The sequence below is a fragment of the Eptesicus fuscus genome, chromosome 2 (genome assembly GCF_027574615.1).
Source record: "Eptesicus fuscus isolate TK198812 chromosome 2, DD_ASM_mEF_20220401, whole genome shotgun sequence".
Classification (NCBI taxonomy): Eukaryota; Metazoa; Chordata; class Mammalia; order Chiroptera; family Vespertilionidae; genus Eptesicus; species Eptesicus fuscus.
Genome location: NC_072474.1, coordinates 34,511,445 through 34,574,299, shown reverse-complemented (window position 1 = coordinate 34,574,299; position 62,855 = coordinate 34,511,445). Strand labels below are relative to the sequence as shown.

Here is a 62,855-nt window from a genome sequence, read left to right as displayed (position 1 = left end):
AAGTCACTATCGACATAGTAGAAAATGTTAGTGGTTGACAATATGTTACACTGTAAGAGACAAAATATATTAAATTGAAAAATTATGTGAAGTCATACCTTTAATATAATGTGTCTAACTCTGCCTCTCCTAAAGTAGGTAAATGGTATCTAGGAGCACAGTTACCTATCACCGATTTTCATAGGCAATACCAGTGACCAGAAGTTGGTCCCTAACCCTATTTCATTCTGAAAGAAATCCAGCAGAGGCAGAGCAGGCTCTGAGAGGGTGCTCAGGAACAGCACCTGGCACAACTCCCTGAGGTCACAACATGTAGCACCAAACCTTTAGGAATCCCTGCCTCGTGCTGGGAAGGGTGAGATTAAGAGATGGACGCAGTCTGGACAATATGTAGATGATGAAGGATCACTGAAAGTCCACCAGAGGACAACAAAATGGTAATTCAGAAAAATCAATTATGTACACTTTACAGCTGGAGTTAGAAAGGATAGCACATCAAGACATGATTTGACAGTTTTGAAAACTCCCAGTTTTATTTTTCTTTGCTCACCATAGTACCCAACAGGCAGGCCTTAGTAAATAAATGTTAAATATGAGATGAAAAAAAATAAAATAAATCTATCTTCTTAGAGAGTAACTATTTTTATCTTGCATTAGGAAATTTAAGACAGAACTAAATATTGTTGCCAGAAACCAAGGCCAATCCTGTGTCTGCCAGAACAACTCTGAAAAAACAAAGGTACTTACTGAGGGAATCCTGCCAGATAAGCCCTGACAACTGGAAAATGCAAGTCATGCTACGTTGTTAATTGGAAAAAGTTGAGTCTGTGAAAAGCTATGCATTCATAATTATACTGAAAAAAATAAAATTAAGATAAGTTTAGGCAAAGACAGTTAAAATGTGTTTTATTTTAAAAAGAATGAACAAAAATAAAATACATTTAATTCTCACTGATTTTAATAGGGAAGGTAAATGTATATGAGTAATTCTTCTTCTACGTTGATATCATGTTATAAAATAGAGTTATGTACTTCTCTGCTTATGTAAGTAGGAAATTGAGTGTAAGCCAAGCACTTGGAAAGTGTACCATGTACAGGAAGGACTGTGACTTCCATTGTCAGAAAGTGGGCCAAAAAAAAACCAATCTGGTGAAACCTTGGAAATGTTGACACAACTAGAAAGCACAAGAGTTTCTAGTAAAAAAAAAATAAAAATACTAGCATATACTAGAACTTTTGTCATTGACTGGATACAAGACAAATTCTCAAAACTTGTGCCAAAGCTCCTTGAAATGGAAACAGGTAAAATATCACCTTTTTTCTAATGATAAAAAATTCAAAATACTTAGGAATCAATTTCACAACAATTATACAGCTTCTATTGGGAGAAAACTATAAAATATTATTGAAGGCATAAAATAATATCTGAATAAGTAAAAACGTATATAAATTTTTAGATAGTACATTAGAATTTAAATTCTTATAAAATAATATACACTTCCAAGCAATTCTACTTAAAATTTCAACAGAATTTTTAAATTAGATAAAAATTGTATATAAAAATATCAATGTGAAGAGAACATTTATGAAGGAGACTTTCTTTACTGGACCTTAGAACTTATTACAAAGCCAATATAATCTAAACAATAGCAATGGCATCAGGTTACACAAAAATACCAATGGAACAGAATAGAAAATTTAGGATTAGTTTTTATTTATATGAGAATTTAAGATATGTTTAAAAGGGCATTTAATTCAGAGAAAAATAATGAATTATTTCATACATGTTGCTGGAACAAAATGGCTATCCACCACAAAGAAAATAGAATTGGATTTCCCCTCTCACATATTATATGTAAATAAATTCCACATATGTAAGTAATATAAAGTGTGAAAAGGGAAGAGAAAAATACAAGAAACAACAATGCACAATCATGTGTGAGAGAAAACCTTGAAATAAATAGAGCAGAAAATTAAATGCTATGAAAGAATAATTAAATATATTTGAGTAGTTAAACTTTTGTGTGGTTAGAGTTAGTATACAAATGAAAATTTAGAAAATATTTATAAACCAGATGAAAGGAGCTGATATTATAACCTAAAAAAGCTCTTAAAAATTGACCAAAAAATAGACTAATAAGTTGTAAAAATTAGACTATGACTATGAGGAAACAATACACAGAAGAACAATTCCAATGCCACAAGCATAGTACAAGACATTTAGATTCACTAATAGTTAAAAGAAAGCAAATTAGAGTAACAAAGAGATTTACATTTATAGACACCTGACTGGCAAAAATTTAAGTCATATTATCTCTTGTGGGTAAGAGTGTGAATAAGAAAGTAATCTCATATATTGCAGCTAGTTGTGTGAAACTGAATTTGAAAAGGAATCTGGTAACAACTATTGAAACTAAAAGTTCATATACCCTTTAACTAATGGATCCTGATTCCACAGAATAAAAGTTCCTGTGTAATGGTACATGTATAAAACTACTATTTTATATAAACACTAGCGGCCCGGTGCATGAAATTCATGCATGGTGGTTGTGTGTCCCTCAGCCCAGCCTGCACCCTCTCCAATTTGGGATCCCTCTCACAATCAGGACTGCTGGCTCCCAACCGCTCACCTGCCTGCCTGCCTGATTGCCCCTAAGTGCTTCTGCCTGCCAGCCTGATCACCTTCTAACCACTCCCCTGCCAGCCTGATCGACACCTAACTGCTCCCCTGCTGGCCCAGTTTCCCCTAACTGCCCTCCCCTGTCAGCCTGGTTGCCCCTAACTGTCCTCCCCTGCAAGTCTGGTCTCACCCAACTGCCCTCCCCTGCTGGTCCAGTCACCCCTAACTGCCCTCCCTTGCCAGCCTGGTTGCCCCTAACTGCCCTCCCCTGCTGGCCTGGTCACCCCTAACTGTCCTCCTCTGAAGACCTGGTTGCCCCCAACTGCCCTCCCCTGCTGGCCATCTTGTGGTGGCCATCTTGTGTCCACATGGGGGGGGCCATCTTGTGTGTTGGAGTGATGGTCAATTTGCATATTACCTCTTTATTATATAGGATGCTTAGTGCCAACCCTGGTAACCAAGTGAACAGTCAAAAGTCACTGAATAATTATGGTGCGTTCACTCCATGTAGGATTTGCTACAGTAGTGCACTTGGAGGAATTTCCATGTGCTGAACATAGGAAAGTGTGCACAGTCATCCCCCCTCATTCAAGGGGGATCCATTTGAAGACCCGCAGTGAATTCCTGAAACTGAAGATAGTACCAAACTTTATATATACTATGTTTTTTCCTATACATACATATCTATGATAGTTTAATTCATAAATTAGGCACAGTCAAAGATTAATAATAATAACTAATAGTAAAATAGAACAATTATAGCAATATACTACAATAAAAGTTCTGTGAATGTGGTCTCTCTCTCTCCCCTCTCAACATCATACTGGCCCTACCTGGTTTGGCTCAATGGATAGAGCATCGTCCTGCAGACTGAAGGGTCCAAAGTTGGAGTCCAGTAAAGGGCACATTGCAGGTTCAATCCCCAGTAGGGGACATGCAGGAGGCAGATAATAAATGATTCTCTCTCATCATTGATGTTTCTATTTCTCTATCCCTCTCCCTTACTTTCTGAAATCAATAAAAAATATATTTTTTAAAAGTTATACTCTACTGTATTCACCCTTCTTGTGATAATGTGAGATGATACAGTACTTACATGATGAGATGAAGAGAGGTGGATATGCTAGGATGATTCACATTCTGGGAAGGATACAGAAGGATGATGCAAGAGTTCATCAGGCTACTCAGAATAGTGTGCAATTTAAAACTTATGACTTGTTTATTCCTGGAATGTTTTATTTAATATATTTGGACCACAGTTGATTGCCAGTAGCTGAAACTGCAGAAAGAAAAACTGTGGATAAGAGGAGTGGGGGGGCTACTGTATCAGGATCCAGTTTTAAACCACAACAAATACTTCCACATAATATACATATGAGCATATAGAAAGCCCACATTAAGCTGTTAATATTCATTAACAGTTGGTTGCCTTTTTGTTTTGAGGAGTTGCTGAAAAGAGTGAAGAAGAGAGGTTATAGGTGAACCCAAGCAAAAAGGAAAATTTCAACCAGAAAGAATGTATTCATTTAAAATTATATATTTACAAGTTTTCTTTACATGTAAAGAGGTTAAATTAAGAAATATCAACTTACAGAGACAGCAAATGATACAGCACTCAATATGACCCCTTAAAAGACCAGGATGGGCGCATTATAATTTATCGCTGAGTTACTGGGAATGCTCCCGTAGTGAAAAAGGGAGAAACCTGACATTAAGGATGATTTCCTGTATGTAAAGTGCATACCTAGGACATGTCCAATTGTGAATATGAAAAGCACAAGTAAAAGCAGAGATGACAATTGCCCAATAGATACTGGGATTATTATTATTATTATCCCAACCTGCCATTCAATATTTGCATTGAGAAATTTGCAAAACAAATAGGTGTTGATTGCCAGGGTACTATTTTGTACACCTCTGTCTTATGATACAATTAAAGTCATAGAGCACATTATGTACTGTAATCAAAGAAGAAATGATAAAAACAATTTTAAACATTAGAAAAAGGAAACAAAACCACCTCTGCTGTTCCTCACGACAAACACTAATACTTTTAAAGATGGGAAAACTCGGCAGTGTGTCTTTCAGAAAGAGGTCTGAGTCTGATTTGGAAATTCAGAATTTATCCAGGCAAGGTATCCAGTTGGAGAATGTTGACTGTCTAATACAGATACAATAAGGCTGTAATTTATAAAATCAAAACTATGGGTATAATGATGTGAATCAGGTGCATGAATAGTGAGAAAAATAAGTTATTTCCACAGTTAATGATTCATCCCTGACCTCCTGAAGAGCCTTCATCCCTTCCTTCTTCTCGTTCTTCCTTCCATATCTACGGCAATGAGTTGTAGCAGCTTGGATTGGGGGTGGTTGGATTCCCCACAGTTTGAAATACTAAGGGAGACTAAGTAGAAGTATCAGTGACTCAGCCTGTGTTAGGTTTGCTCTTCCACTAATTACTTTATAAAAGATATGGCTAAAGCACTGGTAATGCCCAGACTTTTTCAATGGTATGTCATATTCACATGTGCAACACTCCTATGAATATGCCCAGAATTTAGTGTTGGGCTGAAGCACAGGCACCACATGTCTACAGGTGCCAGGATTCTCATATTCTAGCTTCAGTGCTATCGTGTTCCCCAAACCTCACTGCCGTGGACCAGAGTGTCAGCACGCCTGTTGACATTCACAGTGCAGGGGCCTGATCTGAGTCCAGGTGGATTCCTGAAATGTGCTGGGCTTTGGGTTCTCTCCTTGGAGCTGGCTCTCATAGAAGAGTCCATCATCTTATGAGACTGAGAACTGCAGTGAGTGATCAGGAACTCACCATGCAATTTCCTTACAGCTCTTTGAGGACACATGGCCTCATCTGCCCCCTCCCACCCATTAGTTAGCCTTCTCACCATTCACTGCTCTCTTCTGCCTCAAAAGAGGCATTTAGGTTTCTAGTTCATTTAGGCCAATGATTGCCAATGTTTTAAACATATTACCTTGAGTGAATTATAATAAGATCAGGCACAAATCAAGAAAGAGAGAGCTGGAAAATTGAAAGGTCATTTGTAGTTACAGTTTACTGGGGCACCACAACATGCCTTACATGGCCACTCAGGAGACACACCAGGGCCAGTCACATGAGGTAGAGAGCAGAACTACAGGCAAGTGACTTTAGTGTGACTTCCATGAGAACGATTGGGAAAGGCAGGGTAAGCAGGCTTAGGATTGGCTAGCTCTGTTTGAAAGTGGCACCCTTTACCCCAAGGTTCACTAGAGAAACTATCTGGTCTATGGGGGTTTTTGCATGACTACTCTGGGTTAATAGAGTTGGTGGGGATTCAGACTTTCTCCAGTTGTACACATCAGGCTGAACAAGAAAACTGTGTGTCAAGAGACCTCAGGGTTTCCAGTCCTATAACAGACAGAGAGAAGGGGCATAGGGAAGGAAGAAGGCAGAAAGTAGGAAGGCAGGAATGACAGACTGGGGAAGAGAGGGAAAGAGGGAGGGAGGGAAGGAGGGAGGGAGAGGAAAGGGCTTCCTTGAGTTATACATATATATATGCTTACATTCAACAAGTGTATAATTGGTTTTATTCTCTCCTTCCTTAGTTCCTAGAAGAGAATTGCCAGTGTAGAGAACAACAAATATTTGCTCAGCAAATATTTGATATGGTTAAAAAATAAAATATGTTGGCAACAGTATTTGTCCCTAGGAAGTGACCTATTTTATGTAATGAAACGTCTATGGTAATATTGGAGTTATTGTGGGCCTTTGTGTGAAGGGGTGGGGAGTGAGGGTGCTGAGCAGCTGTGGAGGCCAAAAGGTAGGTATTGCATTGCTTTGGGAAATAGAGCAGATAGTAGATCTGTATTATAGGAAGGACAGGAAAGGGAGTAGGGTGTAAAGAGAAGTTATGAAACACTGTTGTTGTCCTGGGAGGAACTTGGGTAGAAAAGAACAGAGATGTTTAAATAGATTTTTGTGAAGTTTTAATTATGATGTTTGAAGGCATTCATAACCCAGGAAATTTTGAGTAAAATTCAATACATTCACTATTGTGTCATGGAGAGAATTCTTTTTGAAGACCAATATATGTTCCAAATGTGTCCTCAAGTGAGGGAAGGAGAAAGCTGAGGCTAGCTGGAGGATCTCTGCCTTTTCTGTATAATTTAAAAAAAAATTTTAATAGCACCCAATACTATCATCAAATTCTTAGAATCCAGTGGAGCGCATGCTTAGAGAATGAATCAGCAATTTTCACAAACTCTGAAATACCTAGCTAGGTGCAAAGTACAGGGGAGTTGTAAAAAGAAAATTACTAACTTTGGTAGCTTCATTGGTTAGGATATAACCAGACCACGAAAAGCTATCTCAAACTGGTTTAAGCTCAAGAAGAAGTCCTTAGGAAGGGCTAGCTACCTCTGGGTGTCATCCATGGGAGGTCAAGACCATCTCTGACATTACCTTGGCCCTCCCTTCTGTGTATCAGCAATATCATTGGGCTCTGTGAAGATAGAACAGCAATTTCAGACATCACATCACAAAAGATATATCCAGTTGAATGGGAGCCTGTTTTTAAAAATAGAGAGCAGGCAGACAGCTTGGGGGTGGAGGTATTAGGGGAGTAGAGGGATTGAGCAAAATAGGGGGAAAAAAGTAGAAAGTACTCATGGACGTGGACAAAAGTGTAGTGATTGTGGGGTGGAAGGGTTGGGTGGAGATGGAAGAGGTCATGGAGGGTATAAATGGCAATGGAAATTTTTAAATTAAGTTTAAAAAAATTCATCCTATACTTTTCTTACTACAAATCTTTTTTTTAAATTTCTTTATTGACTAAGGTATCACATATTTGTCCTCATCCCCCCCCACCCCCATTCTTATCCCAAACTCCTCCCCACGCATGCTCCTACCCCCCTGTTGTCCGTGATCACTGGTTAGGCTCATATGCAAGCACACAAGTCCTTTGGTTGATCTATCTTCCCTATCCCCACCCTCCCCTACCTTCCCTCTGAGGTCTGAAAGTCTGAATGATGCTGTTATTGTTCATCAGTCTATGTTGTTCATCATTTCCCCTAGATGAGTGAGCTCATGTGATACTAGAAATACACTTATAAGAACCGAAAATGAGACAAGCAATAATGGTTATGCTGAGAGGCAAATGAATCAGTCTATAGTGAGTTTCTTCTTAGTACAAATCTTATACCTTTTTGATTAAGGTTATTCTCAGCTATCTTATTTTTTTTATTGTTATGATAAATTGGACTGTTTTTTAGTTTCACTTTCTGAGAGTTGAATATTGGTGTATAAAAATGCTATCTATTTCCATATGCCAATTTTGTATCCTGCTATTTTGCCTAATTTACTTATTAAATCTAGCAGTTTTTTGGTGGAGTCTTTAGGGTTTTCTATGTACAATATCATGTCATCTGAGAATAATGAGAGTTTTACTTCCTCCTTTCCAATTTGGAAACTTTTTATGTCTTCTTCTTATCTGATCACTGTGACTAATATTTCGAGTACTATGTTGAGTAAGAGTGGTGAAGTAGGATGTCCTTGTCCTCTTCCTATTCTTAAGGAAGTTTTTGTCCATTGAGTATGATGTTCACTGTTCGTTTGTCATATATGGTTTTTAGTATGTTGAAGTATGATATCTCTATTTCCAGTTTGCTGAGAGTTTTCATCATAAATGAATGCTGAATTTTGTTAAATATATTTTTGCATCTATTGATAAGATCATGTGATTTTTATGTTTCATTTTGTTTACATGATGTATCATGTTTATTGATTTGTGAATATTGAACCAACCTACTATCCCCAGCATAAATCCCACTTGGTTATGGTGTATGACCTGTTTAATGTATTGTTGGATCTGATTTGTTAATATTTTGTTGATGATTATAGCATCTATGTTCATCAGGGATATTGACCTGCAATTCTCTTTCTTTGTAGTGTTTTTCTCTAGTTGTGGAATTAAGATAATTCTAGCCTTGTGAAAAGAGCTTGCAAAGTCTTCACTCCTCTTGAATTTTTTGGAACAGTTTGAGAAGGATAGGTATTAATTATTCTTTGAATGTTTGGTAAAACTTGCCTATGAAGCTATCTGGTCCAGGACTTTTGTTTGCTGAGAGATTTTTTGGTTTTGTTTTAAATTACTGCTTCAATTTCATTAGTTGTTATTGGCCTATTCAGGTTTCCTGATTATTGCTGAGTAAGTTTTGGAATATCATATGTTTCTAGGAATTTTTCCAGTTTGTCCAGGTTGCTCAGCTTATTGACATATAGTTGTTCAAAGTATTTTCTTGCAATCCTTTGTATTTCTATGAAGTAAGTTGTTACTTCGCCTCTTTCATTTCTGGTCTTATTATTAATTTGGGTTCTCTCTCTTGGATAAGTCTAGCTAATGGTTCATCAATCTTATTTATCTTTTCAAAGAACCAGCTCTTGGCATCATTGATATGTTGTATTTTTTTTTAATTCTCTATGTCATTTATTTCCCCTCGAATTTTTATTATTTCCCTCCTTTTACTTCTATTGAGCTTTTCTTGTTGTTCTCTTTTTTTTTTAATATTTTTATTGAGGTATTATATGTGTACATATCTTACTATTACCCCCTACCCCACACCCACACATGCCCTCCCCCCCCAGAGTTTTGCGTCCATTGTTTATGCTTATATGCATGCATACAAGTCCTTCGTTTGATTTCATAACTCCCCCACCTTTCCCAAACTTTCCCCCTGTACTTTGAAAGTCTGTTTGATGCTTTACTGTCTCTGTATCTATCTTTTTGTTCACCACTTTATAATGTTCTTTACTATCCCTAAATGAGTGAGATCATGTGGTATTTTTCTTTCATTGACTGGCTTATTTCACTTAGCATAATGTTCTCCAATTCCATCCAGGTTGCTGCAAATGATGAGAATTCCTTCTTTTTTATGGCAGCATAGTATTCCATTGTGTAGATGTACCACAGTTTTCTGATCCAGTCATCTGCTGATGGGCACCTAGGCTGTTTCCAAATCTTAGCTATTGTAAATTGTGCTGCTATGAACATAGTGGTGCATATATCCTTTCTGATTGGTGTTTCTAGTTTCTTCGGATATATTCCCAGGAGTGGGATTACTGGGTCAAATGGGAGTTCCATTTTCAGTTTTTTGAGGAAACTCCATACTGTTCTCCACAGTGGCTGCACCAGTCTGCATTCCCACCAGCAGTGCACGAGGGTTCCTTTTTCTCCGCATCCTCGCCAACACTTGTTGTTCGTTGATTTGTTGATGATAGCCATTCTGACAGGTGTGAGATGGTACCTCATTGTTGTTTTGATTTGCATCTCTCGGATAATAAGTGACTTTGAACATGTTTTCATGTGTCTCTTGGCCTTCCTTCTGTCTTCTTTTGAAAATATTCTGTTTAGGTCTGTTGCCCATTTTTTTATTGGATCATTTATCTTCCTCTTACTAAGTTGCATAAGCTGCCTGTAGATGTTGGAGATTAAACCTTTATCAGTGATAGCATTTGCAAATATGTTCTCCCATGCGGTGGGCTTTCTTGTTGTTTTGTTGATGGTTTCTTTTGCTGTAAAAAAGCTTTTTATTTTGATGTAGTCCCATTTGTTAATTTTCTCTTTAGCTTCCATTGCCCTAGGGGCAGTGTCAGTGAAGAAGTTCTTGTGGCATATGTCTGAGATTTTGTTGCCTGTGGAGTCCTCTAGTATTTTTATGGTTTCCCGTCTTATGTTTAAGTCCTGTATCCATTTTGAGTTTATTTTTGTGTATGGTGTAAGTTGGTGATCTAGTTTCATTTTTTTGCATGTATCTGTCCAGTTTACCCAACACCATTTATTGAAGAGACTGTCTTGACTCCATTGTATGTTCATGCCTCCTTTGTCAAATATTAATTGAGCATAGTGGTTTGGGTCGATATCTGGGTTCTCTATTCTGTTCCATTGATCAATATGTCTGTTCTTGTGCCAGTACCAGGCTGTTTTGAGAACAGTGGCTTTGTAATACAGCTTGAAATCTGGTATTGAGATCCCACCTACTTTATTCTTCTTTCTGAGGATTGCTGAGGCTAGTCGGGGTCTTTTTTTATTCCAGATGAATTTTTGGAGAGTTCTTTCTAGGTCTGTGAAATATGCTGTTGGTATTTTGATGGGGAGTGCATTGAATCTGTAGATTGCTTTGGGTAGTATGGACATTTTAATGATGTTGATTCTACCAATCCAGGAACATGGTATGTTCTTCCATCTGTTTACGTCTTCCTCTATCTCTTTTTTCAGTGTCCTGTAGTTTTCTGCGTATAGGTCTTTTACCTCCTTAGTTAAGTTTATTCCTAGGTATCTTAATTTTTTTGGTGCGATGGTAAATGGGATTGCTTTTTTAGTCTCTCTTTCTGTAAGTTCATTATTGGTGTATAGAAAAGCCATAGATTTCTTGGCGTTAATTTTGTATCCCGCTACATTGCCGAATTCATTTATTAAGTCTATTAGTTTTTTGATGGAATCTTTTGGGTTTTTTATGTACAATATCATGTCATCTGCAAATAAGGACAGCTTCACTTCTTCTTTTCCAATTTGGATGCCTCTTATTTCTTCTTCTTGCCTAATTGCGATAGCTAATGCTTCCAGTACTATGTCAAACAGGAGTGGTGAGAGTGGGCATCCCTGTCTTGTTCCTGTTCTTAGGGGAAATGGTTTTAGTTTTTGCCCATTGAGTATGATGTTTGCTGTGGGTTTATCATAAATAGCTTTTATTATGTTGAGGTATGAGCCTTCTATTCCCACCTTGTTGAGAGTTTTTATCAAGAAAGGGTGTTGGATTTTGTCAAATGCTTTTTCTGCATCTATTGATATGACTATGTGATTTTTATCTCTCAATTTGTTTATGTGATGTATCACGTTTATTGATTTGCGGATATTGTACCATCCTTGCATTCCTGGAATAAATCCTACTTGGTCATGGTGTATGATCTTTCTGATGTACTGCTGGAGCCGATTTGCTAGAATTTTGTTGAGGATTTTGGCATCAATGTTCATGAGGGATATTGGCCTGTAATTCTCTTTCATTGAGTGGTCTTTATCTGGTTTTGGTATTAGGGTGATGCTGGCTTCATAGAAGGAGCCTGGAAGTGTTCCTTCCTCTTGAATTTTTTGGAATAGTCTGAGGAGGATAGGTTTTAGTTCTTCCTTGAAAGTTTGATAAAACTCTCCTGTGAAGCCATCTGGCCCCGGGCTTTTGTTTGCCGGAAGCTTTTTGATGACTGTTTCAATTTCTTCCATAGTTACTGGCATGTTGAGCTGTTTAGAATCTTCCTGATTGAGTTTTGGAAGGTTGTATTTTTCTAGGAATATGTCGATTTCCTCTAGGTTGTCCAGTTTGTTGGAATAGAGTTGTTCGTAGTATTTTGTCACAATCCTTTGTATCTCAGCGGGATCTGTTGTTATTTCACCTCTTTCATTTCTGATTTTGTTTATTTGGGTCCTCTCTCTTTGCTTCTTGGTGAGCCTGGCTAGAGGTCCATCAATCTTGTTTATCCTTTCAAAGAACCAGCTCTTGGTTTTGTTGATCTTTTGTATTGTTTCTTTGGTCTCTATGTCGTTTATCTCCGCTCTGATCTTTATTATTTCTTTCCTTCTGCTTACACTGGGCTTATCTTGTTGCTCTCTCTCTAATTCTTTGAGTTGTTGGGTTAGGTAATTTATTACCATTGTTTCTTGTTTTTTGAAGTAGGCTTGTAGAGCTATGAACTTCCCTCTCAGGACTGCTTTCATTGTGTCCCATAGATTTTGGATTGTTGTGATTTCATTGTCGTTTGTTGCCATGATGTTTTTTATTTCTTCCTTGATGTCTTTGGTAACCCAGTCATGGTTTAATAACATGCTGTTTAGTCTCCAACTGTTTGATTTCTTTGGGTTGTTTTTATTGTAGTTGATTTCCAGTTTTATGCCACTGTGATCTGAGAAGATACTTGATATGATTTCTATCTTCTTGAATTTGTAGAGACTTTGCCTATGTCCTAACATATGGTCTATCTTTGAAAATGACCCATGTGCACTTGAGAAGAATGTATATTCTGTGGCTTTGGGGTGAAATGTTCTGAAGATGTCGATTAATTCCATCTGTTCTAGTGAGTCATTTAGGATTGATGTTTCTTTGCTGATTTTTTGTTTAGAGGATTTGTCCAATGGTGATAGTGGGGTATTGAAGTCTCCTACTATGATTGTATTACTGTCAATCTCTCCTTTGATATCTTCCAGGAGTTTTTTTATGTATCTTGGTGCTCCTGTATTGGGTGCATATATGTTTACCAGAGTTATTTCTTCTTGTTGGATTTCTCCCTTTAGTATTATGAATTGGCCTTCATTTTCTCTTGTTATGTCCTTCACTTTGAGATCTAATTTGTCAGATATAAGTATTGCAACCCCAGCTTTTTTTTCATTTCCATTTGCCTGGAAAACCTTTTTCCATCCCTTTACTCTCAGTCTGTATGCATCCTTTTTTTTGAGGTGGGTTTCCTGTAGACAGCAGATAACTGGGTTTTGTTTTCTTATCCAGTCTGTTACCCTGTGTCTTTTGATTGGGGCATTCAATCCATTTACATTTAAAGTTATTATTGATAGGTACTTATTTGACGCCATTTTTATTCTATACCCCTGTGTACCTTCTTTGCTTCCTATTTCTTTTTTTTTTTTTTTTTTTTTACAGCAGACCCTTTAGCATTTCTTTCATTGCTGGTTTGGTGGTGATAAACTCCCTTAGTCCTTTTTTGTCTGTGAAGCTCCTGATTTCACCTTCAATTTTGATTGATAGCCTTGCTGGGTACAGTATTCTTGGATTTAGACCCTTCCTTTGCATGCCTTTGTATATTTCATTCCATTCCCTTCTGGCATGATGAGTTTCTGTTGAGAAATCAGTTGCTAGTCTGATGGGGGTTCCTTTGTATGTAACTGTCTGTCTCTCTCTGGCCGCTTGTAAGATTCTTACTTTGTCGTTGGTGTTTGCCAACTTAACTATAATGTGCCTTGGCGTCGGTCTTTTGGGGTTCATTTTGCTTGGAACTCTGTGAGCTTCTTGGATTTGTGTGGGTTTTTTCTTCCCTATATCAGGGAAGTTTTCTGTTATTATTTCTTCAAACAGGTTTTCTATTCCTTGCTCAGTTTCCTTTCCTTCTGGCACCCCTATTATCCTGATGTTGTTTGTTTTGTATTGTCCCGAAGTTCCCTTACGCTCTCCTCAATCTTTCTAATTTTTGTTTCTAGAAGCTGTTGTAATTGGGTATTTTTTTCCATCTTGTCTTCTAGCTCACTTATGCGGTCCTCTGCTTCATCTAGTCTACTCTTGATGCTTTCTATTGAGTTCTTTACAGCAGCGATGTCATTTTTCATTTCTTCTTGGTTCTTCTTCATTTCTTCTTGGTTCTTACTCATATTGTCGAATTTGTCTTCCATCCTTTTCAGCCACTTTATGACCATTTCTCTGAATTCTTTCTCTGATAGGTTGTTTGCCTCTAAATCGTTTACTTCCTTTTCTGGTGATGCCTGCTTCTCTTTCCTGTGGGGGCTGTTTCTTTGTCTCCTCATGGTCTCTCTTCTCCGGATGTCTGGTTATATAGATTTCTCTCTCTGGCGTTGATTTAAAGGTATAAAATACAACACAACCAGGCACAACAGACAAGGCACTGAACAGAATTGTATTCACGATATTAATAACCTCCAATAAAGGTAACCACCAGAGAAAGACAAATTAGGGAATAGGAGTGGAAGAGGGAGAGTAAAAAGAAAGAACAACAACGAAAAAAAAAAACAAAAAAAAAACAAAGAGTGTGAATCTGAACTTGGGAAAAGAGCAGAAAGAAAGAAAAGAAAAATAAATAACAGAAAAGAAAAAGAAAAGAAAAAAAAAGTAAGAGAGACAAGAATGATACTAAGAGAGAAAAGGGGAACTAACTATATATATGGGGAGTAAACTCCACTAGAACAACCACTATTCCCAGCAAATTCCAGCAACACGAGCCTGGAGATTAATACAAACTGCAACAGCAGCTAATATCAAGTGAGGCAAGGGAAAACAAAAGTAAAAAACAAACAAAAACAAAGCAAACAAAAGAACCAACCAAACCAACAAAAAGAATAATCAAAACAATCTCATAAAAAAGCATAAAAATTCAATCTAATCAACATTCAAGCAAACAACAACAAAAGGCCCGAGAGAAAAATAATTTTTTTAAGGTAGCGTAGAGAGAGGTTTGTATGGATTTGGAGCAGGGGGTTGGGAATTAGATATATAAGTGGGGTGAAGTTTTAGCAGGGAGTAAACTGAAAAAGTAGGGAAAATCTAAAGCCAGAAAGGGTTAAGATAAACTGGGGACCAAAAGGGGAAAGGTTAGGAGGAGAGTGATGGCATAATGTTAGCTTTGAGATAGGGTAAAGCGATTGTAAGGGAAAGATGCAAATCGAATGTAGGACACTAATCCAAAAAAAAAAGAAAGAGAAAATCAAATGACATTAAAAAAAAAAAAAGTAAAATAATAGTAATAATAGTGCTGATTGAAAATAAAAATGTAATAATTAAAAAGGTGAAAATCGAGTGAGGAAAAAGAAAAAAAAATAGTTTCTTAAGTAAAAGATGCAAAAAATGAAAATAAAAAAATATGAGAATAAAAAATTTAAAAAATTGAAAAAAGAATTGAAAATTAAAAAATAGGAAGACTAAAATGTGCAGTAGCGGCTGTCATTCACTTCCTCTATTATTCTGTATGGTACGCCTTTTTCCCAGTCTGGGCGGTATTTCAGTTTAGCTTCATTCCAGGGCTCCTCAGTGTTGGAAGCCAGTCCTGCTTTTTAAGCCAGCCGTGTCTTAATTTCTCGTATTTATTTTTGATTACACCAGAGACAATTAGTGTTTCAGCCCCTGGGTGGCAGTGTTTCTGAATTGACTTCCGGGCCTCTCTAGCTCTTTTTTCTTTTTTTTTTTTCCCCTCTATGGCACTCACTACCGGTTTGTGGAGGTATGCGCCTCAGAGCTGCCTCTCTGATGGTCACACGCAGCTCTGGTCCCCAGGTTCCAAAAAAACACCTTCCCCCTGCAGTCTTTCAGGGTTTCCACCTGGGTTTTTCTATGTGTTGGGCTTAGCAATCAGAGTCGGAAAGAGCCCAGGTGTGCGGACCGTGGGTCTGTGCCCCAGACTAAGGAGCCTGCACTCCTTTGAAAATTCTTAGTCTGACCCTCCTCGTCAGATTAAAATGAGTTGCTTTCAAGAGGTCACTTCTGTTAGCAGCTCAGAAGACCCCCCTCCTCATTCACGGATCACGGCAGTTCCAACTGCCGCCGATTTTTCTAGGCACAGACCTCCCGGCTCCTGCCGGTCCTGCGGCTGCCGCGCTTCCCTCACCCAGCGCTTCCCTCACCCACCGCGGGGATTAGAAACCGCAGCTTATTTCAGACAAAATCTGACCTTTCCGTGGTGCAGTGAAGAGTTTCTTTGAATCCGAATGTTTGCGCTGATAGGGGACCGGTGATCTGGTGCTCCCAGCAGCTCAGAGTTTGCAGTTGTCGCGGAAAGTCAGGTTTCCACTAAAATCCTCCTTTCCTTGCAAGATGGCGAGGCGCCCGGCGAGCCCGCAGCTCCAGGAGGGGACCCAGCCCCTGTGGGTGCTGCGCGGTCAGAGGAACACTGCCCAGCACTCCCCCGCCTTCTCCTGGAGTTTAGCTGTCCCTTGGCTTGCCCACATACACTCCCTCTGCGCGCCTCTGCTGCTCCGACTCTCCGCCCCAGGAACAGACTCCAAACCCGACTCTATTCCATCGCCATTTTCTCTCCTCAATCTCTTGTTGTTCTCTTTACAATTCTTTTAGTTCTAGGATTAGGTTGCTTATTTGAGCTGTTTTTTATTTCTTGCATAGCCTGTAATGCTATGAACTTCCCTCTCAGCAAACAAAAGTCCTGGACCAGATAGCTTCATAGGCAAGTGAAGTGCTTTCACTATGTCCCATAGATTTTAGGTTGTTATATGTTTGTTTCTAGGCGTGTTTTATTTTATTTTATTATTTCTTCCTTGATCTTATTGGTAATCCATTCATTGTTTAATAACATACTATTTAGACTTCATGTGTTTGAATGTCTTTGAGGTGTTTGTTTGTTTTTCTGTTTTTGTTTTGTGAATGTGTGCGTGCACATGCATGTGTGTGTGTTTAACTGTAGTTTATTTCTAGGCTCATGACATTGTGAACTGAGATGATGCTTGATATGATTTCAGCCTTGTGAAATTTGTAGAGATTTATTTTATGTCTGAACATGTGATCTATCTTAGCAAATGTTCCATGTGCACTTGAGAAGAATGTATATTCTGTCACTTTAGGATGAAATGTTCTGTAAATATAAATTAAATTTATCTGATCCAGTGTGCAATTTAAGGTCATTATTTCCTTCTTGACTTTTTGTCTGGAAGATATATCCAGTGATATTAGTGCTGTGGTCAAGTCCCTTACTATGACTGTATTGCTATTAATCTCTTCCTTAAAGTCTTCCAAGAGTTTTTTGTGTTTTTTTTTAATATATGTATTTGCTCCTATGTTGGGTACATGTATGTTTTCAAGGTTTATATTTTTGTGTTGGATCAATCCCTTTAGTTTTATGTAGTGATCTTCTTTGTGGCTTTTATGGTCTTTGTTTTGAAGTCTATTTTGACAGATATGAGTATTGTTACCTTAAATTTTTTTTTTCATTTCCAATTGCATGGAATATTTTTCCATTTCTTCATTTCTATCCTGAGGTGGGTCTCTTGTAGACAGCATATATGTGGGTCATATTTTCTTATCCATTCAGCTTCCTTATGTTGTTTGATTGGAACATTTTGTCCATTTACATTTAAGTTATTATTGACTAGAGGTCTGGTGCACAAAAATTCATGCACTGGAAGTGGGTCCGTCAGTCCGGCCTGTGCCCTCTCACAGTCTGGGAGTCCTCAGGGGATGTCCTACTGATGGCTTAGGCCCGCTTCCCAGGGGAGCAGGCCTAAGCCACAGTCTGGCCTCCCTCTGTGGGAGGCAACTGGGCCCACCAATCAGAGAACAGCACCGCCCCTATCACCCCACCACTGCTGCCCGGCCTTTCTCTGTTGGAGGTGACCAGACAGGCGATCAGGGGATGGCATCGCCCCCATCACCCTGCTGCTACACTGCCACTGTCAGGCCAATCAGGGGATGGTGCCACCCCCTGCCCCCATCACCCCTCCACCACTGCTAGTTGCTGCCCCTCCCCCCACCATCGCCATTCCCTCTCTGCTCACTGACTGGTTGGTTTACTTGCATATTACACTTTTATTATATAGGATAGGATAGGTACTTCTTTATTGCCATTTTTTCCTTTTTACCTGTGTTCCTCTCTCTCTCTTGATTTCTTCTTCTTCTTAAAGCAGTCCCTTTAACATTTCTTGCAATGCTAGTTTGGTGCTAATGCACTGCTTTAGCCTTTTTTTTCTTTTTGGTCTGGGAAGCTCTTTATTTCACCACTAATTTGAAATAATAGCCTTGCTGGATATGGTAGTCTTGGGTCCAGCTCCTTGTTTTTCATTACTTTGAATACTTCATGCCATTCACTCTGGCCTGAAGTGTTTCTTTGAGAAATCAGCTGGCAGTCTAAGGGGTACTCACTTGTAGGTAATTTTCTCTCTCTCTCTTATTGCATTTAAGATTCTTTTTTTGTTCTTAATGTTTGTCATTTTAATTATGACGTGTCTTGCAGGGGTTCTCTGGATTCATCTTGACTGGAACTCCCTGTGCTTCCTGAACTGCTGTGACTTTTTCCTTCACAGAGGAAAGTTTTCTATCATTATTTCTTTACACGAGTTCTCTCTATTATTTGTTCATGTTCTTCTTCTTCTTGGTACCCCTACAATATGGGTGTTATTATGTTTCATATCATCCCAATTTCCCCTTTACTCTTATGTTGACTGAGGCTTCTGGTTTTGTCTGCCACTTCTGGGCTTCCTGGGAAGTGCTGCTAGCCACTATCAGAAGCTGTCTGTGTTTGGCCATCAGCAACCTGTTCAAAGCTTCAATCAATCCACAGTTTGTGTCTGTCTCTACAGGGCTTGGCTATGAGTGGGAGGGGCCAAGTTGAGCTCTAGGTCTATGTTGTTATCAGCATGATGTCCAGGGAAGAGCCAGGAAATGTTCCAAGGCTGCTAGAGCTCTGCCTCTGCAAACCTCCTTCTGCTGGCCAACTATAATCTTAGTCATTGAAAAGGCTGTTTTGCAAAGGGCTTTAGGCTGAATTGGCTGAATGAGACCTCTTGGTCTCCCATGAGGGGGAGGGAGAGTTCATATTTCAGGGAAGATGGTCAGTGTGTTTCCCTATCAAAGAGTAACTTGTTAGACTATTTATGAATATTTCCCTTCCCTTGGCTGGGTGGATCCCCTCGTATGCAGTCCAGTGGTATCGGCCGGAAGCCAGGAGTTTCTATTAGCTCTCCTGTAGGGTGAAGTACCAGTCAAGTTCTGGGACAGTGGGGAGTATGGACCTATCCCAAAGCCAGTCACTGACTCCCCCTGTTACTGTTCAAACCTGTAGGCTTGGACTCTGCTGCCATCTCCTCAGCAGGGGTTGAGATGCAGAGTGGAGCAAGCTATATCCTCCAGGGCAGTATATTTGCCTTTTCCTAAGCTTTGGTTGCTGGGAGGGGCCTGCACCTCACTGGAAAAATGGTCACTGCAGTATGAGGTGGACAACAGATTGCAGGTCTCCCAGCTGCCACTGTTCCACCTTCCCCCAATGCTTCCCACCCCAGCCTCTCCTCAGGAAAATCCAGTCTGCACCCACCTCCCTCCACTGAAGCCTAGTCAGATGAGTGGCTGTAAACAAAAATCTTGTGTTCTGAGTAAAAACATAAAGCTTTTATCTCCAACTGGCTCTGCCTCTCCTTGGCAGTCAGAAACCCCATCACGTTTCACAGCTGGGTGTTATGTGGGCCTTTGTTCTCAGCTCTAGCACTCTGGGCTGGGGAGCCCAGCCTTGAGTCCAGGCTTCACTCCTCCAAGAAAACTCTCCTTCTCCCCCCACCCCCCCACCCCTGATCCTGTCCACCCCCACCCATCAACTCCACCTCCATGCAGACTCAAGATATCCCTCCTCACTCTGGGCTTGCCCCAAGGTGGGAGCGGGGCCAGCCCCTCTCAGGACCCTGCCCTTCCTTACAACTCTCCAGGTGATTTCTGCCTTCCCTTATTAAAGTCTCCTTTCCAGCTAGTCCTTAGTTGGTAATTCCTGGTGAATGTTCCCCAGTTTTTTTTTTCCAGTCTGGCCCTGGGAGGAGGTGCAAGAAAGGTCCACCTACTCCACTGCCATCTTGAAACCCCCTCAATGCTTCACACTTGTAGCGAGAAGAGGGACAGAAGGAAGCCCAGCATTGACATGCAGTGCAGCCAGTAGTCCCTCATGTCCACTGAGCTCAATGCTCCCTCACATACTCAGGCTCTCAGCTCTTCCACTGGTGCTGTCTCCAGAAAAACATACCACTAATTTCCCTATAGGCTCTCAGGGCTCCAGCAACCCAAACAGGGATCAGACTCCTGCTGCACCACAGCTGGACCCAGAATAGTCTCACTCTCCTCCACAAGAGTTGGAGCCTTAGTCTGGGGAGGGTGTTTAAAACCTGTACCTGGAATGCGGAGCCAAGATGGCGGCGGAGTTGAACGGCTGATCTGTTGCCTCTCATGGCAGTTTCGGAAATACAACTAAAAGATGGACTGGTGAGCGCGGCGACTCCTGCTCGCGTCTCTCCAGGCCGGGCAGCTGCTCCTCTCAGTCAGCACCTCAGCCGGGGCCATGGGCTCATCGGCGGCCACGGCAGCTGCTGTGGCGGCGGCTGCGGACTCGGCGCAGTGGCTCTCGGTGAAGGAAGAGACCATCTTTCTGCAGGACAGGCCCATCCGCGTCACCGACCTGGCTGAGCTGCCCAGTGAGATCCTCAGGGCCCCAGTGACCACCGACACCAACTTGGAGGAATTTTATGATTTCCCGTCTTACATTCAAGTCCTTTAGCCATTTTGAGAGAGGAGAACCAAGAAGGTGGCAAAGTTAAACAAATGAACTGCGCCACGCACAGCAATTTCAAAAATACAACTGGAGGACAGAGCGTCTGCCACCCAGAACCACAGGAGAGCTGGCTGAATGGTGGATTTACAACTAAGCGGGAAGAGGAAAGAGCAAACTCGGAGGGGATGAGGTGCGGAGGTGCGTGGGTTGGGCTGGTGGCGGGGGAAGGGACGTGCGACTTTTTTTCCAACCCTAAGGGAGATTAGCTCCCCATCACTCTGAAATCCAGCTTCTGGGGACACGCAGGAGACCCAGACGCCTGCGGAGAGAGGCTGGACTCTCGGCCTTCGTGTTGGAGAGTGGGAGTAACTTCCTTGCGGAGGTGCACCCAGCAATCAGTGTTTGCTGCGCTGGAGTGCAGGACGAGGGGGCTTAGAAACGTGGAAAGCAGAAAAAGCAGACTTGCAGCCATTGCGGTTTGCCACGCCATGGCCTGGTGGCGCCCTGAGACCCCACCCCGCCCTGAGACCCGCCCCACCCTGGGACCCGCCCCGCACGTTTTGCAGACCCTCCCTGCACGTTTTGCAGGCCCACCCGGGCTCCAAGCAGCGGCTTTTGCATGTGGGTGGCCTGCCCTGTGGCAGCTTGACCAGATGAACTGCGGTTCTAGTTGGACTGCTCCAGGGCCGCTCAGACAGGAGGAGGAAACTGCAGTTTTTGCTGTAACTCCTGCTGAGTGGCTTCAGGCAGTAGCTGACCTACACTCCATTGGAGACCCAGAAACGAGGGCATCTAGTGGTCTGTGTGAGATGACACCAGATTTCAACCACTCGCATAAGGGATACATTCAAGAGGCAGGCTTAGTGAGCGCCAAAGCCTTGCTGCAACAAGACCCGGCCCATAAACGTGTCTCCTGCACTGCAACTCTTCCTTTATAGACACAGAGGGTCCTCACGGCCAATTGGCCTGGAGGACAATTCCTCCCAGTGACACCAACAACAATCAAGACTTAACTACACAAAGGAGGACCAAGATGGAGGCATAGGGCGGACACCTGATTGTTGCCTACCACAACAATTTTGAGACTACAATGGGAGAGCAGAGCAGACACCATCCAGAACCACCTTAGGGCTGGCTGAGCAGATGCTCTACAACTAGAATAAAAGAGAGGGGTACGCGGGACGATGCTGATGCCGGTGAGCCAAAGATCACACTTTAAGAACTACGGCTCAGGCGACACAATGGCGGCCTGGAACGTGCTCGGTGCAGTTCCCCCAGCAGTCTCCGGCTGAGGGGACGGCTCCACTCACTGCCGAGCACGGACAGACGAGCCCCTGGGAGACATGGGGTGGGAGATTCCGCGCTTGCTGACCTCCAAGTCCTTTAAGAATCTCAATGCCCTGGAAATGGCCAGGTGCGCACACTCGGCGACCGGCCACCACTGCAGACCCAAGGGCCGACGCAGCAACCCTGGACCAGCCTGCCACCACACACCGGGCACACCGGAGCTTCGCCGAGCCCGCCGCCCAATGAGTTCTGCAGCAGCTACCCTGGAGCTCTGAGTAAATGGCCGAAGGAATTGCTGAGAGGGAATTGACCAACAGGAATTGGGATCAAGAAGACGAAGCCCCACTGGGTCCCGGGTGGGGGGGAGGCCGTGTGCCCCTGGGTCCGGGTGAGGCTGGAAACTGGGTCCAGGTGAAGCTGGGTCTTGGGTCCAGGTGGGGCCGCCCCCCTGGGTCCGGGTGAGGCTATGCACCCCTAGGTCCGGGTGAGGCTGGGTCCCAGGTCCGGGTGAGGCTGCGCGCACCTGGGTCCGGGTGAGGCCATGCGACCCTGGGTCTGGGAGAGGCCATGCGCCTCTGGGTCCGGGTGAGGCCACGCGCCCCTGGGTCCGGGTGAAGCTAGATCCCGGGTCCGGGTGAGGCTGTGTGCTCCTGGATCCGGGTGAGGCTGGGTCCTGGGCCCGGGTGAGGCCACGTGCCCCTGGGTCTGGGAGAGGCTACGTGCCCCTGGGTCCGGGTGAGGCCACGCGACCCTGGGTCCGGATGAAGCTGGATCCCAGGTCCGAGTGAGGCTGTGTGCCCCTGGATCTGGGTGAGGCTGCACGCCCCTGGGTGCGGGTGAGGCCGTGCGCACCTGGGTCCGGGTGAGGCCTCACGCCCCTGGGTCCGGGTGAAGCTGGATCCCGGGTCCGGGTGAGGCCGTGTGCCCCTGGATCCGGGTGAGGCCGCATGCCCCTGGATCCGGGTGAGGCCACGCGACCCTAGGTCTGGGAGAGGCCACGCGCCCCTGGGTCCGGGTGAGGCCACGCACCCCTGTGTCCGGGTGAGGCCACGCGCCCCTGGGTCCGGGTGAAGCTGGATCCCGGGTCCGGGTGAGGCCGTGTGCCCCTGGATCTGGGTGAGGCTGGGTCCCGGGTCCAGGTGAGGCTGCACGCACCTGGGTCCAGGTGAGGCCACGCGCCCCCTGGGTTCGGGTGAGGCCGTGCCCCTGGGTCTGGCCGAGACCAAACCAGAGGGAGTTGGACCTGCATTACCACCATTTGTCCACCATCCAGAGCTGAGGGGTCAGTGCCGACATGTACACATAAGGAACTGGTGGACATTGATATTGGGTCTCCAAAGAACTGTTGGTCCAGAAAGAAACTCACTACAGACTGATTCATTAGCCTGTCAGCATAACTATTATTGCTCGTCTCACATTCAGTTCTTATAAGTATATCTCTAGTGACACATGATCTCACTCATCTAGGGGAAATGATGAACAACATAGACTGATGAACAAGAAAAGAACCAGAAACAAGGAGGCATCGATCGGACTATCGGGCCTGAGAGGGAGGGTAGGGGAGGGTGGTGGGAGGGGGGAGAGATCAACCAAAGGACTTGTGTGCATGCATACGAGCCTAACCAATTGTTAAGGTCAACAGGGGGTTGGGGCATCCGTGGGGAAGGGTGTGGGATGGGAATGGGGGGATGAGGACAAATATGTGACACCTTAATCAATAAAGAAATTAAAAATAAAATAAAAATAAATAAAACCTGTACCTGGTATAAACACAGTGAGCCCCCTTCTCCCTCAAGTGCTCCCACTCTCTTCCTTCCTACTTTCATCTCCCTCACAGCCCTGCTGCTCCAACCACATGCCTCAAGACATTTCTTATTTGAGTTTAATTCTTGTCTATGTTATTTATTGATAAAACAATGGCACATAAAGGATGTTCAGTGAAGATATGCTGAATGAATAAATGTGAGTGGTAAAATATGTGAGAACTAATCACAATGGCAAAATGTAGGCAGATGATTATTAAATTAAATTAATTAATAAGATGTGCTGCTTTATAACAGTAAAATATAATACTGGGATTTAAAAATAATATTTGGTTACTGGGATAAAATACTTATGCTAAGTAGAAAAAAGTATACAACCTGTAGGTTGAAGGTGATTTCAATGTTGTAAATGAGCACATACATTTTGTATAGGGAAATCATGAATGCAAATGCCCCCAAGTTCCAGAATTTGTAAATTTGCTAAGTACAGACTATCTTTGTTTCCTTTCTTTCCCTTTTATTGTCCCAATTTTCTGTCATTTGTATATATTATTTTAATTCTCAATAAAAACAAACATCCTTATTTGGAAGTATTTATTATTTCATAAAATAAAAAGATTTTTAAAAAGAAGACAGGGAAGCAGCATGAAACTTCAGAACTGCTTTTAATCACCTCCCCCAAGTGCAGAAATCCTCTTCACACCCCTGGAAGCAGGAGATTCAGGAAGAACTCATGGTAGATAGTTGATGGTCAATATTCTTCAGAAAATGGATAATAGGGGTGATCAACAGCACTGAAAGAGAAAGAGGGATAATCATTTACTAACTCGGCCCCATGCTGCCAAAGAGAGGGTTTCTCTGTGGTTGCAGTCAGGATGGGCTAAAAACTCTCTATTTCCAACCATGCTCTTCCTTCTGCCTCAACACGTAAACATGCAGCACCTGGTCCATGTGCTCAATCCCCACATTCACATGTGGTAGAAAAGACAAGTGACAGGTAGTTTGCTTTAGGTTAGCATTTGCCATAGGATGTAGGAGCCAGGGCTGAAATGTGGAGGTTGTTTCAGCCCACGTGTCACTTTTGTCCCTCGATCATGAGAACATTCACAGTGAGAATTCTGCTGCTCTTTTAAACCAATTCATTCAAGAATTCAGGGTCCTCCTGTAACTCTCTTGAGGAGCTAATATGTATACCTGCCAAATGAAATTATTGCTTTCATACAATTTATAGAAGTACTTGTCCAGGTTCTTATTTTCCTTTTAAAATTTGTCCTTTCTGATTTGATTTCATTAAAGAGTGCATTCTAAGAAATTCTGTGTGCCAGGACCTGTGTGTTGACAAAGGTATAGGAAGACAGCTACATACAATCACAGGCCTGATAAAGATCACAGACTTTGACTTTAAAGCCCTAGGAACAAAAAAGTTACTTCCCACATTTTTTCATTTATAATGTCTTTTCTCAAATTTACAAACATAGCTTTACAAACAAGGAGAGTTTTGAGATCTTTCTTTTGAAACCCAATCTTTTAAAAAATATATATTTTATTGATATTTTACAGAGAGGAAGGGAGAGGGATAGAGAGTTAGAAACATCGATGAGAGAGAAACATCTATCAGCGGCCTCCTGCACACTCCCCACTGGGTATGTGCCTCCAACCAAGGTACATGCCCTTGACCAGAATCAAACCTGGGACCCTTCAGTCTGCAGGCCGACGCTCTATCCACTGAGCCAAACTGGTTAGGGCTGAAACCCAGTCTTTATTCTATAACTAAAATTCTATTCCCTTATCTCTAAACTCCTCTCATTTGATGAGTCTTCCTTCTCTTCAATCCTGAGACCCTCTTGCAGTAACTGAACAAGGGGCCTGCAGTGTTTTTGAATAAGTTGAAGTCAAGGAGTCAGGGGCTGCCAGGGGCTAGTCTCCTGAGGAACAAAGGTGACCCTGAGCAAGTCCGAAATCCAGAAACCAGAGAAATCCAGAGGATCTTATGTTGGTGTACGCCCCTGGGGACACATCAGTCACTAGGGGCAATTAATTTTGTGACCCATTTATACATTTTGGTGAGATTATATGACTGAGGAAATGGGGCTTGTGATGAGGATAAAAGGCCAACGGAGGGAGAAATTTGGAAGAAGTGGACAATGCCTTGGAAAAGGAATACCCAGTTAAGGGGAAATGCCACTGACCCTTCGGGGAAGAGGTGGAAGCGGGTCCAAGGATGACTTTCTGACACCCACATACACTTGCCTTCCTGGGCCCGTCCTCCATAAAGAATATTAATGTTACATTTTATAGTTGTGTTAGGACAAAAATGAATAGAGTCCTGGCTGGATTCATTACTACATGATCATTAATATAACCATGTTTCCTTCTGATTTTAAAAAGCATTAACGATGAAACATTTCCATAGGCTCCTCTAAACAATACTATAAATGGAACCGCTTTAAAATAGAGCCAGAGCTGCCACGCCAGAGGAACTAATTCCCCAGCATGTCTTATGCCTCACACTTATGGAATGTTAAAAAAGGCAAAATATCCTTTGGACTGGGCATAGGCAACACTTCTCAGGAAACAGTTTGCGAGGATAACAAGAAAACAGTTATCGTGAGTAATGTACTGATAACTACTAGACTGAAAATTAAAAACATTCTTTAGAATTAACATCACCGCTTTCCTTCTGGAGATGTAATTATTGTTCTCCTTCCCTTTCTTATAAATACCCATTGCCTTTGTCTCACAATCTGAACATTATTGGGGCTTCTATCTAAATTAATGTTTTCCCATTAGCAATTCTTATTGATCTCAACAAGAACTTGTTCCCTCTTACTTTGAATGGCCTTTTATTTTGAGACTAGAGGCCTGGTGCATGAAAATTCATGCACAGGGGAGGGGAATGACCCTCAGCTCAGTCTGCACCCTCTCCAATCTGGGACCCCCAATTCAGGACTGCTGGATCCCAACCACTCACCTGCCTGCCTGCATGATTGCCCCTAACCACTTCTGCCTGCCAGCCTAATCACCCCCTAACCACTACCCTGTCAGCCTATTCAATGCATAACTGTTCCCCTGCCAGCCCAATGCCCCTAAATGCCCTCCCCTGCCAGCCTGGTCAACCCTAACTGCCCTCTGCTGCTGACCCAGTCACCCTAACTGCCCTCCCCTGCCTGCCTGGTCGCCCCCAACTGCCCTTCCCTGCTGGCCGGGTTGCCCCCAACTGCTCTCCCCTGAAGGCCTGGTTCCCCCCTAACTTCCCTCCTTTGCATGCCTGATCATCCCCAACTGCCCTACCCTGCTGGTCTGATCGCCCACAACTTCCCTCCCCTGACGGCCATCTTATGTGTTGGAGTGATGGTCAATTTGCATATTATCCTTTTATTATATAGGATCAGCACCCCTAAAGTATAGTGTGCAGTAGGTACTGAGCCTTCTATGTCAAATGGGTAAGTCAGATCTTAGTGGGGGTATGTATACCAGGCACAGGAATTAGGGCATAAAAGTCATGTATTCACCATAATGGCAAACTTTGGCCATTTTACCTATGGTCTGTTCTGGGCCCTGCTCACATTTCTGTTGGGTCAGAGACTGAACCTGGAGTAAACCTCTGGTCTGAGGTCACCAGGAAGCTCCAGATTTACTTCTGCAGTAGAAATCAGGCCCATCTTTCCTATTTAAGGAAGCTGAGTCCCTCTGCTAACCTACATATTACAGGAAAGAACCCAGGAAAAACAATCTACAAGTCACTTACAATGGTAATTTAAAAAATCGAGAATTTCTGTTCAGGCTGTCAATTGCTTTCATGTCTTCTGGAGACAATTCAAACTCCAAAACCTGGAAGGAAAGCAAGAATCACATTAAACTCTCCCCCAAGGCAGAGAGCTTCCACCTGGGAACATGAGGACCTCCTGGTGGACAGAGGCAAGGAGAACACTAGGGGAAGCATCCGCTGCCATCACTTCCAGGTGTACTGGCCTGAGAACTCCCCTCCTGGGTTCACCATGGCTCCTGTCCCTCTTCCTCTCCTCCTCTGCTCCGCTCCACAAAAGAAAGGCTTTTATAAGTCATCGACTCCAAATCTCTCTAAGTGAATTGTTCGCAACAGAAATAACAAAATGCTTTCCTCCTAAACAAACAGATAATTGAATAATCTGGACAGAATATCTGCAGACTGGATCAAACTTTAGTTCTTGCCTCCACCCTGCCATATAAACACCCTAAAATTTGATACAGCCTCAAACTTAAGCAAGCTTTGGAAGAGCAAACCCCTATAAAGGCCTCTTCAAGAAGCTACTGACTTCAAGAAAAGTGTTTGCTGATTATTCAACCACACACCTGCTCATTCTCTCTCTAGTCAGGCTTACTTCCCAGATAAATCTTTCTGATTTATCTTTGAGACACTTATAGTCCCAACATTCAGAAAGGCCTTCTTTCAAATAAAGTATCTCTTACTTAAGTCCAATTTGTTTTTGTTTGATGATATAATTGACACTCCCCTAATGGAGCATCAATTAATAGCAAAGCAGACAGCTCTTTTATAAGAAATATTAAAGTGGGAAGCTCATTATTTCATCCAGGAAATAATTTCATAGAAAACCCAGTGCCTCTATTTAGATCTATCTATTTTATCTATCTTTATCTATCTATCCATCTTTTATTCATCTTAAAAATGTACTCCAGAAGTGACTTGGTTGTCATAATGTATATGTTAAGTTGAACTGAAAAATAAAATGGGATTTTTCTGATTGGGTTTAACAATGAAATTTAGATTTGTCTATTAAATATTTGCATAAGCTGAATAAACTAAATATACAGCTTTAATGTTTTGGAGCAAATGCATGATAAATAATGTACTCTAAATGTCATATTTTGCAAATATTAAAATGATGAAATTGTTAGCTGTCAACTTAAAACGCAATAGAATTTACATAGTTCCTCATGAAGTTCACAATAAATAAGTTGAAGATCACTGATTGATCTAAGGCAGTGGTCGGCAAACTCATTAGTCAACAGAACCAAATATCACCAGTACAACGATTGAAATTTCTTTTGAGAGTCAAAAACTGACTTTTGCGTATGACTGTATGTGTGCACCTGCACGTGGTATTTTGTGGAAGAGCCAAACTCAAGGGGCCAAAGATCCGCATGTGGCTCGCCAGCCGCAGTTTGCGGACCACTGATCTAAGGGACCAGACAATATATGAGGGAGAGTTTATGGAGAGATATTCATAAAGATAAATTTTAAAAAATATGTTCATTTGTTAATGTGGTCAGTCTATACACTTGTATGTAGCTTCCTACCTGCCATGTGCTCTTCTGGGGAAAAGATATTAAAAGGTGACCCAGAGAGAGTCACTGCATTTAGGGTCTCCCAGTCTAGAGGGCATACTGACATATAAACAAGCAATTTTAGTTTAATAAGGAAAAAAATCACTAACAGTGCCATGTCAAGTGCTATGGTGATCCACAACTGTGCTGGGGTATCCCAGTGGTTTAACAAAGCAGCTAATCCTATTTGGGTTTGATATTGAAATACAAATAGGAGTTTATTCAGTAGAGAAGATGAAAGAGAGGAATCAGGGTTTTAAAAGTCCCTTACTGCATGGAAGGACTCTTAAAATTGATGAAGAAAAACAAACAACAACAACACAAAAAACCCCGCAGCAATGACGTGCGCTCAACATCGCACAACTAGGAAGCAGTAAAGCCAGGCCTAGAGGCCATAAAACCTAGGACTCTGAGGCTAGTGCTGTCTCTCCCACCCTTCCAAGCTGCCCCCATAGCACAGGGGAGAGATGCATGGGAAGGAATGAACATGGGTGCGTGCTGAAAGGCAAGAGAGATGGCCCCCAGTACAGTACCCGTTCCTCACTCTGGAGAGACAGTGGCCAGCCTGTACCTGGAAGTTCTCTTTGATTCTCTTCTCATTGAAGCTCTTGGCCAGGACCACTACCCCTCGCTGCACTTGGTAACGCAGGGCCACCTGACCTGGACTTCTATTGTGTTTCTTGGCAATGGCCTTCAAGATAGGGTCCTCCAAGAGAATGGGGCTATCCTTTTCCACCCTGAAAACAAAACCAGAGCATGAGATGTGAAGGGTGTAGGACCAGAAATTTAAAGTGTGCTGTTTCCTTTCCCCCAAAGTCCCAAAATAATCAAGAGAAATGTGTGTAGTACAGTGCATCCATTTATCAACATTGTATCACCAATATTTATGCATGACAAGCTGTGTAAATCATATCATAAAATAACATTTAGAGTGGGATTTGGAGTATGCATGAAACAAGAATGAAGGAATGGAGATGACTATGGAAGTTCAGTGACAGTACATGGGACCTCACTACACTATTGTGTTGGCTTTTTTATGTTTGAAGTTTTCCATAATAAAATGTTAAAGCTTAATTTAATTATTTTAAATTATTTGGGTTTGATATTGAAATACAAATAGGAGTTTATTCGGTAGAGAAGATGAAAGAGAGAAATCAGGGTTTAATTGTGTGTGTGTGTGTGTGTGTGTGTGTGTGTGTGTGTGTTTAATTATTGTTGATAATATTACAGATGTCTCCCATCTCCCCCCCTCCACTTTACCAGCCTCCTCCCAGCCCCTTCCTAGGTCCCAAAGAAAGCTTAACCTTTTGCACTCGGATGTCCAGTGTGACTCAACAGGATTAGCATTAGAATAAAGGAATCCAGAAAAAAGCAAGCGAGTGCAAAGGGTTAATTTTAAAAAGTGATCCATCACTAATAGAGTTGCTGACAGAGGTTAAGTCTGATATTCTCATTACCAGTTTGGGTCTCTTTGGGACCCCAGGGCACTGTAGGCAACAAGAACAATGTCCTTGGACTTGCAGAATTCCAAGAGTTTGCTCTGGTTGAGATACGGGTGACATTCCACCTGTGAATTGCCAAGACCAGAAGGTATCAGAATACATGAACCAATATCACATAAATTTGAAAAGCCTTTGAATGAATATATGTACCATATTTTCCAGATTGGTCATTTTCTCATGCCTCTTCTGAAATACCTTCAAATGCTATTAGTTTTCAGATGTGATAAAACACTTTCTTATTTTTTATTAGTGCTTAAAATGATTAAAGACTGTTATACCTGTTCTGTGACCTCCACATGTTATTTCCTATAGAAAGAAACTAAGATTCCTTAGAAAAAAATGGCTGATTCCAATACTGGGCAGAAAAGCTACAAATTGAGCCTAGGACATCTTTCATTCTAGAAAACAAAGAGGACAGGAAAGACACAAAGTGTTGTCAGAAGCATCTTCTGATTAACATGATGACAATTCAATCATTGATAAGAAAGTAACTATATTTGTTGAAATTCATGAATTCACAATTACATATTGAAGTGAGAGACATATTTTATACATTATGAATCATTTTCTACAAATATATTCCTAGAAGTAATTAAGCAAAATGAAGAGTATAAATATTTGCCTGGCTTCTTGCATGATTTTCAAACTGTTTCAAAAAAGGGATATACAACTTTATAATATCATAGTGATTGAACATTGGCAGCATTGTTATTTTTAAAAATTATTTATTTAAATGAGTTATCCACTTCCTCACTTTCCACTTCTTTGCTCTCTTTATGGCTTTTCCCCTTACCACTCTGTAACTGCTCCTGCTATGTTTCCCATGAACTCTATGTCATAAAACCCCATACTTTTTCTATCCCTAGTTGGATTGGCTGCTCCCAGCAGGATCCACCCCATGGCTCATGCAAACCTTTTCAAGGGTCTTCTTTGGTTTCCTTGACACCACCTGGTCTCATTTTCTTCCTCCTTATCTGCCAACTCCTGCTCAATCCCCTCACCAGTGCCTCTTTGCCTAATCTTTAAATGTTGACTTTCCTGCCCTCTTCCTGTTCATTCTTTGAAGTTCCTTAGGAGAGGGAACACATTTCTCTGAGTTTAATTGCCACCCATAAAGCAATGGCTCCAAAATATGGACCTCTCCTCTAGCCTTGACAGCCTGCCTAAGCTCCAGAACAACACTACCACCTACCAACTCAGCATCTCTACTTGGATGTCTCCTGGGAACCTCCAACCCACCTCTGAATAACTGAAGTAATGATCTCCCCAACCCACTCAACATGTTCCTTCTCTGGAATTTCCTATTGTTATAAAAAGAACAATTACCTGTGCAGTTGGCATCAAGCCAAAAACTTGGAGACACTTAATCAAGAAAGAAGATGTGGCCCAGTCAGGGTGGCTCACTGGCTGTGTGTTGACCTATGAACTAGGAGGTCAGGGTTAAATTCCAAGTCAGGGAACATGCCCGGGTTGCAGGCTTAATCCCTAGTAGGGAGCGTGCATGAGGCAGCCAATCAATGATTCTCAACATTGGTGTTTCTATCTTTCTCTACCTCTCTCTTCCTCTCTGGAATAAATGAAAATACATATTTTTTTTAAATAAGGAAGAGGATGTGAAGGGCAGAAAGCAAAAGAGTTGCCATGGTCATGCACTCACCTGGTTGCAGACGGGCTTGTACTTGAGCCCTGGCTTGTTCAGGATCATCTCCAGCAGTTTGTGATTGAAATTGGACACCCCAATGGACTTGGTTAAACCTGCATCCTTACACTTCTCCAGAGCCTAGGGAGGAAGGTCATGTGAGGCAAATCTTTAGTACAGTTCAGCCCTTTCATTTGACATTGAACTTTGTAAAGACTGGAGATCTGTCTTAACATACATAATTATGTGGCTGAACCAAACAGCTTTATCACTTGGACATATTTTTTCCTAGTGTACTTTATTGGTATGTACACACAGCTTTTGTCCTTGAGTCTGTGACATGCACACCCAGGGCGATAAATATATATTAAGATGCTTTTAAATTCCCCTCATCTCCCTGCCTCTTTTATGGTGTGTAATATGCTGTTAGGCACATAACACATGGTATCATAGTTAAGGGCAAAGAGGAACTCTTAGGTTTTCCACTAGTTAAAGTTTTTATGCTTTCTCTCCCCTGGAATGGTGAAACAAGTGTATGGAATGGGGTGTAGAAGACAGGCTTTTTCTCCTCCTGCTAAGCAGACCACAGCTTCCCCCTCTCTGGTGTGTTTATCTGTCCTGGGATAGAGCTCTAACTCCTCTGGAGTTTGCTTCTGAACATGCCCCTTTTAGAGCTCACAGACTCAACCAGATAAGAGTGGCAAAGAAACTCCTACTTAGGACCACAGAAGTTTACATTAAAAGAAGACCTTAGTGCCCTGCAGGCATGGCTCAGCGGTTGAGCATTGACCTACGAACCAGGAGGTCATGGGTTCAATTAATGGTCAGGGCACATACCTGGGTTGCCAGCTTAATCCTCAGTGTGGGGTGTGCAGGAGGCAGCCAATCAATGATTCTCTCATCATTGATGTTTTTATGTTTCACCCTCTCCCTTCCCCTATAAAAATCAATAAAAACATTTTTTTAAAGTAGGCCTTAGCTGTGATCCCGTTCAACTCCCTTGCTTTACAGATGAGAATACCAAACTACAGAGGAGTTTGGTGACATGTCTGAGGACAGACAATGGATGGAGCCAGAACCCATTTCTTCTGATCCCCATGCACTGATGTCCACCTTATCCCACTGACTTTGGGTGGCAGTAGCAGTACGTACCTCCCAGGTGTCACGCAGGTCCACTGTCTCTAAAATAAATTTCCCATTGGCATCTTTAGGCATAAGCTCCTCTCCAGGCTGGAATACAGGGAAGGGAGAAGAAAGAATTTTTTTTAAAGAATGATCTTCCTTGTGCCTAAGTAGCTTGGTAACAAAACCTTCAAGAGGCTGTTATTACTAAGCAGTGTGTGTGTGTGTGTGTGTGTGTGTGTGTGTGTGTGTGTGTGTGTGATGTAAGAGAAGACTTTGGGGGAAAGGAAGATAAAAATCAGTTGAAGCAACTCTCTCCCATTTACCTCCACTTTCCTGTCCACACACTCCCCCAAAATTCCACTACGAATGAGTTCCCCTACAGTTAGAATTGATTTTGTTTCTCAAGGACAGGCTTGTTTGGATGATGGGATTTCCCTTTACTATTAAGAATGTGTTTTAGTTCCAATTTATGTTAACCCATATCTCAGAGATAGTGAGAACACCAGATGTGCTAGCAAATGTCCACTGAGGAGAGGCTGGACCAGTGATACTCAAAGGAGCCCAGTGTACCAACATGGACCACCCTACAGTGCCTCCCTCTTGACTGGGCTGAGAGGTCCATGTGCAAGGGACCCTCCCCCTAAAGAGGTGTGGACTTTCATTGTGTTTCTACTATCTTTGTAACTCAGCTTTCTTGAGACCCTCTTCAATAAGGGGAGCACATCACTTAGACATGGAGGGCAGTGTCTTCAACTCTTTGATGTGAAATACTCTTGGGCATAACAAGGAAAACAAAAGCTGACCTTCATAGCTATTGGCACATGAATGATGAATAGATCTACATAGTCAAGTTGAAGTTTCTTCAGTGACCTTTCCAGGGCAGGTCGAACCAATTCTGGTCGAAAGAACGTAGACCAAAGCTACAATAACAAAACAAACAAAAATATTTTAAATGGTTTGTGATGTCACACATTTGGGAACTGAAATTAAACTTCATGGTTAAGAGATTGAGCAGTGAGTAACCAACCACTGTGGTGGTCTCAAAATAGGAAGTTCTGGGGCTAAATTTACGTTACTTACTATAAATGAGGTTTTTAATGGGATACTGAGATTTATTTGAGTGACTATAAGAAAACTGTCAATAAAACATAGATGGGCCAGGAAAAGCAACCTAAATGTTTCAAGGATTAGCAAACACATTTCTGAAAGGAGAGTCAAGAAATGTCAGGCAAGGGGAGAGGGACTCTACTGCCCTACATAGGAAATGCCTGGAAGCAGGACCGCTGAGAGGCCCACATTCTGAACACAAATCATCATTGACGTGGACACACATAGGACCATTCTGTAGAGACCTCTGCTCTCTTTGTGTTGGAAGCAGGGTTTTCCACCTAAGAAAACTTTTACAAATTTCAGCCAATTCAGCGCTGACTTGAAAACAGTCTTTCCTGGTCTGGTTCCCCTCTCAGGATAATATGTCAACCTCACTTGGATATGTGCTGAGAGAATTTGCTGAAGGATGAAAGGAGTGGACCCACTCTGCAGTGGCTCAGTCAATCCACAAGCAAGATGGAGAAGTTAAGTGTCTTTATTCGTGTTTTACATATGAATGCTGACCCTTGTTCCAAGAGTCTGAGCAACTGTGTCCCACCCTTAACACAACCCCAGCAGAGCAATCCTTTTCTTCTTTCTGTTTTTCTATAATGGGACTTTACAATATCAGAAGATAAAGAAATTATTCAAACCAAGTTCAGAGATTTTTGTTTTGTATTTGTTTTTTTCCAAATAGCCTATGTGCTCTGACAAGGACCTCCTGTCACTCACTCACAGCACCTTGGTGGTGTAGAATAGGTCCTCTCTCTTCACAGTGCCATCCGCAATCTTCTCTCGAAGTGCCTTGCCGACCTCCACCTCATTTTCATAGACGTATGCTGCGTCAATGTGACGGAAACCTACATCGATTGCCACTTTGGTTGCCTCAGCGGCCTTGCTCTTAGGAACCTATAAAATATGAATAAGGAGGGTTGGCAGTTGACCTGACTCAGAGAGATGCAATTTATTTCCATAAGAGCTGTTTCTACCTGTCTCCTGTTCCTGTTTGATGGGACAGGTCCTGGCAACAAACCTGTACTCTGGGGGCATGGATTAAACTCCAATATATCCTCTAATCTGAAACGAATTAGTGAAATGGACTCCACCAGGCAACATGGGAAATTAAGTCATTTAATAAAGAATTTGTTCCACAGGTACACCCTCTCATCCTCACTCCTTGTTTCCCATTGGGGGAATTTATGTTGCCTGTTTGCTCAGCTTTAGCATCTGCCAGATTAAAGGATCTGGTTCCCAGTGGAAGAAAGCTTCTACCAGGTGACACAGGGAAGGGTTCCACCTACCCGAATGCCATGACTACTCCCTAGTCATTCAGGGCTCACATGCCAGGAGAGCCCAAGTTTACCAGCAGATTACTATGTGGACAGTGGTACTTGATCCTGCTTTTCAGAAGAAGACAGAGTGGCCTCTATGTGATGGTGGCAGGGAGGAGCATGTCTGGAGTTCAGACAAGTCACTAGGGCAGCTCTTGGTGCTTCTATGAGTGGTAATAACCATGAAGGAACAATGGTAGCAAGTACCTCTGGGCAAGGAAGGGTGTGGTAACCAGGTGTTCAGACCTGTCAGTGATATGCCCCATTATGCAAGCAACCTAGACCAGCAGAAATAGTGCCTGAGTGTGACCAGGATCTAGAATGGCTGGCAGAGAGGGCAGGAAAGATTATAATGGCCGTGGACCCAATTGGAGCAGTGGAGAACTCTTGGTTTTGTTGTAGTTGTTATTGTATTTATAGAGAGGTAGATAGATTACTAAATGACAGCATCAGGAATAATATTTTAATCTTATCCCAACTTTTTTGTTGTTACTATTAATCCTCACCTGAGGATACTTTTTAATTAATTTTTTTTAGAGAGTGTGGAAAGAAGGGAGGGAGGAAGGAGGAGAGAGAAACATTCATGTGAAGGAGACACATGGATTGATTGTCTCTCGTATGTATGGGATCAAACCTCCAACCCAGGTACATGCCCTTGACCAGGAATCAAATCCACAAAGTTTAAATGCATGGGCTCATGTTCTAATGAAACTCAGGCAGATAGGGCAGGGGTCCAGTGGAAAACAAATGGAGGTGGGATATAGGCAGGGGCAGACATGGCGGCATGAACAAGCCTAATCACAGAAACCAATCTGGCAGAAATAATAAAATGTTTCTAGACTCAAAGAGGGAGGCATGAATAAACAAGAGAGGGCCTGCAGCAACCAGGTGTACGAATGCATAGAACAGTAAGTTCAGCATAGGAACAGAGAAGAATACATAGAAACAGGGCAAGTTCAGGTCTGTTTCTGGGCAAGAATTGAGGGAATCAATCAGGTGATGACATGGATAAATATAGAAGCAGCTTGTAGCAAATATATAACCCTGGACTACCATGCTTGACCAGGCAGCCTATTATTGTGCACTATAGGAAGCCGTTATAGGGTTAAACCTTGGAGTCACAAACAAGTCCCAGCTTGGAGGGCAGAGCCCTCTAAGCATAATTAAGCTTGATCTTGTGACTGCTCCCTAGATCTTTCCTGGGTAGCTAATGGGCTGTGGGAGGTGCAGCAAGTACTGCCAAAACAAGTGAAACTTACAAGAACATTGTAAATTACCTTGTTTGCCCCTGACTATATATAAAGCATCAGCTTTGCAGTCTGGATCTGCTCTGTGGTCTCAGCCAGGCACAGAAGATCCACCTAGACCCAGATTATTCTCTTGTCTGTCTTTTTCTTCATCCTTCACAGCCCTCCCTCAGGCTTGCCAAACCCTAGACTGTGCTGTCGTGGCCCAGTGCACCCTCCTCATTAAGGGAGTTTGAATCTGCTTGTAATAAGTTTTCCACACTTTTGCTTTTATCTTCTGCAGAGCTCATTCTTCGACCTTGTGAGACACGACCCTGGGAGAAAAACCCTTGGATTACTGTTCTGGTCCTCAGTATCACTAGGAACGAAAGAGTGTGATAACCAGGTGATCAGACCTGTCAGTGATTACCCAAGAAAGGCCTTGGAACCAATTGCAGCAGTGTAGGAAGTCCGTGTTACAAGTCTTAGTTTTGTTGTTGTTATTGCATTTATAGATGGATACATTACTGAATGAATAATCTATCATGATTAACATCATGAATAATTTTTAAATCTTATTCCAACATTTTTTGTTGTTGTTGTTAATTCTTACCCCAAGATGTTTTCATTAATTTTTAAAGAGTGAGAAGGGAGGGGCAGAGATAGAGAAACATTGATGCGACAGAGACACAATGATTGGTTGCCTCTGGCACATGCCCCCACCAGGGCCAGGGACTAAGCCTGCACCCAAGGTACATTCTGCTCCTGATCAGAATTGAACCCTCAAACCTTTAGTCCTTGGCTGATGCTCTATCAACTGAGCAAAATCAGCTAGGGCTGGACCATACTTCTTGTTCCTTCCCAGACCTGCAGTGAACTCCTGATAAGATTGGGGAGTTGCATTTAGAAAAAGAACTCTGATTAGGAAGCAGAAGATTCTACATATTTTGCTTTGACTTTTGTACTCACTAAGCAGATGCGCATGTTACTTTTATTTTAAAACATGTTTTTATTGATTTGAGAGAGAGAGAGGGGAAAGGAGAGGAAGAGATAGAAACATCCATCAGCTGCCTCCTGCCCTTCCCAGACTGGTGATCTAGCTGCAACCGGGATATGTGCCCTGACCTGGAACCTAACTGATGACCTCTCGATGCATGGGACTATGCTCAACCCACTGAGCCACACCAGCAAGGCACATGTTACCTTTATTCTTGGGAGGGGATTGTGGGATCTTTTGTTCTATTCTCTGTCTTTAACGAGATTAATAAAAGTTGGATATAGCGTATGTAAGACATACCCTGTGCTGACACTATAAAGTGGAGACATGGACAATTATGTCATTGAAAACAAACTTCCCTGTCTCAGAGCTATTGGTTATTAATATTCAATGACATTGCTCTGACAAGATGGGATGACTTTATCTCTGTCATTTATGGGGACAATCCCTCCCAGGCAACCACAAAACTGTCAATTCCCCACCATGACCAGAGTTGGACCCTAGTGCTTTGCAGTCCACCATGGGGACATGTGGGTAATACATCTGATGAGCAGCACAATTCTGTCTCCACTGTTACTTGTGCCTCCTCAGGTTTCCTTTCTGAATGCCTAACACTAGAACGATAATGGCTCCTTGCAGGACCAAGGTTTCAATGACAGGAATTCCCTGGCAAATACTTCCAGCCCCACAAACCCACAGCAAAGCTGCCAGAAGCATCATGTTAATTTCCCCTCCTCCTGGGCCCACTGCCCAGCAGGGGATCTAACAAAGCTCTGAGGGGGAGATGGGTCCAGGAAGCACAGCAGAGCTTAGAATTTAAACAAGTAAGAAATGAGAAGAATCAAAGCACTTACATGGGCTAGTTATTGAGGAATTAAAGATAATGCATGTAAAGTACTTAAAATACAAGGTAAGCATTCCATATACATTCAATAACCATACAGTAACAACAATAATAATAATAATATAATCCACCCTCAGAATTATCGCCTCTGACTCTGACTCCTCAGAGGCAACAGCTCATCATCCCACTGAGTACAAAGTCAGACATGGTGAAATGGAGGCCACATGAGTCCCTCCAAGCCACCACCCCTCCACACGTGTACTAGGCCCTGGTAGGGCTGTTTGCATTTCACCCGCTGGTACCCTGGGTTTGACTTACACCTTCAGAAGCAAAAGTGCCAAATCCAAGCACAGGCATGAAGTGCCCATCATTCAGTTTCACAGAATGAGTAGGTTTGGAGTCCATCACCGTTTACAGTCCTGGCTAAACTGGCTGACTTTCCTTCCTTTTCCTGACTGCAAGCCAAGTGGAAAGTGAAGCTCCAGATCATTTATTTCTACCACCCACCAGCGAGGCGGGGCTGGGATTGCCACTGCCCAGATTCCACAAAGAAACCAATCAATGGCTTTGTACTTCTTCCAGGTCCGGGCAGGCACAGATCCCAGAAAGAGCTATAGAACTGTCACGCACACACTACCTATTATTACCCCTCCTCGCCTTGCCACCCCCAGCCCCCATGAGGGGCGTCTGAATCTGCTTGAAATAAATTTTCCACATTTTTGCTTAAATCTTCTGGCCTTCGGAGCTCATTCTTCAGTGTCGTGAGACACGACCCCAGGAGAAAAACCCTGGGCTCACCATTCTGGGTATCAGTTTTGGGGGTTCAGTCAGAAATTCAACCTCTCCACATCAAACCGGCATTAGATCACCAGACAGAATGAAGAAGGACTGCAGGTTCAGGTTTACAGCAGTGCTCTAGGCCCATCAGCACTTTCTACAGTGCTCCCTGTGGTTCCTAGGGCCTTTGAATGTAAGCACCTCATCAAAAACCTTAGTCTGGGACATCTTCAAAAGTACAAGTTTCTGGGAAAAACTTGGCCACGTTTGCAGATCAAATTAACTCATTACAGCTTTGATTGCTAGATCATCTGCTTTCATCTTTGTTGCTAAAAGTCTGTAAAGTGGATTTGGAGTTGTTATAATGTTTTTTGTTTTGTTGGGAATATGGTTTGAAACTAAGTATGTTTAAAGTATGTTCATAAGGGTCAATCTAAGGAATGCTGGTTGTTTGCTTTTCTTGGTTATTGAGGATTGAGGCTTCTAAGAATTATTAATTGGAAATTATACGATTTAGGTTATAAAAGGCATGATGCATAGAGATGCATTTTGAAAACTAGCTATTCCTAAAAGTTGTAAAAAGGTTTGTGAAAATTATAAAAGGTTTATAAGAAAAATGTTAGATGGAAATAAAATCAAAGCCAAACAATGTGGGCAATTTGCAACCAGCTTGTAACTAACAAACCATTATCTTTCCCAGCCAAGGACCCAAAGCAAATGGTTTTAAAAACCTCCCTATAGAAAGGGAGGGGTAAAGGGGAAAGAAAGAAAGAAAGAAAGAAAAGGCCATTTTACTCCCTAGGCACAGAGGACTGTAGTCTTAAGGCTTGGCAAGGTAAAGGTGCATCTCATGATTTCTGAAAAGACCATAAAAAAAATAACAGGTAATCTTAAGAATTGATCTGTACCAGAATATTCAACAGAGCACTTTTGAGATATACAAACAGGAAGGTATACACACTGAGGAAACTTGATGGGTATTTCAAAAACATTAGAACCATCTCAGACATGTTCAATCGGGGACATGGGTTAGTACAGGCTTCCCCACATCTAGAGCAGGACAGGTGCCTGGTAGGACACACTGGTAAGTGCACACGGTCCAGTAGGTCAGTTCTGTTAAGTGGGATTATTACCCTAGATCTTGCAGTTAAGTGCAACTAGTTCAGCAGATCTTCTTTTGTGGTCGCACACAAAGAGGCACTAATCCTACATCATTTATGTAGGAGCGGTGCCCCAAACAGAGAAGGTAAGATCACAGAGGATGCTGGACATCTTTTTGTGTGTTTTCATACAGATGGAAGTACTTCATCCACACCCCGTGCAGATAGTCCTTGGGAAGCATTCAACGCATTGGTACGCACTCAACCCTTATACCCTTAAAGAGAAATGCCTGATTTTCTTTTCTACCCAGGCTTGGCCTCATTATCAAATAGCAGATAGAGAGAGACATAGTCCCCAGTGGGAAGTGTTAACTACAATACCATCTTGTAATTAAATCTTTTCTATAAGAGGGAAGGAATTAGTTTAAGTTTTCATATATCCAGGCTTTCTTTCCTTTAAGAAATAATAAAAAATTAAGTCAGCAATACAAAATTGAACCACAGCTCTTGACAACCTTGAACCCAAACAAAACCAGAGAGTCAAAAACCCCTAGGAAGGTGACTGGGCCTAGAGGCCCACAAAATACACCTAAGCTATTTTGTCCTCCTAATAATATAGAACCTCTGGAAGGACAAGTCCTACCAAGACCCAAGGGGACTCAGCCACCAAGCCCAACTACCATCTGCCCTCTCCAGGCAAAGGCAGGGGGATAATTTTGACCCACCCTGGTCCAGGTATCATTTTCCTTACAGGACTTAAGACAAACTAAAACAACTATGCCATCCCTAGGAAGCTGGTTGGCCCCTCTTCTCAGCCCCTTGTTTAGCTATTTCTATTACTTATCTGTGGCCCTTGCTTACTAAACCTCCTTGTTTTGTTTCTTCTCGAATAGAGGCTATAAAACTCCAAATGCAGCCCCAGATGGAAATGATTGCCTTTTACCCCTAGACCTGCTCCTCCAATGGGACCTGACAACAGCTCCCCAAAAATGCCCACTGTCAGCAGGAAGTAGCCAGAGTGATCATCCCCTGCTCCCAACAGCAGTTGGGGGGGTCTCCTAATCAGAAGGGAGACTAAGAAGTTTAACTTGAAACGCAGGCAGATAGGGCAGGGGTCCAGTGGAAAACAAAGGGAGGTGGGACATAGGCAGGGCAGACACGGCAGTATGAACAATCCTAATCACAGAAACCCATCTGGCAGAAATAACAAAATGTTTCTAGACTCAAAGAGGAAGGCATGGGGAAAAAAGAGAGGGCCTGCAGCAACCAGGTGTACGAACGCATAGAACAGCAAGTTCAGCATAGGAACAGAGAAGAATACATAGAAACAGGGCAAGTTCAGGTCTGTTGCTGGGCAAAAATTGAGGTAATCAATCAGGTGATGACATGGATAAATATGGAAGCAGGCTTGTAGCAGATATATACCCCTGGACTACCAGGCTTTACGGGGCAGCCTATTATTGTGCCCCCACCCCATGAAGCGAGTCTGAATCGGCTTGTAATAAATTTTCCACACTTTTGCTTATATCTTCTGCTCTGCGGAGCTCATTCTTTGGCCTGGTGAGACATGACCCTGAGAGAAAAACCCTTGGCTCACTGTTCAGGTCATCACTACTACTAGGCAAGAAAGAGTGTGATTACCAGGTGCTCAGACCTGTCAGTGATTACCCAAGAAAGGCCTTGGACCCAATTGGAGCAGTGTAGGAAGTCTGTGTTACAAATCTTAGTTTTGTTGTTGTTATTGCATTTATAGATAGATGCATTACTGAATGAATAATCTATCACGATTAGCATCATGAATAATTTTTAAATCTTATCCCAACTTTTGTTGTTGTTGTTAATCCTAACCCTAACCTGAGGATATTTTTTCCATTGGTTTTTCAGAGTGATTGGAAAGGAAGGAGGAATGGAAGGAGGGAGGGAGGGAAAGAAATATTCATGTGAGAGAGACACATAGATTGGTTGCCTCCTGCGTGTGAGGGATCAAACCTTCAACCCAGGTACATGCCCTTGACCAGGAATCAAACCCACAATGCTTAGATGTATGGGCTCATGCTCTAACCAAAGAGTAATACTGGCCAGGGCTCATTTCAAATTTTAAAAGAGGTCTTTTAATAAATTCCCCTTTTCCCGTAGGAAAATATTAGAACTCTGCCCGAAGTTCATACTCTCTACACCAGGCAATTTTCCATCCTTCTGTCTTCAGTCCTTCGTGTCTTCTGTTTCACACATGGGGAGGGGCTGTATGAGGCTGCCCCTTGGTCAGCATCAGAGCTTCTGTGAAAAGACTGCAGTAAAAAAGTGCCTCTTCTACTTGAATGGAGCCGATCCCACTGCTCATTAGATTGTCTGTGTCTGACATCAAGCCTTCCTGAAGCTCAGCTCACCTCCTCCTTAGAGCCTCTCCAGAATACCACAGCTCACATCAGCTTCCCTCTTTCAGAACACGTCAGCTTTCCCTGGCATTAATGATATAAACATTGTTAGGTAGCTGTTCAGCCCGGCATTCAGTGTCTTTATCTAGTTGTCAAAATGCCAGAAAAGCAGAACTATGATCTGTGTAAACTCTCCCCACTGCTAGGATAGATTTTACTATCAAGTTGAAGTTTACTCTTGACTGTGGAATTGGTTAATTGATTTATTAACTAATAATTACATATTCTACCTGGATTCTTTTGAGAGCCACACACATAAAAAATAAAAAAGCCATTGTTTCTTTCTTCCCACCAGGCCAAACCCTGGCTTATTCATCCTAATGTTTATCTCAGCCTCTGAGGTGACTAAATCAACATGCTGGTTTCACATACTGGGGGTTACATAAGGCTGTCCCTTGGTCAGCACCAGAAATGCTGTGAAAGGACTGAGGCGACAGGACACCTGAGCCAGATTAGGAGATTCTATAGCAAGAGCAGGTGGACGCAGGAGGTGCCTGGAGAGCTGGCGGCTGCTCCTCCCCTCACCACTCAGTCACTGCCTGTGGGCAAGTCAGCAGGATGTGTATAAGGCCTGCCTCGGGTGGCCAATGGTCAGTGCCTAATGACTAAATCTGAGACACTGAGTTTGCACCTGACTGAACAAAAGAAGTCACATGCATGGACACTGGACCATACTTTTTGTGGTTGTTAATTCTTATCCCAAGATGTTTTTATTGATTTTTTTAGGGAGCGTAGAAGGGATGGGCAGAGACAGAGAAACATTGATGTGTAAGAGACACATTGATTGGTTGCTTCCCGCACATGCCCCGCCAGAGCAGGGGATCAAGCCTGCAACCAAGGAATATGCCCTTGACTGGAATCAAGGCACAAATTTCAATCAGCAGGCCAACCCTCTATCCACTGAGCCAAACCAGCTAGGGCTGGGCCCTACTTCTTGTTCCTGCCCTGAACTGCAGTAAATTGCCAATGAAGTTGGGGGAGTTGCTTTTAGAAAAAAAACTGATTAGTATGCAAAAGAAGATTCTATATATTTCAATTGGCACTTTTGTACTCACTAAGCAGATGCACATGTTACTTCTATTTTAAAACATGTTTTTACTGATTTTAGAGAGAGGGAGAGAGAGAAGGGAGAGCGGGAGAGAGATAGAAACATCCATCAGCTGTCCCTGACTGTGCATCTACTAGTAGCTGCAACCAGACATGTGCCCTGACCAGGAATCTAACCAGTGACCTCTTGATGCATGGGGCGATGCTCAGTCCACTGAGCACACCAGTCAGGCACGTGTTATTTTTATTCTTGGGAGGGGATTATGGGATCTTTTGTTCTATTCTGTCTTTAATGAGAGTCATAAAAATTGGATATAACATATGTAAGACATACCATGTGCTGAAACTATAATAGTGGAGACATGGCTAATTATTTCACTGCAAACAAACTTCACTGTCTGATGGCTACTGGTTATTGATATTTAATGTCAGAGCTCTACTAAGATAGATTGGCTTTATATCTGTCATTTATGGGGGCAATCCCTCCCAGGCAACCACAAAACTGCCACTTCCCTACCATGACCAGAGTTGGACACTAAGAGCTTTGCAGTCCACCATGGGGACATGTAGGGAATACATCTGATGAGCAGCACAATTCTGTCTCCACTGTTACTTGTGCCTCCTCAGGTTTCCTTTCTGAATGCCTAACACTAGAACGATAATGGCTCCTTGCAGGACCAAGGTTTCAATGACAGGAATTCCCTGGCAAATACTTCCAGCCCCACAAACCCACAGCAAAGCTGCCAGAAGCATCATGTTAATTTCCCCTCCTCCTGGGCCCACTGCCCAGCAGGGGATCTAACAAAGCTCTGAGGGGGAGATGGGTCCAGGAAGCACAGCAGAGCTTAGAATTTAAACAAGTAAGAAATGAGAAGAATCAAAGCACTTAAAAAAGAATCATAGCACTTAACTGGGCTAGTTATTGAGGAATTAAAGATAATGCATGTAAAGTACTTAAAATACAAGGTAAGCATTCCATATACATTCAATAACCATACAGTAACAACAATAATAATAATATAATCCACCCTCAGAATTATCGCCTCTGACTCTGACTCCTCAGAGGCAACAGCTCATCATCCCACTGAGTACAAAGTCAGACATGGTGAAATGGAGGCCACATGAGTCCCTCCAACCCTTCTCCACCACTTCCCCCGCCTCCCCCTGCCGCCACGTCTGTACTAGGCCCTGGTAGGGCTGTTTGCATTTCACCCGCTGGTCCCTTGGGTTTGACTTACACCTTCAGAAGCAAGAGTGCCAAATCCAAGCACAGGCATGAAGTGCCCATCATTCAGTTTCACAGAATGAGTACGTTTGGAGTCCATCACCATTTACAGTCCTGGCTAAGCTGGCTGACTTTCCTTCCTTTTCCTGACTGCAAGCCAAGTGGAAAGGGAGGCTCCAGAATCATTTATTTCTACCACCCACCAGCGAGGCGGGGCTGGGATTGCCACTGCCCAGATTCCACAAGGAAACCAATCAATGACTTTGTACTTCTTCCAGGTCCAGGCAGGCACAGATTCCAGAAAGAGCTAGAGAACTGTCACACACACTACAGGAGCTAGGACTGTCTCTCCAGCACTGCTCACCCTGGACTCCTAAGTTAAAAAAACAACACACACAATTAACCATGGCAAGTTGTACTTGATAATCACAGCAGACTTACTCCACAAGACGCACAATAGTCACTAGGCTGGTCATCTCTAAACACTCATTCTACTCGAGGACGTTAGTGAAGGTCCTCACCCTTCATTTGGTAAAAAAATACCAGCAAGCCCCGGCCAGTGTTTCTCAACAGTTAGAGAGTCAGCCCATGCACTGAAGGATTTGATTCTGGTCAAGGACACATACCTGGGTTTAAAGTTCATCCCCGGATCCTTCGGGGTATGTAGGTGGAGGCAGAGGCAACCAATCTATATGTCTCTCTTACATTAGTGTCACCCCCACCCCTCTCTCTTACAATCACTCTAAAAAAATCAATGGAAAAAATGTCCTGGGATCAGGATTAACAACAACAACAAAACACCATCAACAAAGACTTTATTCAGAATTTCTTGAAATGAGCTCAATGCCTGGTCTCCAGCACACATGTAACAAAATTCTTTAGGAACCCCAGCCCCCAATTTCATTATCTTTTGCCCTGTAACAAAACCTCACTCCACCTTCTGATTCTCTGTGTTTTTTTCTTTTAGTCTTTTTGGCAAGAAAATAATTGTCTGACATCCAGAATGAATTTCTGTAAAGAAATTGTGAAAACAAATTGGCCTTTGTTTCAGCTTTGCCTCCTCCTGGAACAGCCTACTCAAGCAGCCCCTTGTTCCCATCAGCCTTATGACCCTGATTTATCCTAAAAGCATGTGCTCTGTCCCTGGGATTATGACCACCTGGAGGGGTAATCACTCTCTCCCATGTGTCCTCACATTGTCACATTGTTATTGTCTATTAACGCCATTTAGAAAACCCTGTTAGTGAATTACACTCTCAACTAATAAGAAATTTCTGCTAGATAAAACCCCTAAGCGAGAGCATCCTTAGTGTTGCTGTGCTTAATGCTACCATTCCGCCATACTTCCCCCATGCTGTGTTTATTTGTGCAGTGGTGTTTTGCAGCCAACCACAGGATGTAATATTGTAATGTATCTTGTTTCAACCCATCCCTCTGGCTGGTCAAAGTCAGAATTCCACCATATTCTAGTATTCCATGTATTCAGTATTTATCAAAACTATACATTTGATGTGTGTACTTTCTATATTTTCATTGTAAAATTAGGGCTAAGTTCTGTGTCAGGTTATAAGAAAATGCTCTCTATTGATGTTAATAGCCTTGAGAACACCATTCAACAGGTTATCAATTAGCCTAATCCCTCCCCCTTGCATTATTTACCTGTATTTTGAACTAAATGCCTTATTGAAGTGCAGAGACACTGTTTCTTCTTACTTCCTGATTCAGCAGCCCAGGAACTTATGTGTCAATTTCTTCCTTAGTAAAGTCCTTCCAGCCTCTTAGGCTCCCTACTTCTCTGCTAAAAAGTTCTCATAAAACTTGCATTTAAACATCATCCTAAAACATTTTTAGAGATTGATATCACTCCTCACAGTATGGTTTGAATAATCCATCTTCCCTTTGCAACTGAAAAGATAATACCTCTCCTATTTTCTAAGATTTCTCAAAGGCTAATAAACCCTATTGCTTCTCAGCTTGTGTAGTTGGTTAAAATAAGGGGCCATGTTAGAAAGGCCTACATGGCAAGAATTTGGAGGTAACTTTTGGACACCAGCCGGCAAGCAACTGAAGCCTTCATGCCAACAGCCCCCATGGAACTGAATTCTGTCCATCACCATCTTGGAAGCAGACCCTTCCCCAGCTGAGCCTTCAGATGTGACCCCCGCTTTGGCTGACACCTTGGCTGTAGTCCATTGAGGAATCTCAGTAGAGGATCCAGCTCAGCTGTGCCATGCTACATAACAAATTATTACAAAATTAGCAACTTGAAACTAATACAGGGAGACAGGTTAAATGGCAGTTATAATTTAGCATAAGGAGATAGGACATAAAGATTCCTAGGAGATCATATGATAGAAGGCAGGTAGCCCATCCCAAGTGGGTTAGAGATGCTTTTACAATGGCCTTTATATGGTTTTATAATGACGTCTGAATATTCAATAATTGTGTGAAAGTGTACTTCATTAAAATACATATTTAATTGGGTAGTTATAATGTGCAAGACACAGTTATAGGCATTATGGAAAAAAAAGACAAAATAATCTTTGCCTTTGTGGAAATGACATTCCATTAGTAAGACAATAAACTAATTAATATAGAGAATGAAGATCATGTTGTGTGGTGAGAAACACTGGTTGAGAGAAGCAACTAGTGCAGATCTTTGCTAAGTATGAAGTGAGGGCATTGATATTTCTTCAACTGTATAGCAGACTCCTAACCTTCCTCATCCTTTGAGAACATACCATTACTCATTTTTCTGGATGTTGCTGCACTTTTTCTCCCCCTCACTTACTCCTTCTTCTATTTCCTATGAAAGCCAGGACTGAATAATAACTGCTAACAACAGTACCCAAATCCTTAAGGGACCAAGTAAGACTTTTTCCCCCCCGAGTGAATCCCATTTGTCAGCATCACCCTGTAGCTGCACCGAGGGAGGTGCTTGCTGAGTTTTCTCTCAGGGCCCAGCAGCTAGGACGACAGAATGAGGGTTGTTGTTTTTTTGTTTTTTTTCTTTTCCATGCTGAGTCAATTACCTCGCAAGAGGAACTTGTGTCCCAGCCCTTCAGTCTCAAATACCAGCTGAGAAAAGGTAGGATTATTTTCAAGAAATTTGCTGAAAGGGAAGAACAATAATTGAAACAAAAGCTAAGAAGAATTGGATGCAGTCCAAGTTATTCTAAAAGGAGATTTAACTAAAGAGAGGACAAAGTTCAATTAGTTCTCTGAAGCAAACAGTGACTCAGGGTAATGAGAAAGATATGAATGTACCTTTCATGGGAATAAAATGTCACACACAGACAGAATCCTGCCTGTACAGGTGGGAATCCATTGTGAAACAATAAAAAGTAACTTTCACGGATAGACTCAGAACCTATTTCAACTTGACCCCCCTACCCATATGAACAGAACAGACAAAAAGGTGGCCTTCAGGCTGTTAACCTGACCCCTGAAGAATCTGGTTAAGTCCATGCCCCTTCTCACTGGCCCACAGGGGCAGGGTCATCCTCAGCACCCTGTTTCTGTTCTGTGGCTGCTCTTCGCCCTCACTCCCCTGCCAGGTCCCACAACAGCCGAGGCCTCCCGCTCTGGGCCTCTGGCTGCCTCTCCCAGGTCTTCCATTGCAAGCAGAGGCTGCAGCTCAACACGGGGTCTCCTTATGCACACTCCCTGCTGCTGGAACATTATGACAAGGCCCTCGCCGAGTTGTCAGCTAGGAGACCATCTGAGTCATGCAAGACTTGAACCCCCAGCTGAGGATAACCCAGAGCTGCATGGGACTCCATCCTTCCCCTCACTGGGGTCTCAGTTCCAGGGTCACCTCCTCAGAGAGGTCTTCTCTGCTGGATCACTCTATTCAAAGTAGCACCTCTTCATCTCATACCTGTTTTAATTTCTTCAGCACAATTGCCACTCTCTGAGATCTTATCTACTCATTTATATTTTCAAGCATATTGCAACACTAACCCCTGCACCCAGAGAGGCTCCCAGCACATAGGTGGTGCTCAATGAATATTTGTGGAGTGAATGTGGTTGACCTCTGAGCATAGTCACATTGGCTAGTGTGCCTGACCAGCACAGCCAAGGGTTCAGTGAGCCTGGGGGGGGGGGGGGGGGGGCGGCGGCGAAGGATTAAAGAAAAAACAGACAAAGAGAATAAGCTGGATGTAGGTGGATCTCCTGTGCCTGGCTGAGGCCACAGAGAGGGATCCAGAGAGCAAGCTGAGCCTTTATTTTATAGTCAGAGGTAAACAAGGTCATGGCCACCATAGTTACAATGTTCTTGTGAGTTTCACTTGTTTTGGCAGCACTTGCTGCACCTCCCACAGCCCATTAGCTACCCAGATAGGATCCAGGGGCTTCATAAGGCTTAATTATGCTAAGAGGGCTGTGCCCTCTAAGCTGGGACTTACTTGTGGCTCTGCCAACAGGTCAGTCGGAGGCTGAACCCTATAGTCGCTCCCTAAGGCTAGTTTTGTTATTCTCTGTTCTGAGATTCTGTGAACTCCAAACTGTTTCTAAATTCTTATTAAAACTTGCATCCTACACTGTGCTCAGCTCTGGGGAACTGACAGGCCCATCTCACACAGGAACAGAGTTAACAGCAATTTTCATCCCTCCCCTCAAGGCCCTATTGATTACAGCAGTGACAGTTTTCAGCAGGTACAGCCGAGCCCCGCTGAGTGACATATCTCACCACAAGGAAAGCAACAGCACAGCAGGCTGGCGTGACAAGCGTCCACACGGAGGCAACATGAACATGTGCGAGACAACAGCCTTAAGGAGATTTCAAGATTGCAGGAGACACTTTGAGGGCACCGCTCCAGCCATGAGCCAGCCATGAAGAAAGAAACCATGCTGACTATTTACTAGTAAATGGGGGGAAATGCAATGTGGGGAACTGGTATTCAAATTGTGGGAGCATCTGGAAAGCCAATCAGGGAATGATGGAGCCACGCAGAGGTCCGCAGAAGCAGACAGCCACTGCTTGCTGCTCACCAAGCTGAGACAAAGGAAGCGACAGGACAGTTTCAGCCCAGAGCTTGTGGGGTCATCCCAGGCAGGGGCTGCAGGCATGGTGGGCCATCTGGGTGAGAGTTAGAAGTACTGACAAGATAGAAGCTGCTGTTGCCTTCCTCAAAAAAAGGAGAGAAAAACACCCGACACCTCCCTCCATTTCTAATCCTCCCCTCAGTGCCTCCCAATTCCCAAATCCAGTTGGCAACCAGCAGATAGGGAAGCCAGGACACAGATTACAGAGGGAAGCCCTCCCAGCTGCAACCTCAACTAAGGGTTAAAAAGGGTCTGAGGGCCAGCAGTATCATCAGTCAACCCAGCTGCTCCTGGCCCAGTGTCCTAAATTGGCATTGCTGAATGCAGCCTTCTTCTGTATTCCCTGCAGATGCGGCTGGAACATTGGATTTCTTAAGTGTCAGGGTGTGAACTTAGTGAGGTAACTAGAGAATGTTAAAACTTGCTCCTGGGGAACTGCCAACCTCCTTTATCATCCACAAGAGTCAGGTAACATTTGCCAAAAGTTGGGGTTAGCCCAGGTGGGGCTATAATCACGTCCTAACAGGATTCAGTTCAGCAAATATTTGCTGAATTTCTCTTACATGCAAACACTGCTCCTATTTTTTTTTTTTAAGCCATGCATGTAGGAACAAGTCTAAGAATTCTGAAATTTGCTTTTGCAGGGCTGTATCCTTAGATATTTCCCTGACACTAAAATGGGAGCAACCTTCTTTGAAACAAGGACATAGGAGTAATGATAGCTGGATCTTGAAGCCCCTCGTTCCAGGCGTAAACTCCTTCCCAAATCCAGCCTAGAAGTCCAAGGATTATGCTGTGAGTTATGGTGCAGCAAACATCAGGAATGTGAGTGCCAGTGGTCTGCCATCTGTTGTTTGTAACATGCTTTGCCAGGAGAGCCCAACAGTTGGAAAATCTGGCTTTTCGGAGGTGCAGGGAGGGAAAACCACGCAGAACATACCAGTCTCATGAGTTAAGCAGATTGAAATCATAGCACCAGAAGGCTAAGGAAGCTGGATAGTCTATGGCAGGTCCCAGGAAGCAGGAGCCAGTAGTAACAGAGTCCCAGTAATGTGCATAGGAGTCCTCTTGACTATGTGACTAAATACTGAAATGTGAAACTCCACAATGCCACACAAATAAGATGAGGGAGCTATTAGTTGAATAGTTCCCAGAGATGACACAGAGCTAAGACATGCTTGAGTTCTAACCAGCCAGTGAAGAATCTTTGTGCAGCACCCATGGTATTCAGTACAGGCCCTAGAAGGTTAATATTTTAAAATCTAGACGAACCACACACAGAAAAAGATTAGAAGACATAAGCTAATAAGACAGTAATAAATACACAACTAATGGAGAGTTAATACAAAGAAAACAGAGAAAGAGAAAAAAATAAAGAACAAATGAGAAAAATAGAAAACAAATAGCAAAATGGTGGATTTAAGCCCAAGCATGTTAATCACATTAGATGTGAATGATTTAGACAGTCTATTTAAAGGCAGAGCCCTGTTTATTGAGCATAGTCCTGCGCACTGAAAGGTCACCAGTTCAATTCTAGGTCAGAGCACATGCCAGGTTGCGGGCTCAATCCCCAGACAAGGTGCATTTGGGAGGCAGCCAATCAATATTTCTCTCTCCCTCCCTTTATTTCCTCTTTCTCTAATAACTAACTAAATAACTAACTAAATAACTAGATAAATAAATAAATAAAAATTCAATAAAATCAAACCAAAGGGATAGAATGGATAAAAAGCAAAATCTTTTTTTATGATACCTAGAAGAAACAGACAGATAACACAGGTTCTATTCACAGATGGCATGTTCTGAATACAGTAAGTTCCATAAAAAAAATTTTTAAAAAATATGCTTTTTACTTATTTTTAGAAAGAGAGGAAGGGAAAGGAAATGAGAGATAGAAACTGCTATGAGAGAGAAACATCATCCATCAGCGCCTCCTGAATGCTTCCCACTAGAGATTCAGCCTGCAACCCAGGCATGTGTCCTGACTGGGAATCCAACCAGTGACCTCTTGGTTCAAGGGTTGATGCTCAACCACTGAGTCACACCAACTGAGCCTCAAAACAATGTTTAAACGAATAAAACTAATATGTGAGTTTAATATGAACAGGAAATACAAAATCAATTTTTAAAAGATCAATGGTATTTTTATATACTAGCAATAAAATAATCAGAAATTGAATTAGAAACAACAACATCCTTTATTATTGTATTAAGAAATAAAATATTGCCTGGCCAGCATGGATCCGTGGTTGAGCATCAACAGGGCACATGCCTGGGTTGCAGGGTCTATCCCTGCTGTGGGGCATGCAAGAGGCAGCCTATAGATGATTCTCATAATTGATGTTTCTCTCTCTCCCTCCCTCCCTTCCTCTCTGAAATCAATAAAAATAGATTAAAAAAGAAAATAAAAAAACTTAAAAGAGAAACAAAATATTTAGGGACAAATCTAAACATATGTGCAAGTATTGATGAGTATTGATTAGTATTGATAAGATAAATTAATAATACCTAAATAAATGATGAGATATACTGTGCTCATAGATCAGAAGACTCAATATTGTTAAGGCATACGTTCTTCCAAAATGTTTCTCTAGATTTAATGCAATTCTGCTAAAAATCCTAGCACCTTTTTTAAAAAATAAATAAATTGACAAACTGGTTCTAAAATTTATATGGACAAGCAAAGTAGTTGGAATAGTGAAAACAATTTTGAAAAAGAGCCAATTTGAGAATTCAAACTACCTTATTTCAAGACCTACTATAAAGGTATAGTAATTAAGACAGTGCAGTAGAATGAAAAAATAGACATATAGACCAATTGAGCAGAATAGATTCCAGGGACAGATGGGTATGTGTATTGTCAATTAATTGCCTATAAAGGTGCCAAGGTAATTCAAGGAGAAGGCATAGTATTTTCAACACATAGTGCTAAAACATGTGTACATCTGAAACCGGACACAATGGGTCCGAGGCTGCCTGTCACTGCTTGAACCAAATTAAGCAGACACAGGGTTGAATCATATATGAGCATTATTCCAATAATGCCGGCAGTGTAGGGAAAGCTGTCTGTCACCCTGAAAATTCTGCTTTGACTCCCCTCGCCAGTTGGCTGATCATGTACACACAGGGGGAGAAGATAACTACATGCAGCTGTGAGCTGCAAGTGTAACATGGAAAGGGGAGGTATAAAGGTATAGTAATTAATAGTAGTCGGGCCTTCAGGAGCTCAAAGTCTGATAACAAAGTGGCTAAACTTCTATGATGTTATAAACAGCTCAGCCAGTTCCTGGGACCAGAGAATGGTCAGCGTTCCCGAGAAAAACTCCCAGAAGGGATCATGGTCTGGGCCCAGCAACCAAATGAAAGCATGTCCTATCCTTGAAAGCATGTCTCAAAATGTATTTTTCTGAGTAATGGACCCATCGAGGCATCTAATCTTTTTTCAGCCTTGTTCCATCCTCCAGTTTCCCAGGGTCTGTAAGAAAGCATATTTATAGTTAGTAAGGTGAATAATTATTAGGACAACTGTGGCTCTATTCTTTATTACATGCCCTTTCTCACCATCACATCTTTTCCAAGGTCAGAAGCTTCCCAACTAGTGTCCAGGTCTCCAATCTTTACCCTCTTCCAATCTATACCCACACAGCAGTCAGACTATCCTTCCCAAACAAGGACTTTCCTTTTGGTCCTGCACTAGCTTCCCAGAGCCCTCAAGAAGTCCAGTCTCCTTAGTATGCAGCCCCTTTACTATCCACCTCTTGAGCATTCTTTATTGTGCTCTCTATTCCTTCTAACCATATTGGACTATTTACAGTTCCCCACGTAAACTATGCTCCTTCACACCCCTGGAAAGTTCCTCTGTCTGGCTTACAAATATCCACCTGTCCTTCAGTATAATGCTATGGTATCACCTCCTTCAGGCAGCTCTCCAAGACAGCCCATGACTAGACAGGGTCCCCTCTGATGTGTCCCTTTAGCTACCATGCTCACCCCTAACGTTAGTAGTTGATGTACTTTATTGTAATTGCCTATTTACTTGTCTCTCTCTCTCTGTCCCTTATGAGGACAGGTGTTACATCTTGCTGATTGTGGTGTCCTCAGCCCCTGGCACAGTGCCTAACATGTAGTAGGGCTCAACAACTGTGTGCTGAATGTTGTCATCCAGTTATCACCTACCTTTATACTCCACAAGTAAACTGGTATCTCCAAAACATTGAGCTCCTCTGAGGGATTTGAAGGGCTGTATATGTTCCTTCGTAAAAACATTAATGTATCCTTGCTGCATCTGTGATTCGTTGTCAGAATCCCTCTGGCCATGGGTTGTCTTACAGAGTCTCCCAACCTGTCATTCATCTTCACTTAGGATAGGCTAATAAAGGAGTTTTTTTGGGTAAAATAAGAGTTTGGGGGGTGGGTGTGAAATAGACAGGTTTAGGAAATTTTAAAAATTAAGGGGTCCATGGAAACAACACAAGGCTATAGAATTGCACAAGGTGAATTTCCATAGAATAAGGGAGCTGGAAACAGCAGAAGGCACATTTCCATAGAATAAGGGGAGTTGGGATCTGCAGAAGGCTGTACATTTACAGAATAAAGGCAAGGAAGCCCCTCATTCAAAGAGAGAAGAAGAAAGCCCAAAGGGGATAGGAAAACAATAAGAAAGGCAAGTAACACAGCCTCACATGTCCCATGTGAGACATGCGAGGTTTGACCTTTGAGCTCTGGAGTTTTTATAGTGACCAATCAGAGGGGATATCAATGTACAAAGATCTGCAGCCTTTATAAATTGTAGGGAAAAGGGACTCAGTGGGACTCTTTCCCCCTCTCCATGTGAGAGTCTGTGCTTGTTTCTCAATAAATTCCCACCTTTGCTATACCACCTTTTATTCCTGGTGTCATTCTTGGACTCCACTGGACAATAACCTGGGAATCATCCTGCCCAGGGGGAACACCACCCATTTCCAGTCCAAAACTCCCATATCACTAAGAAAAGCTAATTTCAGAGGATTTCAGTTGGACTTAAGGAAAGTGGTCCTGGCCAAAAGAAAAGTTCCATGTCCTCTTTGAAGGGTGAATGGGGTGGCCCCAAGCCCCTCTGTGGATTGCTGAGGGAGGATTCCTGTCTAGACAAATGAAAACACTAAACAACCTGAATGCCCTGGGAAAATATCCCACTAAATAGATGAAGCTGCATTCACTCCATCATGACCTTTATTTCCAATATTTGCTGAAACTGAAGCATAGTAACCTCCATCTTGTATAAAAACTGCTGTTTGAAATTTTAACCCTGCTATTTTGGTTTCTGTAAATGCTTGTTTGCTTAGATAATAAGGAAAAATAAGACTACTCCTATTCCAGAGAGGCCATAAACTATGCCCCAGACAGAGTTGTCAGTGATGACACCAGGCTGAGAAGGAAAACCCCTATTTTGTAAAACTACTGTTTGGAATTCTCTGCTATTGTTTTAGACAGACTCTTATTCTAAAAAATAACTTTGTTTTCTAGCCTGCTTGAATAATGAGGAAGATAAACTTAGCTGCCTGACCTTGTAGGCCAGACACTAGATATGTCCATAATCTCAATGCCATGCCAGGTATACTTTGTAATTGGATAGAACTGTGTTGTTTTCAAGGCCAGCAGCAAGATAACCACTAAGTGCACATAGGGCTGACTCTTTAATAAAAAGGGAAGTTCTTCTTGTAGCCTTGCTTAGAATTTGAATTCATTTTCTCTAAGCCCACCGTGGTGAATAAAGTGAGTCTCTCCAAACTCTCCTGCATTGTTTGATTGATCCGAATCTCTGTAACAAGGCCAGGCTTTGAGATATGGTCTCACGGCTCTGTCCCAGCACATAGAACTTTTTTCTCAAAAGGTCCGGAAGTCTCGTTCCAAATTTGGAAGACAAAGAGCTGGAAAAAGTATAAATAGGAAAGACTTTCACCACGTTGGGGCCCAGAATTTGACAGAGAGATTCTACACTGAGCCCACTAGTGCTAACGTAATAAGAAAAAGACTCCAAATTAATTTGGCTTATTAAGGCATCTCATGTCGGCTCGATGATTTACAATATAACATTTGGTGGCCCGTACAGGAAGACAGCGCTTACCAGCACTCACTCTCAGATCCCGAGGGCTGATGGCCTCCCCCCGCCTGGCTGCCAGTCCCCGGGAAGGTCTCCAGGGGAGGTGACCCCTGGAAAGCTTCCAGGGCCCCAGAGACACTCTTTAGTGGTTCTGGCAGCCAGACGGAGGACGCCTGACATGCCCCTGCATTCTTTTGGAGTAAAAAAACAAAACAAAACAAAACAAAACAAAACAAACAAACACACAACAACAACAAACCTCGGGAGGTGAGTAAATTTGATTAAGTAAATTCAAGTTCATTTTCCTTCTTGCTTGTTTGTATGACCGGTCATTTTGCTACTGAGAAGAAAGACTGGATGCAGTCATAACTTTTCTGATAGTTTCTCACTGAGACATCAGTCAAGAATCCTGTTCTTGGGGCAAGGGTTCAGGGGGGGCCCCACGTCTGTTTCTGTTAGGCCCCCAAGTCTGTTTTTGTTAGGGGAGTTGGGCAGGAATCCGATTAACTGTTTAACTTCTGAGCATATGTCTGCTGAAGTGCAGTTTGAGCTCAAGCCTGCCTTTGGGGGCAGGAGAAGTGGCTTGGACTGACTGATATGTAAATATAAGCGTGAGAGCTGCTTTGTATTGTCCTGTGCCTTTGTGTGCTTTTGTTAACACAGAGAGAGAGACCTGGCTAAAAACATAAGAGTATTTATTGATGTTTTTGTCTCTTTGTTTAATTTGTTTGGGGCAAGCCAGCCCCGCTCTGTGGGGGAAGCCCAGTAGGACTGAACTGTAAAAGAGATTGCAGGATGACATTAACCATCCTTCTCTTTCTTTTTAACACTTAGCTCACCAGAGAACTCTTAGCTAGGGAGGTTTCTATCTGTAAAGTAGAGACTTTAATTTGCTCTTCCCTGATTTATGATTTTGCTATGTTGGGTTAAATTTTAAAATTCTAAGATTAATTTAAAGGTACAAAATTTGTAAAAATTACAACCCAGGCAAGTTCCAAACTACTTATAAGAAAAAGCAAGAGAAAAAAATGAGTTCTAAAGTTCACTATTTGCAAAACATGTTGTAAAGTCATAAAAATTTCAAGGAGATTTATTGCTCACCTGTTAGTTACTTGCTCTTATCTCTTCTTGCCAGGAGAGGGGAAGAGAGGGAAAGATAAAAACTAAGGAAAAAAAAAAAAAAGGAGCCGAGTCCTGCCACTTGGAGACCAAGGGCACAGTCGGGGAGTGGAGTGGGTAGACGGACAAAGGGGCTTTTCAGAGAAGCCAGCAAAAATCAATGAAAACCTATCTCTCCCTGCTCCCTTCGCCGATGCCCCCTTGGTCTCAGCCCACCTGCACCCAGGTACCTGAGAAGTACAGAAAAGATGTTAAAAGAAGAATATCTATGTACATAAAATAAAAAATGCAAAACCAGAAAACTAACATGATGTTCACAATTGTAGAACAAGTGGCTTAGGGAAAGGCTGGCCTGGAGGGCCAGAAACAGAAGCTGCAGTAGTAACCTTAGATGCTATATCTAAGGGAAAATGTTGCAGTTTAAATCCAAGCCTGCTCCTATAATAATTTTCTTAATTAATGTAAAGGCTTTGGGGCATTGCTGGGTTAAATGGTAAATATCTAAAATTTTTTAAAAACTGAAACATTAACTGCTAGACAAGTTTTAATTTACCTGCTCTTAGTTTTATTTCAGGAGGAAGGTCTCTTATACTTAGTTAAAGGTATATTTTCTTGAAAGTAAAAAGTGCATTTAAAGTGTGTTCATAAATGTTAATCTAAGAAATGCTGGCTGTTTACTTTTTGGTAATCATTAAAGAATTAAGGTTTCTAAAAGTAAAGAATTCTAAACCATTTTAAAGGAAAAAAGGAAAGAAAAGGTCTACAGTTTGATAATAATATGACAGAAAGGAAAGAATATTAGACTAGAGATACTTAATAGAAGGACTGAAGCATGGTTATGCAATTTTGAAAGACATAGAAGGAAGATTTAAGGCTAATTTGAAAGTGTGAAATTTATGAAGGTTGTGTATGTAGTAAAAAGGAAAAGAGAAATGTTAAAAGGAAATTAATTAAAAAATACAGACCAGTGACCTGACACCCAAGTTTCTGCCCAGTGAGTTATGATTGTTTTATAACACATAATAAAAGACTTAAGCATTTGGCTTGGTGGTTAAAAGGAGACAAGCAACAGGCCCTGGGATATGTAAAAGTGGCCAGGGATGAAGTTGGTCAAATTTTCCATTTGCAACTGTGTTGAAAGGGTTAAAACTTCAGCACTTCAACTGCAGCTCACAGTGGCCTGCAAAAAACTGTGTAATGGTTTTTTGATACCTGCATCTTCATGGACATAACTCCAGAGAAACAAGGACAATTTTGCTGTGTGTGTGAAGGTAAAAAATGGACTTCAGTCACCTCCCTGAGATGTTTGTATAGCCCTACCATGTGTCATGTTTGGTAGCAGATAATTTGCCTGCCTGAAGTGGCCACAGTGCCAATATTGTACTTCATTATGTTAATATGTTATATTAATCTTTAATTCTCTTACATATTTGGCAGTTGCCAAAAGGGCAGGTGCCCAAATGGGCAAGGAAAAATACCCATCAGGTTTTAGTCTTTATTGAAAGACACTTCGCAGCCTGTGTACTGCCTTCTAGGCCTGTATGACCATGCCCATGTCAGGGGTGGCACAAACCTCAACTTTAGAAAAGTGGGGGAGGGCCCTAACCGGTTTGGTTCAGTGGATAGAGCGTCAGCCTGCAGACTCAAGGGTCCCAGGTTCGATTCCGGTCAAGGGCACGTACCTTGGTTGAGGGCACATCCCCAGGGGGAGGTGTGCAGGAGGCAGCTGATCGATGTTTCTCTCTCATCGATGTTTCTAGCTCTCTATCCCTCTCCCTTCCTCTCTGTAAAAAATCAATAAAATATATTTAAAAAAAGGGAAAAAAATAAGAAAGAAAAGTGGGGGAGGCCTGTGTGGAACAGAGGGAAGTAGTGAGTACCAGCCCTCTCTCACAGGAATTACAGACCCTGTGAGGTTCTGTGACATGTAAGACCCTGTGTAGGGATAAAGCTCCCTTAGTCCATTCTGAGAGGGCATGTCACCCATCCCAGAGACCATATGTAGTTTAAGGACAAGTTACTACATTAGCGGGAACCCTTCTACAGGAACAGCTGTGACTATCTATTTGAGTATAGACACATTTTAAATTTCTTCTTGCCATTTGAAGATAGTTACTGTTTTATTATAATTCCTTTAGAAAAATATTACTCTGAAGAATCCATAAAAAGGCCTGGCAAGGAAAATCCAAAGATATTAAAGCAGGGCAGTATATTTTTCTCCTTATACAATTCCACTGAAGTTTGGCAATTCTCAATAAATCAATCATGGCAATACATTTCTTTGCATAAATTCAATAAGACCACTTTTAATAAGTGGTCTTAAAAGTGGTCTTATTGAATGGAAACTTTGACTGGAGTATCATGTTTTAAAGAGCTCTGTTTGAACTCTGAATACTTGAAGCCAGTAAGAGTGCCATGGATAAGGCCTGGTATCCTGCTTGGTAGCCCTGAAAATAGATGGCTCTAGAGCATCAGGCCCAAACCCTACCATCGCTGGTGGTTGGTCAGAGGAGAAGGGGGACAATAAAAGCTCCTCTGCATCCCTGCGGGACCCCCACATACTCTAGGCCACAAGGAGTAGGAGGGCTCCTGAGATGGGCCTTAAAGCCTAAGGCATTGGTCAGCAAACTCATTAGTCAACAGAGCCAAACATCAACAGTACGACGATTGAAATTTCTTTTGAGAGCCAATATTTTTTAAACTTAAACTATATAGGTAGGTACATTGATATTAACTTAATTAGGGTACTCCTAAGCTGGCCTTTGCTAAAAACTCAAGGGGCCAAAGAGCCGCATGTGGCTCTCGAACCACAGTTTGCCAGCCACTGGGTTAGAGCATCATCCTGTGCATCAAAAGGCTGCAGCTGTGATTCCCTGCAGGGTACATACTTAGGTTGTGAAGTCCATCAACTCTCTGGAAGCAACTGATCCAGGTTTCTTTCTTCCTTCCTCTCTCTTTAAAAAGCAATTAAAAAAACATATCCTCAGGTGAGGATTAAAAACAACAACCAAGGAAATATAACAAGTAATATAACTGTTCAAGCTAATTTTAACTTACGTATTTTATAATATCATTAAATAACACAATTACATAGAACTGAAACTACTTCTGATATATAGAATAAACACCCTACAATGTGACACTAAAGGTAAAATCATCAAAGCAGATATGCAGTTCTTTATACCGCTCAATGGAATCAAGTGGGCAAGACTAACCTTCATGTAATGATGAGAGAAGCAACACATCTAAATATTCTGAAAGTGGAGAAAACTGAAAGCACAGATTAGATTCATACTTTATTATAATTATTGTCCTTAAAGGTGGACAAACAAGGTAGGAAGAGTCCAAAATGTTAAAATCTTGTAAATAAAGGGGATTGAAAAACAAATTCAACTTTAAGGCATTTTTAATAATTTACTCTCCAGAATCATAGCTTAAAGACTCTTAGAAGTTGCTGTATTGTAATGCCCCATCCCAGAACTCACCATATTCTTTCATGTTAGACAGCATGGTACCATGTCTCATAGTACTACTTTATGTTTTCTTACTAGCATAATTAAATTCCCAGCAACTCCAGAAGGCACCTGTGGCCTGTCTCTGTATCTTGATAGAAGGGTGCTTTTTTACTCTCTCTTGTTAAGTCTAGCATAATTAGGCTGATCAATGCCCCTTAAGGAAACTATGCATATCTTGGAACCAACATTAACTTTAAAATAAACTATTTTTTTCAATTTATCTAGAAATATTGGGAATAACAAAAAGCCCACACAACTTTCCTCCAAAAATATTAACAAAAAAATTTCTACAAAAATCATCTTTCAAAGCTTTTGCATTTTCACACACTTTCAATTTCATCTTGTAAAATGAGACATTATCTGATTTTCCTGGTGAGATATAATAAGAATATTTCGGATTTGCATCATGCTTACCAACTTATGGAAGTATTTGACCTTCTTTCCCCACCCCCCTTTATTTTTTGTTTGTTTGTTTGTTTCCAGTCATCCAGTTTCACAACTTTGAAGCACAAAGACCTTATTTGGCCAAAGAGCAGTCTAGACATCCTAAGTTTTGTTCTTCTGTGATGTATTCCAATGAAACCAAATGGAAAAAAAAATTGAAGCCTCATTTAGCACAGACCTATGCGATTTTTCTCAGCATAAAACCCAAAAAGCACCATCAAAACTCTAAGCCAACGTGCACTGATTTGAAATGGCTATTTTAGTGAGTGATGGCATCATGTCCAAGGGAGATACCCCTTTGCTTCCCCCCTGAAATTTACAATTTGTGGACATCCAGAACCCAACACAGGTTCCTGTGCTCCAAACACTAAAAGGTCCATGCACCAGGACTTTGGAAGGTGGTCTTATTGGAATGTATAGGAAAAAAAAGGGGAGAAGGTGAGGGGATGGTTCAGGAACAGACCCATCACTGCAGCAAGGCTGAACCTACAGCCCCAGCAAACACTGTAGTGATTGAGGAGTCAGGGTACAGCCCTCATAACACAGACCAGGGGCAGGGGGCAAAAGCTCAGAAACATTCCTAACAAACTCCCACCACCACCCCCAAAATGCAGGTTCCTCTCCAGTTTCACCACCACAGACCAGTAGTAGGAACAGAACCAAGCTTCTAGGCCCCATGCAACAGCACAGTGCTGCCAGGGGTCATAGGAAATGAGGCAGCAGCCCCGTGGCCTCACCAATGGGCTCCCCTCAACTGGTCCCACCTCCAGCCATGGTTGTTGTACCCTGAGACCCAGACACGCCAGATCCAGCACCAATATCCACGACCCTGGTTGCCTCACATCCACTCCCATGTCTAAGGCTAAACCTCCCACACCTTGACTCATAACCTTGCCCTCCTCAAGATTAACTAGTCTAGGTAAGAGAAAACAAAAACTGCCCTATACTAGAAAACAAAAACTACCATCTACTAGAAAACTAAAGAAAGACCTCAAATTGTCACCCTGTTGAATTGTGGAAAGCAAAATGTTCCTAAGTAAGAAAAGTGTTCACTACTTCAAATACACCAGCAGAGGAACAACCCATCAAGTAGCATGGACCACCAAGGTGACACTAACACAGGAAGACAATGACAGTTCTCAGAAAGAAGCTCAAAATAGCAGACAATTTTTCTATAAATGAGAAGGAAATCAAAACAGCAGTCATGACAAAACTCAATGAGATACAGAACACTCAAAAGGCAGTACAATGAGCTCAGAAATAAAATTAATGAATAGAAGGAGCACTTT

The 62,855-nt window shown here is 42.2% G+C and overlaps 1 protein-coding gene across 2 annotated transcripts; it reads right to left on the bottom strand.

Moving 5' to 3' along the window:
• Positions 1 to 24,341: 24,341 nt before the first annotated feature.
• Positions 24,342 to 45,508, bottom strand: LOC103300835 (aldo-keto reductase family 1 member C15-like). Of its 2 annotated transcripts, none has more exons than XM_028134246.2 (9): positions 45,371 to 45,508; positions 35,117 to 35,284; positions 34,090 to 34,206; positions 33,314 to 33,391; positions 32,180 to 32,302; positions 30,478 to 30,587; positions 29,592 to 29,757; positions 27,444 to 27,526; positions 24,342 to 24,489 (listed from the first exon to the last, which is right to left on the bottom strand). In XM_028134246.2, the coding sequence occupies exons 1-9, from the start codon at positions 45,461 to 45,463 to the stop codon at positions 24,447 to 24,449; spliced, it is 981 nt and encodes a 326-aa protein (XP_027990047.2). In that variant the 5' UTR covers positions 45,464 to 45,508; the 3' UTR covers positions 24,342 to 24,446. The 2 variants fall into 2 exon arrangements, with proteins under 2 accessions (XP_027990047.2, XP_008155973.3); XM_008157751.3 differs by lacking the exon at positions 45,371 to 45,508 and adding an exon at positions 39,092 to 39,223.
• Between the last annotated feature and the right edge of the window lie 17,347 nt (positions 45,509 to 62,855).

Bases quoted from the DNA above. Each gene is read 5' to 3' on its own strand.
- LOC103300835 (XM_028134246.2), bottom strand. From the start codon at position 45,463: ATGGTGATGGACTCCAAACGTACTCATTCTGTGAAACTGAATGATGGG. The intron at 30,588-32,179 runs GTGAGTGCATGA...GGCAATTCACAG, and splicing joins ACAAGCCCGTCTGCAACCAG to GTGGAATGTCACCCGTATCT. The intron at 27,527-29,591 runs GTACAGGCTGGC...CTTTCCTTCCAG, and splicing joins GAATCAAAGAGAACTTCCAG to GTTTTGGAGTTTGAATTGTC.